The following is a 72,089-nucleotide window of genomic DNA, read 5'->3' as shown; positions in this document are numbered from 1 at the left end:
GAAGGGATGAAGTGTATGGAAAAAAAATCATTTCCCTTCGTTTGGTAGCAGTGAATTAGTTAAGAAACATTCAAATTTGCGGTGGAGTGTACACAAAAATATTTCTTCACAAATATGCCAAGAAGTACACTTTCAAACTCAGATTATTCGTACCTACATAATCGATTAACTGATTATGATGATGATCTTTCTCTTTATTTAATTTTTATTTTTCTTAAAACAAACAACCTATATTTTTATCATATTTCTTATTTGTTTCTCTTCTTTTCTTTTTCACCTAATTACTCTCCCTCTCTATATATTTTTTCTTTACTATGCCAAACATAGTATTAATGCAAAAATATGAGTCTTATTTCCTTAATCTACTCTTACTTAATGAAATAGAATACTTAGTTCATACATTAGTGTAAATGACTTTTATACCATCATTTAATTAAAAATGAATATATATAATAAAAATATTAATTTTTATAATAATTATTTTAAAAGTTATATTCAAATGCATATACCTTCCTTCATCATATACTAAAAAAGGTATATAGGTAGTCAAAGAATTTTGATCAATAAAAACAATTAATTTAAAAAAGTTTTACATGCTCAAACAAAAACGTTCAAGTATACTAAAAGCTAAGAACAAGATATTGTGCAATTTCTTTTAGATCATCTTGAAATTAGTGGGGAGTATTCATTAACTTTATTGCTAATTAATTTCCACCAAAAAACTTAATTGACTCATCTTTAATGTTGTTTTCCCTTAAAATCACATTTTTCTACCCACAAGGCTCAAATTTGAAATTTTGCTTAAGGGAATCAAATCCAAATTCACTCAGACCAACATGTTGTTAGATCTTGTGCAATTTTAATATAACCCCATAAAATTTCAATTTTAGAAAAGACTTAAATATACATTTAATCCCATTATAATTAGCAATTTTTTATTCTAGTCTTATTAAATTTTTCTTTGATTTTCATCTCTCAAAAGGTTGAAATTTTGTTTGACATTCATTCTCTGAAGAGCATAGGTTTGAACCTGAACAAAACCATGCTTTGTTGTGGTATAAGTCCAATGACGTACAAACAATATATCCAAAGCTTATTACAATTGTTTGGAGGAAAGCCAAGTTTGACACTGTGTTTGGACAAGTAGTGACTCTCAACATGGAGATCATAGCCCAAGCTACTAGTTGCTAAAGAGAAGGCAACAAGTACCTCAACAAATGGGAACACATATACGAAGAGCATGTTCTAAGGGCACTTTACAAGGACAACGTAGACAAAGCCCAAGGAAAGAAAGTCATTTATCATGAGTTGTATGATCAAGCCAAGATATGATAGAATGAGTGCAATAAAAGCTTCTTACACAAGTTGGGGTCCAGGGTTTCCATCTTTGACCTGCACAAGTTCATACTCTTCCATCTAATAAAGTGCATTCCTTTTGATTTGCCACACACCATCTATCTCAACATCTTATTCATCACGATGACATTGAGAGGTAATGATGACATCTATTATGCTTCTCTACTCAACAAGATACTATATGAGGAAGGTGTTTATCAAGCCTTTAATGCACTAGACGAGGCTAGCAAGGATGAAATCATCATTAGGGAGTCTGTATTAGCAATATAGCATAACTTTGGGGCCTTAAACATCAAAACCATGAAGCTACAAATGAAGATAACACAATGGGAAGTTCCTCAACTAAACATAGAAGAAATCAACCAAAAGAGGAAGGAATGCATTAGGGCAGTGTTGGCTGTTATTGATGATGCAATGTCTTAGTTTGGCATTGCCAGAAAAATTAACAAGATCATCTCAAAGCAATACAACTAGACACTGACCCAGAAACAGGCCAAAAAAATGAAGTTGAGGAGGAAATTATCATAAAGAAGCAAAGGACAAAGAAAAGACATGAGTTTTCACCAACATCTAGTCCTTCGAGCAAGCGTCCAAAGGCTACTCAAACTAAGAGAAGTTCCTAGAAGTAAGTTGTGGAGGTAAATCGTAGCACAATACTTAGAGACCTCAGTGAAACTTAGGAAGATAAGGTTGCCCCTCTCTAAAGAAAAAAAGGAAGGTTGTTGCTCAACCATAAACTCTTTTTGCTCTTAAAAAGGCCAAGGTGACCAAGGCGCGTCCCACTGGTAAGGAACTTGTCCTTGCGTCCAATGTGCCTGATGCAATCCTCCCTAGGAAGGGACCAGTCACAAGAGCCATGAGCACAAGGCTCCAAGAGGATTGTGCTAGAGTTTTTGAATAAGGCCTTAGGATTCTCATGAACCTCAAGGTAGATTTCTGAGTCCATGGGCCAAAGTTAAGTCCATTTTTCTTTGTAATTATTAGAATCAGTTTTCCTTCTTTGGGGCCTTGTATTTTGGCCATTTTATGTTTGTAGGATATCCTACAAATTAAGGGCACCCTACCCTATAAGTTAAGGATACCCTAGTAGTATAGGATTTTAGTTTTGTATTTCAGGGCATTTTTGTATAGTCTTTGTAGTAGGGAATTTTTTTTTGTATTTTCATTTATTTTTGGCATGGGGGTGAGCTTAGCTATCGGAGGGGTGTGTATAGTTTTCCCCCCTTTGCCATATTCTTGGCATATTCCTTTGTCATATTCTTGGAATATTCCTTTGGCGTATCCTTGTGTCATATTCATTTCCGATGTGCTAGAGTCACACCTTTCATTCCTGTGACATCTAAAGGGAATATGCTAAGCTTTTGACACATTCTTGGAATATGATAAGATGCATTTGGCATATTTTTGGAATATTTCTCTTAGATTCACATGAAATGAAAATGAAATTCCCAAGTGAATTTCATTTTAGTTAGTGACCTAGGTTATAAATAGAAACATGTGTAACACCTGTCACACCTTTGATGAATGTGAAACTTGTGAAATACACCTCAAAGTTCAACTTCTCTCCCTCTTTTTCTCCTTCAATTTCGTCTCCCCCCTTCTCTCTTTGATTCTTTTCCTCCATTGAAGCTTCCTCTCTAAGCTTCTTATCCAAGACACTATCTTGGTGGTGAAGCTCCTCCTTCCATGACTTATTCCCTAGTGAATGACGTCTCCTCTCACCTCTTCTCTATTATCTTCCGCTATGCCTCCATGATTGAAAATCACCATTGAAGCTCAAAGATCCATCCTCCATAGAAGCTTCTCAAGCAAGCTTCCATCAAGTGGTATCAGAGCACAAGAGCTTCAAGTAGGTGCTCCTTAAACCTTCATTAATTTTCAGCTTTACCTTCTCCTCCATTGTTGTTTCTTCATTTTTCTCCATGTATCTCCTCACACGTCCTTTGTTAAATGTTGTTAACATGATTCTTTAGAATTTCCACCGATTAAACTTGATATAGAAGTTAGATTTGATTTTCTATGGTTCAAATTTCTTGTTCTTGTTCTTGAACCATGAATTGTGTTGAGTTAAGGTTCCTTTGAGTTTTGTCTTGCTATTTTTTGTGGCTGAAACCTAAACCATAAAATTCTTACAAAAACATTAAAGTAGAAGAAAACCTCAAAAATCTAGACTGACTTGTTCACTTATTGTAGTTTTGTCATAGAAGTCATGTCTAGTCATAAAACTTGTCACATAAGATTCCTTATGTTGTGCTGAATTTTATTTTTCTTGTTTCTCTGTCTAACTCATTTGTTCATGAGTGTATGAAACTCTTTTAGCCTATTAGTTGATTTAAGTCAAATCTTGCTTGTTAATTAGTCCTTAACATGTTCATGCAAAATTTTAGAGAGTCTTTGATTGTGAACCTTTTCTTGAACTTTTAGGTTTCCTTATGATTATGTCTATTGTGAATTTGAGTTTTGGTGATTGAATTACTGGCTGAAATTTTAATCCTAAGTGAATATTCAACTCATAAAAATGTGTTAAACAAGCCTAGTGAGTTCAACATACATAGGAAGGTTGAAAGTAAGCCTAAGGCAATCAATATACCACGCTTAAAAAATTTGAAGTTTGAAATCGCTGATGCTAGCAGCTTGAACATACGAACTAGTAAAAATTATTGAGAATTGGTCATTGGGAATTTTGAGTTGAAATTTTTACTGAATTTTATAGACATTTGGAAAAAAATTATAAAAAAAGAACCAAGTGATTTGGATAAAATAAAAAAATAAGAAAAATCACACAGGTATGTAAGAAAATCAATGTCTAGGAAAAAAAATAAGTAAAAGGGAAGTGTACTTGTTGTTTTGGCTCAAATTGTTTTCTATAAATTAGTGCCTATTTTAGAAAAATCTTAGTTATGAAATTTCGATTAAAAGGTAGTGTGAAAACAAGTGTCAAAACTAGAGGTTTCTTGAGTCTTTTTTTTAGAGTTTTTACTCTACTCTAAAGACATTCTAGGTTTCCTCTTTGAGTCCTAGCTTGCTTATATGTGCTTTTCATTGCTTTAATTGTTGAATAATCCTTGAAAATTTGTCTTGGTAAAACTATATTGTTTTAGCTTTCATTTCATTTTTTGGTCTTTGGTTATTGCGTGTCTCTTTGTTTCCTTGTTTGGGAGTTGCCATGTAGGGAATCGGAAAGGAGGATTGGTGTCATCCATTGAAGAATTTGAGTCGAGAAGCAAGGGGCCAACCACCTTAAGAGCTATTGGACTAAGAAGCACTCCAAATTGAGTGAAACACCAAAGAAAGAATAGACACCAAAATTGAGGACCTTTTTTTGTAGTTTTGTAATTGGCAATTTACTTGTAATTAGACACTTGTATGTTTACTTTCATTGCTTTCACACTTTGTAACAAAAAGGCCTTTCATTGGAAGTAAGTTGGGAGCCTCCAATAGGTCAACCTACTTCCATTTGTGTGTAATAATTTTAGAAAATTTTTCCTTAGGATAGTGAGTGTTTTGTTGAGAACCTTAAATGAGGTCATCCAAACAGTCTTAAGATTTTCATAGTTTACATTTCTTGCACTTTAATTTCTTACTAACCTTCATATCTTATTTTCTTTACTAGTCACACCTAGTTTATCTTGTTATTGCATAATACTTTCTTCTTGTTTATCACACATATCTTGAGTTCTTTTGAACCCTAGCTTTTACCTTTTGCAAACCCCCAACAAAGAAAGAACCACAACTTAGGAACCAACATAATTCATCATTCATCTGGTGTTAATGGTAAGGGTACTAGTCATAAGGACCCTCTATCTAGAATATTAGATGAGTTGAGTTCCCTCAAGTTATGGAAAGAAAAAGTAGAAAGAAAAGAAAAAGAAAAAAAAGTGGGTTGAAATAAGTCAAGATGAGAGGGAACAAATAAGGGAAGAAGAAAGAAGGAAAATACTAAAAAAGTTGAAAAAAAAGAAAAACATATCTCCTATAGTAGTCATGACTCTTGCAAGAGCCTAAGTAAAGAACTTAGTGACTATTATAGAGGAAGCATAGGTCACATCCTAGACCTCACTCCCATAGGAGAAAAAATGAAAGAAAGCCTCAAAAGGCTAACATTAACCTCTCACACTTTAATGGGAAGGACAATGTAGAAGTTTATTTAGATTGGGAAATGAAGGTTGAGCAACTCTTTACTTGTCATCATACAAGTGAGGAAAGGAAGGTTCCTTTGGCTACCCTTAAATTCCAAGGGTATGCCCTCTATTGGTGGGCTTCTCTTGATAGGGAAAGAAAGATTCATAGGGATCCTCCAGTAGAGTATTAGAATGACTTGAAAAGTGCCCTTAGGAAGAGGCACCTCCCCTCCTACTATGAAAGGGAGCTTATGGACAAGCTCCAAAGGCTTAAACAAGGGAGTATGAGTGTTGAAGAGTATAGGCAACAAATGGAATTACTCCTTTTAAGAGCTAGGCTTAGGGATGAGGAAAGAAAAAGTATTGCTAGGTTCCTTAGTGGACTTAATATGGAAGTAAGGGACAAGGTTGAGCTTCTTCCATATAGAGACCTAGATGACCTAGTCCAACTTTGCATAAGGGTAGAACAACAACTTAAAAGGAAGCCTACATCAAAATCTTATGGCTCTCACTCTTATCCAAGAGAAAGACAAAGGTCAAGGCATCTTAGGGGATTCACCTTCTAATCCAAAAGATAACAAGGGGAAGACAATAGAAAAGCAACCCCCTAAGGCTAGTATGCAAGAGAATACTAGCTTTATAAAATGCTTTAAATGTCTTGGAAGAGGACACATTGCTTCTCAATGCCCCACCAAGAAAACCATGATTACGAGGGGGGCCAAGACATTTATAGTAGTCAAGATGAGGCTACTACTTCACCTTCCTCTAATGAAAGGGAAAAAGCAAAAGGGGAAGAATATAGTGAAGAAATCTACCCCCAAGAAGAAAGGGACCTTTTAATGGTCAGAAGGCTTCTAAGAGGCCAATCTTGTGACTTGACCTAATCTCAAAGAAAGAATAATTTTCACACAAGGCATTCAATTTTTTATAACACATGTACTCTAATTGTAGATAGTGCTTCATGTTGCAATTTTTTCAGCACAAGATTAGTCTCTAAGTTTAGCCTTGCTATCACTCCCCATCCAAAGCCTTACAAACTTCAATGGATCAATAAACAAGGGGAGATGATAGTCAATCAACAAGTGAAAGTGCCCTACTCCATTGGAACATATAAGGATGAAGTGATTTTTGATGTAGTTCCTATGGAGTATGGACACCTTCTCTTAGGTGGGCCATGACAATATGATAGGAAAATAAGCTATAATGGCCTAATTGGTGAGATAACACTCACCTACTTTGGAATAAAGTTTATGTTGCATCCTCAAACACCTCCACAGGTGGCCATATATAAAACAACTATGAAAGATAAGAGGAATGAGGAAGAAAAACTAGAAAAACAAAAGAAAAAGAAGGATAGTAAGGTCTTGTTTTCAAAGGCCAAGGGGAAGGAAAAAGAGGAAAAGGATTCCTCCAAGAAGATTGTTAAGAAGGAAAATCATTTAGCAACAAAAGATGATGTCAAAAGAGCACTCCTTCTTAAAAAATCCTTCTACCTTCTTCTATCAAAGGAAACCTCCCTTACCACTGCCACAATTCCTACATTTGAGACCTTACCCCTAAAGATCCAAGAACTCTTACATGAATTTGGTTATATATTTCCCAAAGAGATACCCCTTGGGCTACCTTCTATCAGGGGAATAGAACACCAAATAGACTTAGTCCCAGGAGCAAGCCTTCCAAATAGGCCAACCTATAGGACTAACCCTCAAGAGACTAAGGAGATAGAGTCTTAGGTTAAGAAATTGTTTGAGAAGGGTTGGGTCCAAGAGAGCCTAAGCCCTTTTGTTGTGCTAGTGTTGTTGGTGCCCAAAAAGGATGGTAAGTGGAGAATGTGTACAAATTGCAGGGCCATCAACAATATTACTGTAAAGTATAGGCACCCTATTCCTAGACTTGATGATTTTCTTGATGAGTTGCATGGTGCCAACATCTTTTAAAAAATTGATCTTAAAAGTGGTTATCACCAAATCAGGATGAAATAGGGTGATGAGTGGAAAACCGCTTTCAAGACCAAGTCTGGTTTGTATGAACAGCTAGTGATGCCTTTTGGGCTCACTAATGAACCAAGCACCTTTATGAGGCTTATGCATCATGTCTTAAGGGATTTCATAGGTAGATTTTTAGTTGTTTATTTTGATGATACTTTAGTGTACAATAGGAGCCTAGATTATCACTTAGTGCATCTAAGGCAAGTTCTTTCAATCCTTAGGAAAAACACTCTCTATGCCAATATAGATAAGTGCACTTTTGTGTAGATAATATAGTTTTCTTAGGGTTTTTTGTTGGTAGAAATGGGGTCCAAGTGAACCCTGAGAAAATCAAGGCCATTCAAGAATGGCCCACCCCAAAAAGTGTGGGAGATATTGGTAGCTTTCATGGGTTAGCAAGCTTCTACAAAAGGTTTTTCCTAATTTCTTTACACTTTCCTCACCTCTCAATGAGCCAGTGAAAAAGAATGTGGCATTCACTTGAGATGAAAGACAAGAGCAAGCCTTTACTTTGCTCAAAGAAAAGCTCACCAAGGCACCTGCTCTAGCTCTTTTTAACTTTTCTAAAACTTTTGAGCTAGAATGTGATGCCTCTAGAGTGGGAGTGGGAGTTGTATTGTTACAAGATGGACACCCTATTTATTATTTTAATGAAAAACTTCATGGTGCCACCCTCAACTACCCCACCTATGATAAAGAGCTTTATGCCTTAATAAAAGCCCTCCAAACTTGTGAACATTGCCTTGTTTCCAAGGAATTTTTCATTCATAGTGATCATGAATCACATAAGTACATTAGAGGGCAAAGCAAGTTAAACAAAAGGCATGCAAAATGGGTAGAGTACCTAGAGAAATTTCCATATGTTATCAAATACAAAAAGGGAAAAACAAATGTGGTAGCTGATGTCCTCTCTAAGAGGCACACATTGTTTTGCTCCCTAAGAGCTCAAATTTAAGGATTTGATAACATTAGAGAAATGTATGCTTCAGATAAACATTTCTCTCCCATTTATGAGAGTTATGGGTAAAAGGCCCAAGATGAATTCTATTTTGCTGAGGGGTATTTGTTCAAAGAGGGAAAGCTTTGCATACCCCAAGGATCCATCAGGAAATTACTTGTGAAAGAAAGCCATGAGGGTGGGCTCATGGGCCACTTTGGGATAGACAAGGCCCTTTTCTCACTCAAAGAAAAGTTCTATTGGCCCCATATGAAGAAAGATGTCCATAAGAATTGCACTAGGTGTCTGGCTTGTTTACAAGCCAAGTCTAGGGTGATGCCTCATAGGCTATACACACCCTTACTCATCCCATCTACACCTTGGGTAGACATTAATATGGACTTTGTCCTTGGGTTTCCTAGAATCCAAAGAGGTGTAGACTCTATCTTTATGGTGGTGGATAGGCCTTTTTCTCACTTCTCAAAACACTTTTTCAGGGAAGTTGTGAGAGTCCATGGTTTGCCTAGGACCATTGTGTCAGATAGAGATGCTAAGTTCCTTAGCCACTTCTGGAAAACCTTATGGGCTAAGCTAAGAACTAAGCTTCTTTTCTTTACCACTTGTTATCCACAAACTGATGGGCAAACAGAGGTAGTGAATAGGTCTCTATCCACCTTTTTAAGGCTCTTCTGAAACCATAGGTATTGGGATGGGTATCTTCATTATGTAGAATTTGCCTACAACAGAGGGGTTCATAGAACCACCAAGCAATCCCTTTTTGAGGTTGTTTATGGGTTCAATCCGCTAATACCCTTACACCTAATTCCCCTCCCACATGACACTTCTTTTATACATAAAGAAGGGGAATCTAGGTTAGAGTTTGTTAAGAAGTTGCATGAGAGGGTTAGGAACCAAATAGAGAACCAAACAAAGGTGTATGCAACTAAAGGAAATTGAGGAAGAAATGAGCTAGTTCTTAACAAAGGGGACTGGGTTTCGCTCCATCTTAGGAAGGATAGATTCCCTTCTAAGAGGAAATCCAAGCTTAGACCTAAAGGTGATGGACCTTTTTAGGTCTTGGAGAGGATCAATAACAATGCCTATAGGTTGGACCTCCTAGAAGAGTATGGAGTTAACACCACTTTTAACATTTCTGATTTAATTCCTTTTGCAGGTAGAGCTAATACTGAGGAGGAGGAATAAACAGATTTGAGGTCAAATCCTTTTCAAGGGGAGGGGATGATGCAATCCTCCCTAGGAAGGGACCAATCACCAGAGCCATGAGCAAGAGACTCCAAGAGGATTGGGCTAGAGCTGATTAAGAAGGCCTTAGGTTTCTCATGAACCTCAGGGTAGATTTAAGAGCCCATGGGCCAAGGTTGGTTCCACTTTTCTCTATAAATATTAGAATTGGTTCTTCTTCTTTTGGGTCTTGTATTTTGGCCATTTTAGGTTTGTAGGGTATCCTACAAATTAAGTGCACCCTACCCTATAAGTTAAGGGTACCATAGTAGTATATGGTTTTAACCTTGTATTTTAGGGCATTTTGAGTGGTCTTTGTAGTAGGGACTTTTTTTGTATTTTTATGTATTTTGGCATGGGGGTGAGCTTAGCTACCAAAGGGGTGTGTGTAGTTTTCCACCCTTTGGCATATCCTTGGAATATTCCTTTAGCATATTCTTGGAATATTCCTTTGGCATATTCTTGTGGCATATTCCTTTCCCTGGTGCTAGAGTCACACCTTTCATTCTTGTAGCATCTAAAGGGAATATGCTAAGATACCTTTGGCATATCCTTGAAATATTCCTCTTAGATTCACATGAAATGAAAATTAGTGACCTAGGCTATAAATAGAAACATGTGTCACTTGTCACAACTTTGATGAATGTGAAACTTGTGAGACACACTTTAAAGTTCAACTTCTCTCCCTCTTTTTCTCCTTTAATTTTGTGTCACCCCTCTCTCTAATTCTTTTGCTCCATTGAAGATTTCTCTCTAAGCTTCTTATCAAGGGCACTCTCTTGGTGGTGAAACTCCTCCTTCCATGGCTAATTCCCTAGTGGATGGCGCCTCCTCTCACTTCTTCTCCATTATCTTTCGCTGCGTCTCCATGGCTGAAAATCACCATTGAATGATCTCATTGAAGCTCAAAGATCCAGTTTCCATAGAAGCTTCTCAAGCAAGCTTCCATCAGTGCCCTAGTTGAAGACAAGGGCAACTCACGCTATCCCAACTATCCTTGAGAAATCATGGACTCCACCTCTCAAGTCACTAGTGCAAGTGATACTTCTACTAGTGATTCCCTCATTTCAATAGAAGAATTATGTCCACCTTCTTCACCTAGGAATCATCAACCTATGTCACTTCTTCATTTAGACAGATTCCCACATTAGGTGAAGCAGAATACTCCTCTATCTGATCAGGAAAGATTTCATGTGGCTTTTCTCACTCAAAATGCTTAATATGAAGAAAACTCACTTCAAGCATCAACAGTCATTGTTCTTATGCATGTTTAGCCTCATGAGTTAGTGTTTGTAGCTAAGTGAAAGAGGTAAAAGTATGAACACTCACCATATGAAGTTTTAAAGGCTCTTCCATCTAATGTTATTGTGACTCTTGATTCTCGTCAATGGATGCGACTAGTGTATCCCAACCTAGTAAAGAGGCGACCATATTGGTTGGTCCCTGGTACACAACAATGTGTGTGTCCATCCTCTAAGGTAGACTTGTAACATTCCTTTTTTCGTAAATAAATTAAATTTTTTTATAAATAAATTGAGTTTTAGAAAAATAATGAGGTTTATATAATTAAATAAATAAGGAGAAATAGATTTATTAATTAAAATAATAGTTTGAAAGAAAAAAATGTATTTTATTTCTTCATTTGATAGAAAATAAAATAAAGTTCTTCTTTAAAAAATAAATAAATAGAGTAAAAAATAGGCTGAGAGTATTATATCTATAAATAGAGACATATTAGGTCAGTTTTGAGATTGACGATATATCTCTATGCTTTCTCTTCCTCTCAAATTCATTTTCCCTTCTCCCCTCCCAAAACCCTCTCCTTTTCCCGCATACACTAAAACCGGTCTCAGTAAAATGACGATCTTGGACTCGTTAACTATTGGATCATCGTGAAATTTAAACACAAGGTGAACTTATTTCCACATAGACCCTTTCCTTTTCCCGCATACACTCAAACCTGTCTCAGTAAAATGACGATCTTGACTCGTTAACCATTGGATCATTGTGAAATTTAAACACAAGGTGAACTTATTTCCACACGGACCCACCATTGGGTGATTGAAGCTAATGTCTGTGGTTGAATAAATGTCTCTTTCACTGAGTTTTGTGACACCCTCTACCCCATACATATATGTACTAATAAAAGGAAAACAAAATCATAATTAATTAAAAGTTTTTAAAACACATTTAAATACAAGCCTTTCGACAGGGTAAAAGGCTCACATTCACTTTCTTTTACATCATATTTAAACTTGTCCAAATAAATAATAAAGTCATCTCGACTCAAACAAGGTTGTCTAAGACTTCGTACAATTAATATAGAAACCTATACCCCAATGTCACATCCTATCAGAGTATTGTGTCCCAACGTCCTTTAGCACCAGGTTTCTTAAAGCAATTCACCTAGTCATCTGCTCCCCCGAACACAAAGTTCAAGATCATCACAGGATCCAAACACAAACAACACACAGGGAGTGAGTTATCACATTCCTAACTAATTGAGAGAAAAAAAGATAACATGTAGGTATAAATATCATATAAACAAAATAAAAATTTCTTAAATATAATTCACGTCATTTCACCATTTTGTCTCCCAACGTCATATCACAACACAACACATCTCATTCATTTTCACAACATTCACGTACTCAAGGGTCAAAACACAATATCACCAAGTCAATCAATATCGATCAATACACAAGCGTTATGCAACATCTATACTAAGACTCAATCCTATATGCAATATGATATCATGTCAGTGAAAAACCTCTTCGGGCGCCTAGGAGTACATGACAAGACAAACCACATACTAGCAAGTCAGGTCACTCTCACTAGGTAAAATCATAGGGAGACCAGTTAGGGTCACGCTGTTTTGCGAGAATACTCCAACCATATGGGATCAACATAGGCTTAAAGGAGCACTCAAACCGGGTATATTTACCCCCAAGGCCTACACTCCGAAGAGTCCGTCAGGGCCTCTCCCTCTTGATTCAGGTCCAACCCAGAAAACATATTTGCACATAAACTCTATCTATGAACTATAAAAAACACACAACTCCTCAATTTTTCTCAAAATAGTTTTAACTCATCACCCTTTAAGGGTCTTAGCATTAACTCGTCGCCCTTAAAGGGTCTTAACATTAACTTGTCGCCCTTAAAGGATCTTAGCATCAACTCGTCGCCCTTAAAGGATCCTAGCATTAACTCATCGCCCTTAAAGGGTCTTAGTATTAACTCGTCGCCCTTAAAGGGTCTTAGTATTAACTCGTCGCCCTTAAAAGGGTCTTACAGTTGTGTGATTATACAATTCATAGTTCACAACTCAATGCACATATATATCTCAATCACATACATACTCAATTTATCACATACACTCGATCTCAATCACAATGGTATAATCTCAATTTAACACGTTATCACACCTCCTGAATCATATACACTTTACCTATGAACTATGCAATACACACAACTACTCAATTGTTTTCAAAATAATTTTAACTCGTCGGGTTTTCACAGTGGATCCCATCACAATACTCGTCGCCCTTAAAGGGTCTTACAATTGTGTGATTGCACAGTTCATAACTCACAACTCAATACACACATCTCAATACACATGTATTTCACCATTCATCACAGGTTCAATTTATCACATACTCACAATTTGAATCACCATTTCATAAATCTCAACATAAAAATTTATACAAAAGGTTTACAATAACATTGGGAGTAAAACCCCTCTAATAATTTCACACAACTATATCAAAATCATAGGTCAACACATAAAAACATCAAGATAACTCAAGTTTATCAATCAATTCTCATCAGAACATCAATTAGTACTGAAACATAACAATATTGTATTTATAATCATAAAGGAAAAATTATAATTCAATAAACATCCCAAAATAAACCCCAATTTAATCTTCTAAGGATCCCTACACATGTTCATTCTAACCCCCAATTGCAATAAACTCATCCCTTACCTCTAAGCGGGCTCACGTGTGTATTATGACAATTATAGCGGCATATCTAACGGTTTCCTGAGATTCCTCAATTTTTTCCTTTGATTGCTCTGATAGGGTTCCCAAACGTCAGATAGAAGAAGATTGAGGCCTCCATTTTGTATTGCTTCGTGTGATTCATTTTTCTCTCTCCATGAAAATTGTCTCGCAAATCCCAACAGTAAAGGTGTGAAGAATTGCATTCCGAACCACATATCAAAATTTCACAACAATCCAACGGTTAACAAGTTAATGCTAAGGATATTTCACTCAGCTCCAACATTTTGTTTTACTGAGACAGTTTTGGGTTTCTGCGAGAAAAGAGAAAGATACGCTGCAAAGGATATTTCTCTCAGCTCCAACATTTTGTTGTAATTCCGAACGGTGAGAATGCTCGGGAATGAGTTAAAAACATGGTGCTCAAGCTTTATAACAATCCAACGGTGAATGAGTCTAAGATCGTCATTTTTCTGGGATAGATTTGGTGGTATGCGGGAAAAGAGAGAGTTTTGGGAGGAAGAGAAGGAAAAACGAAATTGAGAGGAAGAGGAGGATGAGAAGCTATCGTCAGTCTGAAAATTGAGCTAAAATTTCTCTATTTATAGTTAGGCTACTCACAACCCATTATTTACTCTATTTATTTATTTTTGTTATTTTATAAAAACAAACTCTATTTTATTTTCTATCAAATGAATAAATAAAATATCCTTTTTATTTTCTCTCAAACCATTATTTTAATTAATAAAGTTATTTCTCCTTATTTATTTAATTATAATGATCTCATCATTTTTATAAAACTATTTATTTACAAATAACAATATTTTTTAAATTAGTTTACGAAAAATGGGATGTTATATTTTTCCTTTTCCCGCAGACACCCAAAATCTATCCGAGTAAAACTAAGACCTTGAACTCGTTAACCGTTAGATCATTGTGAAATTGGGACACCACTTTCCTAGTACATTTGCACACAGTCTAGCCGTTGGGATTTACGAAAAAATGTTTTTGCAGAGAGAAAAATAGTCTCAAATGTTGACAGTAAAATGAAGGTTACAATTTCTTCTCCTTCTCTCTAACGCTTGGAAACCCTAACAGAGCAAACAGAGTAAAAGCTTGAGGAATCTTAAGGAACTACTAGAGACACTGCTATCACTTCCAGACTACACACTTGAGTGTGCTTAGAGGTAAGGGATGAATTTATTGCAATTGGGGATAAAATGAACATGTGCATGGATCCTTAGAGAATTAAATTGGAGTTTATTTTGGGATGTTTATTGAATTATAATTTTTCCTTTATGATTATAAATACAATATTATTGTGTTTGACATACCAAATGATGTTCTGATGAGAATTGGTTGATAAACTTGAGTGTTCTTAATGTTTTCGTGTTTTGACCTATGATTTTGATTCATTGATTTTAATATGATTGTGTAAAATTGTTTAAGGGGTTTTACTTCCCATGTTGTGAAAAGCATTTTGTATAAAATGTTATAGGGAGATTATGAAATGGAGATTCAAATTGTGAGTAAGTGACAAATTGAACCTGTGATGAATGATATGTGTATTGAGATGTTATATGTATTGAGGTGTGAACTATGAACTGTGCAATCACACAATTGTAAGACCCTTTAAAGGCGACGAGTTTTTGCGCGACAAGTATTGTGATGTGATCCACTATGGGAACCCGACGGGTTGAATCACTTTGAGGCGCGACGAATTAAAATGATTTTGAAAATAATTGAGTAGTTGTGTGTATTGCATAGTTCATAGGTAAAGTGTATATGATTCATGAGGTGTGATAACATGTTAAATTGAGATTATACCATTGTGATTGAGACCGAATGTATGTGATAAATTGGGTATGTATTGACTTCTAATATATATGTGTATTGAGATGTTGTGTGCATTGAGTTGTGAGCTATAAATCATACAATCACATAACTATAAGACCCTTTAAGGGCGACAAGTTAATCCGCGATGAGTATTGTGATGTGAACCACTGTGGGGACCCGATGAGTTTAATCACAAGCGCGTCGAGATAAAATTATTTTGAGAACAATTGAGGAGTCGTGTGTTTTGTACAGTTCATAAATAGAGTCTGTGTGCTAAAATATTTTTTGGGTTGGACCTGAATCAAGAGGGAGATGCCCTGACAAACTCTTCGGAGTGTAGGCCTTGGGGGTAAATATACCCGGTTTGAGAGCTCCTTTAAGCATGTGCCGATCCCACATGATTGGAGCATTCTCGCAAAACAGCGTGACCCTGACTGGTCTCTCTATGATTTTACCTAGTGAGAGTGACTTGACTTACTAGTGTGTGATTTATCTTGTCATGTACTCTTAAGCGTCTGACAATGTTTTTCACTAACATGGTACCACATTGCATATAGGATTGAGTCTTAGAACATCTATTGCACAATGCTTGTGTATTGGTCGATATTGATTGATTTAGTGATATTGTGTTTTGATCCTTGAGTACATGAATGATGTGAAAATGAATGAGACATGTTGTGATGTGATATTACGCGACAAAGTGGTGGAATGACGTGAGCTATATTAAAGTAAGTTATATCTCATTTATATGATATGTATATCTACGTCTTGTCTTGTTTCTCTCTATTAGTTAGGAATGTGATAACTCACTGCCCGTGTGTTGTTTGTATTTGGATCCTGTGATGATCTCAAACTTTATGTTCGTGGGAGCAGATGACTAGGTGAATTTCTTTAAGGAACCTTGTGCTGAAGGACGTCGGGACACAATGCTCTAATAGGATGTGACATTGGGGCATAAGTTTCTATATTAATTGCATGAAGTCTTGAACCGTCTTGTTTTGAGTCGAGATGATTTTATTATTTATTGGACAAGTTATATTATGATGTTAGAAAAGTGAATGCGAACCTTTTACCCTTTTAAAATGATTTTATTTAAATGTTTTTTAAAAACTTTTAATTAATTATGATTTCTTATTCCTTTTATTATTAGTACATTTATGTGTGTGGTAGAGGGTGTCTCAAGACCCATTTGAAGAAAAAGAGAGAAGATGAAGAAAAGATCCTCAAGGGAGACCCTTTCCATCAATAAGGCCCCCCTCGCAACTTTGACAAAAAGTCATATGGATCCTTCCTTAGAAATGAATCCCCCAAAGGTTCAGTAGGAGAAAAAGATTGACATATGGATGCCCCTGTCAAAAATCATTCTAGTGAATCCATCTAATCTTCATCTCACACCTGCTGAATTCTCTATGATAGGTGGTATCCTTGCATAAATGTATACTCTTAATCAGGCTATTTCATACCCACATAGTCTTCATATTAATAGAGCCATTGATATTTTGAAGGAACTCTATCATCTTTTATGATTCTGTCTTTGATCTCTCAAAGATGGATGAAATAGACTTCAAGGATCACATTGAGCAACTACATGAAGTGTAGAAGCCTACAAGATAAGAGTATGAAAAAAACACTTGCTGTTAAGATGAAGGCTACAAGGGAAACAAAGGCATATGCTAAGTTACAAGCAGCAAAGCAAGCAAGGCTAGAGCAATAAGTAGCGAACAACATTGCAAAGATTAATGAGGTTCTCATTGACTTCACAATTAAAGAGAATGAGGTAGTACTTGATGTGTCCTCAACTGCATACAATACTACTAAAGTTGATGAGGGTATCTCAATTCTTCATATTGAACTTGCGTCCAAGCAACAAGAAACCTCAAATGAAGTCATCTTTATGCAACAAAATGTTCCAGATGCAGTGGTAGTATTCTCCAACACTTCTTATATTGTCCCTCAATCATTGAGTTTTGTTGCTCCTAGAACATTGATTGCTAACAATGTCCAAGTTCTGCTTGATATTACATTAGTAAGACAGAAGGAGGAGACCCAGGCTATGGTGTATAAGACTCTAGAAAATTAGAAGGAAGAGACTAGACGAGTTTTGCAAGCCTACGCCGAACAACAAAGGTTGGAAAATGAGTAGTATGAGTAGTTTATCTAGTCTGCCATTGCTACTCAATTTAGAAACCTTTTGACTATGCTATTGTAGAATCTCCAATAAGCTCAACATAACATGTTGGGTATTTTCATCTAACCATCATCGATTGTCCATCATCAATTTATTCACAATGTCATTCCCATCATTGTTGTTCATGCTAAAGTTACTCCACCCTCACCAACTTCAATACCACTAGTTCAACCACCACCACCTTCCAATCAAGTGTGACAATGATGTTCAAATTATCATTTCTTTCTTTAAACACTTAGTTTTTTTTTGTAGATGACAAAAGGGAAAGAAGGATAGGAATTTTTATGTACTTAAACATTCTTCTTAATTATAAAAGTGTGGTTTTGATGCTATTTTGTGTTTTCTTTTACTTTTTTCCGATGTTATACATACATACATACATACATATACATATGCTCATTATACACTAACATGAATTCTTTCTAGAAGCGAGTACAACAAGATATATAGATTAAAGACAACTAAAGAGATTTGGAACTCTCTAAGCATTAATTATGAAGGAATAAAAGATGTCCAATTCAGAAAATATGCCACTATGTTGCGTCACTATGAAAGCTTCTACATGAAGGAAAAAGAATCTATGGATGATATGTTTGGGAGACTGCAAGTTCTTCTAAATGGACTTGAAGCTCTATGGCACACCTTTACCAAAGCTCAAATTAACCTAAAGATTCTAGATAACTTTCCTAAGGTGTGGGAACCAAAAACAACAGCCATCCAAGAAGCTAGAAACTTAAAAACCCTAGCATAGGATGGATTGTTAGGTATAGTAAGGGTTAATGAAGTCCACCTTCATAATGAGGATCATCTGCCTAAAATAAATTTCACTACCCTCAACCAGTTCTAAACGAGAAGAAAGAAAAAACTCATCTAAGGCTTTGAAGGTGCAGATGACTAAGTCTGACAGCTCAGATAACAATTTTCAAGGATCCACAACTGATGAAGTGACCCTTATGTTTAGAAAATTCCAACAAATGAAGAAGAAGAAAGGAAAGTTTCAATGCTCTTCTAGACATAAAGATCATACAATATTTAAAAAGAAACACAAGAAGGAAAACAATGAGATCATTTGCTTTAAGTGTAAGAAACTTTGACATATGAAGGCAGAATGTCCTTAGTTAAAGAGAAAGAGACACTTCGGAGACTAGAAAAAGAAAAGTCTGATGTTCACCTAGGATGACTCAAACAATGAGAAGAGCAACAATTCAAACGATGAACAAGCTAGCATTCGTTTGGTGACAGATACAAACAAAAAAGTTGAGATATCCTTGGTAGGAAAAGGCCAGGGTTTAAGCTGGTACCAGGATAGTGACTGCTTACAACACATGACGAGGAAAGGTCTATGTTCCTTTACATAAAACCAATTGAAGGAGAAAGAGTTTCCTTTGGAGGAATGGGTAAGGGAAAAATTATTTGTATAGGTAAAATTGGTATCCCTGCTTTAGCCTCCATAGACAACGTCTGATATGTTGAAGATTTGAAATATAACTTATTGAGCATAAGTCAATTTTGCGATAATGGTTATAGTGTATCCTTCAACAAAGACCAATCTATAGTCAAGACAGAAGATGACAAGTCCCTGTTCCTATTAGAAGACACAACAATTTGTATGAAATTGTTCTGATCAGCCTAAGTAAATAAAATGTAACATGTCTACTTTCTAGAGAAGATGAAAGATGGGTTTGGCACAAAAACTTGGGCATGCAATCTAAAACACATTTCCAAACTACCAAAAAGGATTTAGTAAAAGGACTACCAAAGATTTTTTGGAAAACTCATCTTCTCTATGAAGCATGTTAGCAAGGGAAATAGATCAAAACTTCTTTTAAATCTAAAGATGTTGTTTGCACTTCTAGATCGTTACAACTATTACACATGGATTTGTTTGGACCAACGAGAATGTTGAGTCTATGAGGGAAAAATATGGTTTTTTATAGTTGATTACTATTCTAGATATACATGAGTATAGTTTCTTCCACATAAACATAAGTCTTTTAAGGTTTTTGAAATATTTTGTAAAAGGGTTTAAAAAGAAAAAAAAAAAGGTTTTTTAATCTCTTCTATCATAAATGACCATGGCACTAAATTTGAGAATGTTGAGTTTAGATCATTTTGTAAAAATAGTGGTATTTTCCATAATTTATCTTCGCCGAGAAGTCCTCAACAAAATGGGGTAGTTGAAAGAAAAAATAAAACTCGACAAGAATGGTTAGGACCATGGTTTGTGAGAACTCATTCCCTAAGCACTTCTGGGCAAAAGCAGTAAATACAACGTTATGTTCAAAACATAATATTGATCAAACCTTTCAAAAAGACTCCTTATGAACTATGGAGAGGAAGAAGACCCAACTTCTAATACTTCCATCCATTTGGATATGTGTGTTTTATCCTAAACATTAAAGATCAAGTGGCTAAGTTTGATTTAAAGGTGGATAAAGGAGTCTTCTTAGGATATTCGAATACATCTAAAGCCTACAAAGTTTTCAACTTAAGGACTTTAGTGGTAGACGAATCTATTCATGTTAAATTCAATGATGAACTAACATCTAATAGGAAGTTATTAGATCTTGAGGATGATTTTGTAGATATGCAGATTGGTTCGTCCGATGCCTCTATAGAAAATAAAGTCAAATATTCTAATGAAATCTTTCCTCAAACTAAAAGATCCTCAAATCAACCACCTCAGACGAAGGACTTGTTAAGTTAAAAGACATTTATGTCTTAAGATGAATCGAGACCCTTAATTATTTTGATTAAATGTAAATAAATACAAAGGTTAAAAGTTGTGCCTTATACAAAATGGGTGTCTGATGTTTTATCAAAGCATGCCTTAAGAAATTTGTGTATGATGTTTTAGAAATAGGCAAATGGAGTCATGATCTAATACGACATTTAAGATGACATTTAACACATCATTTAATATTTTACGTCTAAGATTCTTTTATAGAAACATTCTCCTAGGATCTTTCAAATCTTATAAAGAATAAATTAATTCAAGTTCTAAAATTCCTCAATCGCCATCAAAAGAAGAGCTCTACTACACAAAACTTGCTCTGACACAAAGGAAGTGACTACCTGTTGCAGTTCTCAACATGTAAGCTTTGAAGAATGGACGTTCTGTATGAGGAAAAGACGTGCATTAAATGCTCCCAACGACCATATTCATCAAATGAAGATCAAGTGAAGAAATCTACCCGTTGTGAGATAACAAACACTTGAAGATGAGGCTTATATAACCAGAAGCTTTGTAGACTTAGAAGAATAATCTTGTGTGAAAAACATTCATAATTCTTTCTGCAAAAATCTTTATGTACATTCTTGTAAAGTTAAAGAAAGTTCTCAAAACACCTTGAACATATTAAGAGAAAAAGACAAAGTGTTGATTGTATATCCATCTGTGAGATGATTCTAGATTTAGTCTCTGATCAATCTTCAACCACAAATCTATTATGATTTGTTTAGAGCCAACAGTGGCATGGTAGGACAAAGAATACTGGGTATGATCAAGCTTGAGGTAGAGCTTGCTTTGTAGAGTCAGAAGTGTCTATAACACAATACGTGTAACTTGAGAGAAGTTAGTGGAACTTAGTGTTTTGCCAAGGACTGGACATAGTATTAGTGGTAGAGACGAACCAGTGCAACTTTTCGTGTTTAATTTTTTTGTGTGCTTTCCTACTGCTTTTAACTGACCTAGGGTCTGAATTTGTTTTTAGGCTTTTGAAAACATCTTGAGTTTTACGTGTTTATTTTTCATCATCTAAACGGGTTTTTCTTAAGATCTATTATCTGTTTTACAAAGCTTCTTCTTCGAATGAAAAATTTTGTTTGCTTGTGGAAAGGTTTTAAAAATTACTAAAATCACAATTCAACCCCCTTCATGTGATATTTGCCTTTACAATGCATTATCCTTCTATCTTAACATGATTATGTTTGTATCTTAATCAAAATTTATATGGTTTGTCATCATAAAAAAGGAGATTGTTAGGATTGGACGATCCAATGATACAACTAGACGATCCATCCTTGCCCATAATTTTGATCATCACAAAGGTATAAATTGTTGATATACTGATGAACTATTTCTAAGTGGACATTTGATATTAATTCCTTATCTTCAACTCTTTTAAGTATGCCTCCAATCATTAAGTGGAAATTTTTTTATTAACAAATAAAATTCAGCATCCAACGCATTGTTATAAAACTATCATCCACTCTTTGTGAAAACCAACGTCTACACACTGAGTTGCCTTTACTCATGTCCAATTGACTTTAATCACTTACACTATCTTTTTATATGTATAATAGATAAGTGACGTCCATGTATTGTACTAATTTCAAGTTAACAACAAAAGGGGAGTGCACAAACCTAACCATTTTAATATTTTGTTTTTGTCTCTCTTATGTTTGAGTTGCCAATATTTGAATTTCATGCAAAAGTTCCTAGATTCATTGAGATATAGAACATAAGGTAAGGACAAAAACAAAGGAACAAACCGAGGTGTATTCCACAAAAGTCACTTTCGACAAGGGAGAAGACAACAACAGTTGTTTGTACTTTGTCAATAGTTGTTGGTACTCTGCTTTTTGTCTCTCCAGCCAAAGCGCTCCACGTGGCCTTGCGACAAAATATGAGACAATGGTCATATCAAGAAGGAAGACACAAATCCTACACTAGATACTTCAATGAAGTCTATAAATAGCAACTTAAGTCATGAAGTGAAGAAAAGAAGCGAAATACGAAAAGAAGTAACAAAGTGAAAGCGATAATCTGTAGTAATCATTGGACAATACATTATGCACTTGAAATAGTTATATCCTTAGCTTAGCAAAGTTATATTGTGTATTCGAGCTTATTGTTTATCCACTCTTTGAGTGTGCAAATCTTTGGATTCCATCAAACAACCTATTTGTGAAAGCCAAGAGTGGCTTAGTGACAAAACAATACTTGGTGTTTTTAAATTCAATGGGAGTCTAAGAAGTGTGTCAGTAGTGGCCTTGAGAATACTTGTGTAGCCTAAAGTAACAGGTTAGAATACTTGTTTTATAATTAGTCTTGATTAGTTGAATCCTTTATAGTTTGTGAAGTAGAAATAGACGTAGATCGATTTGAGTGAAACAATATAAATCAAATGTTTGTACTTCTCTCTTAAGTTTTAACTTGTATTTCATCAAGTCTTTTTTGATGCACTTTATCACACAAGTAGCTTTTAAAAGAAAAACTTTGTTTTATCACTCGCTTGACGACAATCCTTTGTTTTAACAAAAAAATGTTTTACCACTCATTTGAGGACAAACCTTTGTTTTAACAAAAATTGTGTTCTATCATTGGACAACACAATTCATATCTATTATATCACTTGTTATCTTGTGAAATACCTCTATTTGCAAAAAAAAAAATTATACATTTAGTTAGTATACTATTCAACCTCTCCTTCTAGTGTGATCTTTGATATTTCATAAACTTACATAATGAATATTTAAAAAATTCATTGACAACATATAAGCATGGCATTTCCTTGAAATAACAATAATTCAACATTAATTTTACCTCCATAACAAAGCAAAGCAGAAAATCACAATAATACAGTATTACTACATTCACATTAAGTAAGATCAAACTACGTGAATGATCAAATAATATATAAATATGTAAAATAAAAGATCCCGAAGTAAAACCATTTAAAAAAAATTAATGTCTTTAAATCGTGAATCTTAGCAACATAGTCATTGTGGAGTCAATGGAAAACAAGAATTACATTTGATTTCAAACACACTTAAGAGTCAATGGGAGTTTACTTGAATTAATTTATCCTATTTAGAATTTGACAATCAGTTGAGTTGCTTTTTTTTTTTTTTTTCTAGAACTACAAACTCGTAATAAGAGAACAAGAACCTTTCATTTTCGTTTAATCTAAAGGATAAAGATGAGTTATTTTTTAAGCCATTAGATTAAAAGAAAATGAAAGATAAAGATGAAACAAATGATCAAAATAGTTACTCTTGCATAAACTTGATCCCTCCTCGGGTTGTGAAAAATGAGAGTAAAATGCAACAAAAAAGAAGGAATGACAAAGTGATTGTTTGAGTAAATATGGTGATGGAAAAGGTAGAAGGAGACAAGAAGAAAAGGACAGTGTAAAGATGTATGTAGAACGTGGCAACGACAAATCCTTTTACCTCCTTTTTAGCCCCTTTCAGCCACATCTCTGCACGACTTTTCGGAGGAAATACGACAACTGGTTTATACAACTGACTGACAGATATTCGTTGATAATACCTTAAACTATCAAAGAGAATATGTAGCTTGGGTTTCCCGATGTCTTGTTGCCTGCTCTTAGAAAGCTTAAGGTAATATGTACATCTTAAGCAAAGTAGCTCATTGGGAAGATTCTTAAATTGTTGATCAACCACATCTGAGCATTCAAGACTGCTGAGTTGCCCAATGGATGAGTTCAATATTATTTCCACTCCAGCATCTTGTGCTATGTTTTGCAGCATGCTCATCTCAGTTGATGTTAGTTCATCGAGTAGTGAAGGATCTGAGCAGTCATCAATAAGAAGGTAGTGAAGACATTTTATGTGAATCTCACTTGCAACCCTCATGAGTTGTTTGCACCCTGCAGATAAAAGTAGCTCATCTTGTTTCTCCGGAGACCAAATAGGTCCATCATGGCTTTGCAGTAGGGAAAGCTCGGCATGCAATGGGAGATAAAATTTGAGAAATCTCAGACGAGGCATCTTTTTAAAAGTGCCCAATTTCAGAGGTAAATTTTTAATTCCAGACACATCTATTTGCATGGCCTCCACCTCATCGGTTCCCTGAAAATCTTAGAATAATGTTAAGTACATACTTGAGTAAATTACATGGACTCCTCTAAGACTTGCTCTTATTACATCCTATACCTCTCTTTTTTTTAATATTAGTTTGAACCTTCCTAACCGAGTGGGTGTGAAAGCCAAAAAATTAAGGACTTTCCTGTAGGATTCAAAAATGGAAGAGTATCGAGTGGTGTATGTAATAAATGCGAACATCAGGGGATCTATGTAAAGTAATCAAATTACTTTTATACTGATTCAAATTTCCATACAAAAACAATTGTAAAGGAATTAATATATATGGTATATCTTTCTCTTACCAGGTTTTGTCTCAATACATTGGATACTTCCTCATTATCCCTCAATCGGCTGCGTCTTCTTGGACATATAATAGATTCTTGACGAACTATTTCACAACCCATTTCTCGTATCAAGTCATGCATCTGTATTCTATTATCTGATATTGTGATCAGAGCCTTTTGCTGGAGAACCTCCACCCCACTAGCTCCATGAAAACCCCAAGCATCCAGTTTCCTTGTAACATAGTCTTTGTCATCTTCTTCGAAAAAGAATGCAATATCTAGAAATGCCTTCTTCTCCACTTCATGCAGTCCATCATAACTAAATCTTAAAACACTTTGAATTTCCTCATTTGGATACTTCTTGATTTTGCTTAAGGCACACTCCCATGTGTCCATACTTCTGGAATGGAAATCTGCACCCAAAACTTTTAAAGCTAATGGATTGCCCTGGGCAATTTTAACTACCTCTTCAGATAGCTTTTCATAACCCATTTTGGGATGGCTTTCATTGAAGGCATTTAAGCAGAAAAGTTTGAGGGAATCTCTAGGGTCCATTTCCTTGACCTTGTGAATTTGATAAACTCCTCCGCTAGTAAGCACACGCTTATCTCTACTTGTTATCAGCACTCTACTCCCTGGACCAAAGCAAATTGGTTTGCCAACCAGATATTTCAATTGTTCCGAAGTATTCACATCATCAAGCACAACGAGAACTTTTTTCCGACCCATCTTTCTCCCAGCAGAATCGAAGAATCTTGCTTTGCTTGTGCCACTTGTATGGAGACCTTCTCCCTCCAATAGTTCAGATATAAGTTTCTCTTGCAAATGACTCAGTCCACGCTGTTCCACTTCTTCTCTTACATTCAAGAAGCAGCAACCCTCATATTGAGGAGAATATTTATCATACATAGCATGGGCAATGGTTGTCTTACCTATGCCACCCATGCCCCAAATTCCAACAAAAATTACTTCATTTGATTCCTTTAGCAATAAGGATTGAATCTGCACAATGTTTTGATCATTTCCAACCAGACCATTCGACTCACTTGGGCTAGACTTGCTCAACTTTTCCGAAATATCTTCTACGATTTTATCGACAAGATCAGATTCATCACTAGAATGTAGAAAGACATAAATTATATAAAAAAGAGAATGGATAAAGCAAGACAAAAGAACAAACACATAATATAACAGGAATTGTATATATTTCCATTTCCTTAGACCATCACCGTATCTAATGACACAGGTTATCACTATCTCTAATTCTAAGATTCTACTCTGAAACTGTTAGTGTTTGAAGGAACATATTACAGAAAACAAAGGTTGAAATATTTGTTAAAATTCAAGAATTAATGTCGAAATACATATTATAAAACAAAGAGTTATATATGTTATTGATATAATAATATATTCTTACAATACTATTTTATTGTATTTTCTCTCATAATCATTTAAACTGGTCTACAATTTTATTGTGTTTTCTCATATTTAATTAAATTAGTAATTGGTCAAAATGCACGATACATTAAAAGTGAACTGGGAAAAGACAAGAGAAAACAAGTTAAACGTACTCAAAATTTCCTGGATAATGAAACCCTGATAAATTAGCAGCCTTTTTCAAAGCAGATCTCCAACTTTGTACCTTGAACATGTTTTCCTTGAGTTTTTCTTCATGTTTAGCTAAAGCATCACCATATTCTCCGTGTTGCTGCCGCACATCTGATGGATCTACGTTAAAAAAAACAGGTACAAGAATCTGTTTGTTTCTTTCCAAGCATTCAATCATTTTGGCAAGCTCCTCCAAGCACCACTGCGATGAAGCATAGTCTTTTGAGAATATGACCAATAAAATTTGTGATTCTTCAATTGCCCTGAGAAGTGAGGATGATATTTCATCTCCTCTGTCAAGTATCTCATCCACACAGGCTTCAATCTGCCTGCGACACAATTCTTTTTTCAAATGGCTAAGTAGACCTTTCCTAACATCTGGGCCTCTAAAGCTGATGAAGACATCTTTTTTTATACTAGTAGATGAGGATGTCATTTGACAGAATAAAGAGAAAATTAAAACTGCTTAACGGATCTTGCCTTCCCTTAGTACGCAAGCAAGCTTTTTTCTGTCCAAACTGCAATATATCTGTAAATTAAGGAGCATAAAACAACCTAGGTCACAGTGAAAAACAGTTCTAGATATCCTGTACAAGAAAAGATATTGATTTGGATAGGGATACAATCTACCCAATTGACTTTCCAAAAAAGACTAATAACTTCGTACAGGCTAGAGAGTTAATGATTAATACAAACCTGTCAAACCACCAAACTATTCAAACAAAATCTCTGTAATCAATGTAGCATCCATACTTCTTGAAAAATGTGAAAAGCTTTATTTCCCATGCTTCAATCAGGAAGTTAGATGAAGTTATGGTTGTGATAATGTTATTTCAAAACGCGTGCAGCAACGTTTAATAGTATATTTAATTAAGATTCCCTCTAGATTATCGTTTCTAGTATTTTATAGCTAAGCAAATCAAGTCGTAATTTTGCTCGTAATTCCAGGAAATTGTTGTAGTTTTTTTATTGAGAATTTGTGTTTGTACAAAATATTATATATTTGTTTTGTACGAAAAAAATCATTAATAAATAGAAAGAACTTGACGTGAGACACAAGATATGCTCAATTTCACGGCATTGAGAGAGCAGCATCTATCAAACGCAGCACTAACGTCATATATAGTTATATACAGATAAAAACATATCAAACTTTTTATATTATTCTTTTTTACTTAACAAACATTTTAATACTATTAATCTATAAAATAGATTAAGAAAAGTATTACTATTTTTTGTTCAAAATTCATATCCCTTTTGTAAGCTTCTGGGGACCTCTTTCGCATTGGAAATCAGTATTCAAGAGAATATTGGTAGTCATGCTAACAGAATTATTTTTCATTATATTAATATAACTAAATTAAAAGAAATACTCTTTTAGAATTTTATTATTTTTAATTATATATTATATAATTTTTAATGAACATTAATAATGTAAGAATAAAACACTACTAGAAAAAGTACATTTAACATCGTCACTTTAACATTGGTTTTGAGAAAAATCGATGTTAAGGTTAAGCGGTGGCATAATTATAATTAATATGTAGTTGTTAACATCAATTTTCTAAAAAATCAATGTTAATTATCTTACATTAACATCGGTTTTTCAAAAATCGATGTTAACATTAAATTGGTAACATCGGTTGTTCAAAAACTGATGTTAACATGAAACTGGTAACATCGATTTTTGAATAATCAATGTTAACGTTAGTAAGTTAACATTGGTTTTCTAAAAAACCGATATTAACATAAGATAGGTTAACATCGGTTTCTTGTAGAAAATCGATGTTAATGTTAACATCATTTAGTTAACATCGGGTTTGTATTGATAACCGATGTTGTACTTACATTTTAAAATATTAGATTGCGAGCCCTATTTTGCTTGCGTTGTATTCTTCTCCGTCGAAGCTTCTTCTTCTTCATAGATGTTCGTCTCCATCGAAGGTACATCACACCTGTTCTTTTTCGCAACTATTCTTCTTCTTCTTCGCAATTGTTCTTCTTCTTCGCAACTGCTCGTGTTGTACCTAATCACGTTGTATTTTAAAATGTTTGTCTCTGCAACCTAATGACGACTGTTGTTCTCCATCAAAGGTTGTTCTTCGCGCTCTGTTGTTCTCCATCGAAGGTTCTTGTTGGCGCTTTGTTTTTCTCCATCAAAGGTACATTTCGCGACTCTTTGTTGTCTTTACCATGTTGTATTCAGTAGCATATGTGATTTTGGAGAATTGGTGCTCACTACAATTATTTTTCAATATTTCTGGTGCAAGGGTTTGGTTTGTGAAAGTAGTGGTGACTGCAAGGTCCGTTTGGGGTGTTGAGTTTCCAGTCCGTTTAGACAGCTCACAGGGTTTCACAACAAAGTAATTTCTTTTTCCATTGATGATCATTTCAATAGTGACTTAATGTTGTTTTGGACTCACGTAATTCTTGGATTTAATTTCCAAGTTTATCGGGTCTCGTAAATTATATTCTCATCTGAAGCTTCCAAATGCTATTCTTGAACTTGGAGAAGCTCTAATCTTGTGTAAGATTGCTTGTGAAGATTATTGTTGATTCTGGTAAAATGATTAGATTCAATTAAGAGTTATTGTAATTTATTTTGATTTAGGAACTATTGTAGCATTTCTGGGATTCTAATTCTTTCCTTATTTAGCTAGTGTGTTGTTTATTTTCTTTAGTGCATTATAGACAGATTCTATCCACATTTTTAGGTACCAGAGTTGGGTCCTAAAATCATTTCTTAAGATACCCAAACTTGTCTATGTTGTAGACTAGATCCCTAGTACCTAATGTAAATTTGCAATGGAAATAAGTGAATTACATCCCTTGTCTACCCTTTGTCTATTCTTATGTCCATCAAGAACTACAAGCTGAAATTCTGACTAGCCTATGCTTTTATTTTGAAATAGTTGCCCCAACAGTCTCATGTTTGGTTTGATAGTCTTCAGATTCATATAAGCATGATGCGCCTCCTAAAGAAGCAAAAGATGTTAGGTTTAAATGATAAGTTTTGGGAATTTACATCAATTCTTGCACCAAAACAAAACAAATATAGCTCAAGGCTCTTTATGCAACATAATTATTTAGATTGTACGGTTTGAAATAGAAAATTTAAGAATGATTCTTACTAGAGCATTGTGCATATTGCCTGGAGAAGCAGAAATGAAGATGTCACTCTACATGCTCACATAATAATCAACAGTAGCTAACAGTGATGCCTTTCCTTTAACCTTGGCAAGTTCCTCTATGGAGACTAGGCTCTTCTTATCTTCCATAAGAGGACATAACTTGCTTAAAGTTGCTAACCTAGCTTCTCCACCATAAACCTGAAAGCATGAAACCAATCCAGATAAGTCCCAAGTCAAAGCACAAACTGCCCTATGCCCCTATCAATAAAGGTGTCAAAAGGTAGTAGATTGTTAATCATTGGGCATCATTATGAATATCAGAATGAAATATATGTTGTTACATAATCACAAGCTATCCTTCATATGTTGTTAATGAACCTTGTGGGAAGCAAGATAAAGCCGTGTTCTATTGTTGAAACTCAAAGCTGCCAGGAGTAATCCAATCTCTTCAGGAGTCAGTGGGCAATGCCCCTAATTTCTCAACTCTTCATCAGTGAATTGAGAGTTCAATACCCTTCCCTGCCAAAGCACCTGTCGGTACTTCGCTAGAGCAAGTTTCTCAGCTTTACCCCCACCAAAATCACAGGCTGAATGAGCTGCCATATCCTGCATAGTACATTTGGAATCAAAGTGTTAAGGGATGAGATATGTAATAATAATAATAATAATAATAATAATAATAATAATAATAATAATAATAATAATAATAATAATAATAATAATAATAGATACTAGAGATTAGCTCTAAAGAACTCAAGGATAGTATTCTTGATTTGTAGAAACAAAGATGGAAAAGAAAATAAAAACAAAATAACAGGGTTCCAAACACCCCTGAAACATCCACAAACCAAACCCCCTAAGTTTCTCTCAACTCCCGCCTAACCACCCAAGCCCACTCCTGATTCTCAATCATTATTTCTGAATCTCACATTCACAGCATGCCTGTTATCCCTGTGTATAGCCAAATCCTCTCTTGACCTTCTCACCAAATTCCAAGGAGGCGCTGGATGTATGATGGCAAGTAGTTGAATGTCAAGTGATGAGAGAATGGTGCAATAGCAGCAATTCCATAATTGTATCAATGATCGAGGTCGTACCCGAATCAAATAAACATTAAAAATGCAGTATCTAGGAAGTGATCCTAGGTCGTCTCCCAACGAGCAATGGTGAACCAAACGTTCATAACAGATAGTAGGAAAATAATAATGAATTGGGGGGGGGGGGTTGCTTTTGTAAATTAAACAGCGAGTAAAATTGAATTAGAAAATATCAAAATTAAAACATGTTGCTTCCCCTTGATTCACAAGCAAGTCTCTTATCCTAGGTTACGAGAGTTTATCCTTTATCAGTTCAACAACTTAATCCAACCCTAAATTAAATTACTAAGCGAAATTTAACATAAGGCATTCATTATGTGATTAAGCAACACATACACCAATTAATCATAAACGATCATTAAGCATGAACATAAATTAAGCGCAGAGACAATTAATCAAGCACTAAGCATGCATGAATTAATAGCAACAAATTCAAAGTAATTAGTGAAGAGGAAAAACTGAACAGAATTTAACAGTAATAATAGAACCTCAAAGAGAATTGTGCTTGATCCTCAAGAGAAAACAACGCCGGAGACTTAGCCTTCCATTAATTAGTAGAGAACGAAATTATGGATTGAAGAACGAAATTTTATTGCTGAAAAGTAAAAACTGGAATTGCAAAATGAAAAAGTGTCTAAAAGAAGAGAAGCCTAAAACTAAAAACAAAAACAGGAGAGAGAGAGAAGAGAAGAGAGAGCCTAAACTAGAACCTTGATGCTGTTATATAGTTTTTCCTACCCCAAAGCTTACAAATCTGTTTTAAATCTAAGCCCATAAATAAAATAAAATCATATCTAGATAAGATAAGATAAGATCTAGATGAAATAATATCTAGATGAGATCAAATCTAAATAATATCTAGATAAGATAAAGTCTAGATAAGATAAAATTTTGTAGAATAAAATAGTCTGCCCTCTTCAAGTCCAAGCCCAATTCTGGATTCAAGCCCAATGCTTCATTAATTCCTGAAATTATATTAAAAACATCAAATTAGCTGAATGGGCCCAAATAATAAAATTTCCTAATTAATTTGACAATTAAGATTAATCAGTACTTAAAATGGTGCAAAAAGGGTTAAGAAATAGGAGAAAATAATGGCACATCAAAATCCCCCATTCTTAGCCTTTTGCACTCTTGGGAAAAATGAAATAAAGAACAAAATCCAAGGATATCAAAGAGAGACAAACAAAAACATTTACATATTTCTCAATGAACATCAAGGAATGAAAGGAATGAGTAACATCTAACATGAAGAGATCCAAAGAGTCAAGACATTCGTGAAAATCATCCAAGCAACCCAATCATGGCAAAATAGTTAATCAGCTCAAGAATGAAAAGTGATAAAGCCTCACAAGATATACACTCTATCTCTCAAGTGTCTAGGCTGTTGTTTACTCTCGAAGCACCCATGAAAACAAACACCACATAGACTTGGCAAAATTCTAAAATTGACAAACAACTTGACAAACACATGCACATGAGGATCAAAAGGTCTTTAAAGGTTGTAATGGGGCCAAGGACAAGGTAGGGGAAAAAATATGGAATAAGTAACTAAATCCCAAAGGAATAGAGGATCAATAGGGAATAAGTGGAAATTAAGCACAAGTAGTAAACCCAAACCCTCTAATATCAACAAAATCAACCAAGGCTCCCAAATCAAGTCCTCATAACAAGACCTCATTTATTCAACTTCACTTCTTTTCTTCTATTTTTTTTTAGAACAGTACGAATTTGTAGAATTTGCACCAATTGAAATTTTTTTTTCATTTTTTTTAAACAGTACAAATTTGAAGATTAAAGCAAGAACTAGGCAATATATATATACATCAAGCATGGCCAAAATAAAACATTAAGCATGGCCAAAAATCATATCTTCCAATGAAACATACCCCCCCCCCCCCCCCCCCACACTTATTCCCAAAACAATTCCAAAGCTCCAAAATTCCTTAAGGGTAAGGTGATATCATGGTTTTTCACTTAAGGCTTGTAATGCGCTTCAAAACAAAGAAAGGGGAACATAGGCTCAAAGGGGCTATCAAAGGAATTAATTCAAGGTAAGTCCATTTGGCTAGAAGCTTATAAGAACAAAATTGCCTAAATCATTTCCAAATATGCATGTGAATTAGGAAGCATCAACAAGAATCAAGCCAAGGCTATTGTGCAAGCAATCAATGGGGCAAAACACACCAAAAGATTATGATGATGGATGGCTCAAATTCTCACAAAGGTAAACTTATCACTTTCAAATTGAGCTTTCAAAACTATCATGACATGTAGAGGAAAAACAAGGATTTCAAATCACAAAATGTCAAGAGACTTTTATTTTTAGAACAATTACCCATTTCTTAAACACATCCTATAATTCAAAGAAAAATATGCAAAGTTGTACATGCAAACAGAATTGACCTAAAATATTAAACTAGAAACCCAACAAAACTAACAAAACTAGCAAAACCAAAACCAAAGAACACTCCCCCCATACTTAAACAACACATTGTCCTCAATGTAGCACAATTAAAAGATTAAAAGCAATTAAACCATCAAATAGAATCGGACAAATGTAATAAAAGTAAAGAAGGAGATAGGAAAAGAAAACTCCCTAAGTCATGGCGGAAAAGAAGTAAGCTGAAGTAAGGAAATCTTTTGAGCAAGGACAACCCCCAATGTGTAATTGGATGCATCGCACATTAGCTCAAATGGGGCTGTCCAATCAGGTGCTTGAAGGATAGGGGTGGTAGTCACCGCACGCTTGAGGCAATCGAAAACCTCTTTGCATTTATCATTAAAGTCAAACTCCACCTCCTTTTGCAACAAGTTGGATAGTGGAAGGGCTACTTTGGTAAAATCTCTTATAAAGCGCCTGTAGAATCCTGCATGACCAAGAAAAGATCGCACCTCTCGCACGCAAGAGGGGTAAGGCAATTGTGAAATAACAGAAATTTTTGCAGGATATACTTCAATGCCCTTTTTGGAAATAATGTGGCCTAAAACGATACCTTGCTCAACCATAAAATGACATTTTTCAAAATTTAGAACAAGGTTAGTTTCAGTGCATCTATTCAAAACTTTTAACAGACTATCCAAACAAACATCAAAAGATGATCCATATACAGTGAAATCATCCATAAACACCTCTATGCAATTTTCTAAAAAATCACTAAAAATACTAATCATGCACCGCTGGAAGGTACCAGGGGCATTGCACAGGCCGAAAGGCATCCTCTTATAGGCAAAAGTGTCAAAGGGGCAGGTGAATATGGTCTTTTCCTGATCCTCAGGAGCAATAGTGATTTGCATATAACCAGAAAAGCCACCAAGGAAACAGTAGTGAGATTTACCTGTCAGGCGCTAAGCATCTGGTCAATGAATGGCAGTGGAAAATGGTCCTTTTTGGTAACCTGGTTCAGCCTCCTATAGTCAATGCAGACTCTCCAACTGTTCTGCACCCGAGTAGGAATCAACTCCTTCTCCTCATTTTTTATCATGGTGAGGCCGGTTTTCTTCGGAACTACCTGGACGGGACTCACCCATTGGCTTTCGGAGATAGGATAAATGATTCCAACTTGCAAAAACTTGGTTACCTCCTTCTTCAATGTGGATGGGCTAATACTAGGAATGTCCGCCAGGGTCCAGCCTATAGCCTTCTTATGCTTCTTGAGAATTGATAACAACTTCTCCTCTTGCTCATCAACAAGGGAGGCAGATATAATTACTGGAAAACTTTTGCTATCATCCAAGTAAGCATATTTTAAATTTGATGGCAGAGGCTTCAATTCTGGTGTGGGCGGTTGGATAATGGTAGAAAGAGATGGTTTCTCAGCTTGTACCTCATAAAGAAAGTCAGAGGTATGTGTACTTCCTGAAACATGGTTAGTTCTATCTGACTCTAGAAAATCAATCTCAAGAGATAAAACATCACCAGACATGTAATCAATATAAATTTTAGATTCACTCTCAGCATAAAATTAAGACATATGATCAAGTACAAATTCAGATTCAATGCATGAAGGGTGACAGGCATGCAGATTAGAATGAAGATCAGTCATGTATTCATCAACAATATGGTCAATTATTTCAACACGAAATACAGAAAGATCTTCATATGGGTGTTTCATAGCATCAAGAATATTAAAATGAACAGTTATATCACCAAACTCCATAGATAGTGTGCCTGCATATACATTTATCTTAGTTCTAGCAGTTTTCATAAAAGGTTGCCTAGAATGATAGGAACTGATCCTTTAGAAAATCCGTCCTCCATATTCAAAATATAAAAATCAACAGGTAAAATCAGTTCACCAACTCTAACTAAGACATCCTCTATGAAACCAGCAGGATAGGCAACACTTTTATTAGCTAAATGAATTACCACATCAGTTGATTTCAAAGGACCAAGAGATAGAGAATTAAAGACAAAGGCATAACACTAACAGAAGCTCCTAAATCTAGCATGGAATTGTCAAACTTATTGTTCCCTATAATACAAGGTATGCTGAATGTACCTGGATCTTTACATTTTTTAGGGATTTGGGGAACAGATTTACCAATCAATGCGGAAACATTTCTGCCCATGCTAATTCTTTCACTTCCTTTAAGCATCCGCTTATGAGTGCACAGCTCCTTCAAGAATTTAGCATATCTTGGAATTTGCTTTATTGCATCCAGCAGAGGCATGTTTACCTCTACTTTTCTAAATGTTTCCTATATCTCCTTATCTGTCTCTTCCATTTTTTTGTTGGAAATTGCTCTTGGAGGGAATGGAAGAGGGATATGCTGCTTCTCTTTAGATTCACCTGCATAGAAATTATTAGGTAACTTACTCTTTAAATTTTTGTCATCATCTTTTTCTGGAGTAGAGTGAAGTTGGGCAGGTTCATTTGCGGATGAGGAAGATGTTGCTGGTTGAGGTCCTTGACACTGGTTTCCCGACCTCAATGCAATGGCACTCACATTTTTGGGATTCTGGACAGATTGAGAAGGTAATCTGTCAAAATTTTGGGATTGTTGTTGATTTAACTGTGTAGCCAATTGTCCTATCTGATTAGTTAAGCTCTGAATGGAGGCTCTGGTTTCTTATTGAAACTGCATGTTTTGCATAGTCATTTGCCTCACAAGTTCTTCAAGGGAAGGTTGCGGAGGAGCCTCAACTATTTGTTGTTTCTAGGGCTGTTGCTGTTGGATTGGTGGAGGAACGTATGGTCTACTTGGGCCAACAACATTTAGAAAATAAGGTTGTTGTTGTTGTTGCTGCTGTTGTGAAGGATTCGACCATCTAAGGTTGGGATGATTCCTCCACCCGGGATTGTACTTGTTGCTGTAGAGGTCATAATTGTTCTGTTGTGGCTGATTTTGGTGCTGAGGTTAAGGAGGTCTGTTGTAGATGTTTGCAGCATAAGCTTCAAGCTGTTCAATTGCTTCAGATTGTTGCACAGAAGGACAAAGGTTTGTGTGGTGGTCGGCAGAGGAGCATAAACCACAGAGTCTGGCGACAGGTGCAGATTTTTTATTCATGGCCAGTTGGGTTACCAGGTTAACCAAGGCATCTAGTTTACCTTCAAGCTTCTTAGTCTCGGCTGATAAAGATGAATTCGTGGCTACTTCATGCACTCCTCTAATGACAATAGCATCACTTCTGGCACTAAATTACTGGGAGTTTGAAGCCATCTTCTCAATTAAACTTCTGGCTTCAGCAAGGGTCATGTCTCCAAGGGCTCCACCACTAGCAGCATCTATCATACTTCTCTCCATGTTACTGAGTCCTTCATAAAAATATTGGAGGAGAAGCTGCTCAAAAATCTAGTGGTGAGGGCAACTGGCACATAGTTTCTTAAATCTCCCCCAGTATTCATATAAGCTCTTTCTACTGAGTTGCCTAATGCCTGAAATATCCTTTCTGATGGTCGTGGTCCTGGAAGCAGGGAAAAGTTTTTCTAAGAATACTCTCTTGAGGTCATCCCAACTCGTGATGGACCGTGGAGCAAGGTAATAAAGCCAGTCCTTTGTCACTCCTTCTAAAGAATGAGGAAAGGCCTTCAGAAATGTGATCCTCCTGGACACCTGGGGGTTTCATGGTGGAGCAGACAATATGGAATTCTTTCAGATGTTTGTGCGGGTCTTCACCTGCAAGGCCATGAAACTTTGGAAGCAAATGGATCAGTCCAGTTTTAAGAACATATGGGACATCCTCATCAGGGTATTGGATGCACAAGCTTTCGTAGGTGAAATCAGGTGCAGCCATTTCCCTTAGAGTCCTCTCACGGGATGGAGGTTATGCCATGTTCTCAGAATGTTCAAAATCAGAATGTTCAAAACTATAATGCTCAAAATCACCAATAACAGAATGCTCAGGATGCTCAAAAGATACTAAATAATGTCTAACTAATTTATGAAATGTCCTATCTATCTCAGGATCAAAGGGTTGTAAGTCAGATGGATTGCCTCTAGTCATACACTATATTCAGCATGCACAACTAGTTGCCTTCTTATGCAAGTAACAGTGTAGGTTTGAACTACATCTACCATTAAATGATATCCAAATGACTTGAAATTTTGTGAGCAACCTTATAAAATGATGAGAAGATAGCAAAAAAAATTTCAAACAAAAATTCAAAGTCTAACTATAGAAGCTAAAAATGATAAGTTAAGAAAAATAAGAGAATAATACTTGGAAAATAAAAAACTTTTGACAGAATCACAATTTTTGGAAGCAAGCTGCCATGGCATGGGAAATTTTTTTCTACCCCAAATACATATATAATAATAGCGATTCTAATAACCGGAGCAAAAGTTATGGCCGTTTGAAGTTTTTACAAAAATCAAATTTGCTACTTTTTTGGAACTTTCAAATTTGACCAAACTAAGGGCTTCAACTATTTTTCCCACAAAATATGGATCAAAAGAAGTGACCACAAAAAAATTCAGCCAAAAATAACAACTATAGCTACCAAAACCAAAAATCCCAATTAATTTAGCAAAGGTGGTCTCTAAAATCTGTCGCTAAGGGATTTCCACTACTACCCTGTTTTCCAGTTCAACAAAAGTGATCACTAAATCCGTCGCAAATCACTATTCACAGCAAAACACAAAACTGAAATAGGGGAAGCGCTGAACAGAAAAACTAAAACAGAACATCACACTAAACAAAATAACAAGACTCTAAACACACTTAACGCAACACGAACACAACACTAACACACACTAACACAACACACGAAAACATAAAACAACTAAACATAAAACACGAATCACTAGCTATTATGAACCTTTGGACACTGCTCCCCGGCAACGGCACCAAATTTGATCGAGGCCATACCCGAATCAAATAAACATTAAAAATGCAGTATCTAGGAAGTGATCCTAGGTCGTCTCCCAATGAGCAATAGTCAACCAAACGTTCATAATAGATAGTAGGAAAATAATAACGAATTGGGGGGGGGGGGGGTTGCTTTTGTAAATTAAACAACGAGTAAAATTGAATTAGAAAACATCAAAATTAAAACACGTTGCTTCCCCTTGATTCACAAGCAAGTCTCTTATCCTAGGTTACAAGAGTTTATCCTTTATCAGTTCAACCACTTAATCCAACCCTAAATTAAATTACTAAGTGAAATTTAACATAAGGCATTCATTATGTGATTAAGCAACACATACACCAATTAATCATAAACGATCATTAAGATTGAACGTAAATTAAGCGCAGAAACAATTAATCAAGCACTAAGCATGCATGAATTAATAGCAACAAATTCAGAGTAATTAGTGAAGATGAAAAACTGAATAGAATTTAACAGTAATAATAGAACCTCAAAGAGAATTGTGCTTGATCCTCAAGAGAAAACAACGCTGGAGACTTAGTCTTCCATTAATCAATAGAGAACAAAATTATGGATTGAAGAATGAAATTTTATTGCTGAAAAGTAAAAACAAGAATTGCAAAACGAAAAAGTGTCTAAAAGAAGAGAAGCCTGAAACTAAAAACGAAAATAGGAGAGAGAGAAAAGAAGAGATAGCCTAAACTAGAACCTTGGTGCTGTTATATAGTTTTTCCATCCCCAAAGCTTACAAATCTGTTTTAAATCCAAGCCCATAAATAAAATAAAATCAAATCTAGATAAGATAAGATAAGATCTAGATGAAATAAGATCTAGATGAGATCAAATCTAAATAATATCTAGATAAGATAAAGTCTAGATAAGATAAAATTCTGTAAAATATAATAGTCTACCCTCTTCAAGTCCAAGCCAAATTCTGGATTCAAACCCAATGCTTCATTAATTCCTGAAATTATATTTAAAACATCAAATTAGCTGAATGGGCCCAAATAATAAAACTGCCTAATTAATTTGACAATTAAGATTAATCAGTACTTAAAATGGTGCAAAAAGGGTTCATAAATAGGAAAAAATAATGGCACATCAATCAACAAGAAAATTTACAACATTTGAAAATAGATATTTATGTAAATAATGTATATATAAAGGAATACATAGATTGGTTCATGGCCCTGCAAATGCCGCAGATTGATACCAACTATATAGTTTTTCTGCTAATAAAAAATATTGATATTTAGAAAAGAAAAAATTGTCTTTCTATTTATCTTTTAGACAAAAGTCAAAAGATAAACCAAAAGATAGTTATTTTATCTTCTATTCCCATGATCAAATGCTATTTTCATGTTTGGCAGACAATAAGTTATAATAAGGCATATTATTTTCCTTCCTAGTTCCTAGAGGAGAATTTGAAGGTAGTCAAAAATGCATCCTGAGACACCTTAAGGGTACTATGCCTCATAGATTACTCCTCCAGTCTGCTACTCCCCTGAAACCCTTCTCCTCACATGCCTTTTATGATACTTCTTGGGCTAGTGGTCTAGATAACAGAAGATTTGCATCAACTTCTTGCATCTACCTAGGACCTAACCTCAGTTCTTGGCAGTCCAAGAAATAGTGCCCTACCATCCAGATTCCAGATGCAGCACTGAAACTTAATACAAAAGTTTAGTCAATACTAAAGTTGAGATCTTATGGATCCAAAATCCAATAGTTAAAAGCCGCGGGGCTCACCCTTATTATTTTTTTTGGCAAAGACTCACTGCTTCCCTCTTTCAAGAGTCCCGATTCTCCTGAACTAAGCACATGGAGTTGGAATTGTTTTTTTTTTTGTCAAAGAGAAGGCCATAAAGAGCTAACTAAGTCCCTCTTAGCATACAGGTTTTTTTGAGTTGCAGAACAAACTCAGGGTCATGGACCAATCTTTTTCTCCATCCCCCTGGAATCTGAATGGGGAATATTAGCATAACTACTCATATGGTAGTCACTGAAGTCTGTTATACTAGACTCTCAGGCTAGAAACAAATAAAAATTAACTAGACAGAAAAGAAAAATAGTCACATTACTCATTCAATGTAGAAATTGTAGATCATAAAATCTCAGCTAACAAAAATGCGGATTCCTAGTAATTAAAGTAATTTACAATACTGCTTGAAGATGATGCATAAGTGAATCATAAGATGTCTAAACAAAATAAATGTGGTTGACAATGCATGAAAGCAACACTCTAATTTAAAAATATTGGACCTCAATCTAAGGAAACCCATTCTATTTGGATTTCTTTACCCATTTTAGCACCTTCTACCTAGCTTCTTTTTTTGGCTTTCTTGGTTCCTTTCAGTTCTCCATTCTCGAAAATTCAAGCAAAAAGGTCTGCTTCCTTTTCACCATTAATTTGAGTTGTACAATAGTAAAACTATAAAAAGTTGAAGGGAGCAATAAATAATAAAAGTTTTGAAACAAATTAGTCTTAAAGTTTGTTTATGTTATAAACTTGAATTGGTCAGATTTCAGTTTTACATAATTTCATTACTACAGCACCCCAATAAATTGAAAGCATTATAAATGTTTCCTAAGAAGGTTGATCGTGATTATCAAGCTTGGGCCTCTGGAGATACCTCAAGGCTGCCTCTAGGGACAGGTGAAATCTAAAATAATGCTTGATGGCAATTGGCACTGCTACTGCCCTTAAATAAAGAATGAATAAATTACACTAGTTAATTCTAAGATTTTGTGAAATTACTTTTTGTTTTAACTTTTTTAACGTTAACATTAACCTTGTTTGTAGACTGCTTTTGAGTAGGGAAAAAGGAACCATACCCACCAAAGTTTGCACCGGACAACAAACACTGCTCTTTGATTTCTTAATACAAGGTTTGAGTTTTATTATTCCAATCATGTTTAATTGTGTTATAAAATATGCAATTATTAGACAAAAGTAGGTACCTAGTTTTTAGCTCCCACAAAACCATGATTTATCAATAAAATCATTAGATTATGATAATAAATTTCAAATTTGACTATCCCTTTTGCTAGCAACCATGATTTTTGTTTATGATCGTTTGGCATCACATTCACTGCTTATCCTGATTTTTACCATTATTTTGAGGGTAAATATAAAATGTACCATGGACTATCCTATTAAAGTTCATACAAATGAGTATTGGTTTTCCCCCTTGAACATTTTTACTATAAAGTCCTTGCAAGGCACACCCTTCTTATACACTTGAGGTAGATGTGAATCACTTCCAATTCTCCCTCCAAGGAACATATCCACACCTTCAGTGGCCTTACCATTGTCATCCCTAGCCGTGCGCCCCATGAAAGCAATATGAGCAACTTGAACCTGTCCACAAGTGTTAGGGCAGGCAGTCCAATGCATTCTCACAGGCCTAGCACAACCACTTGCCTCTCCACTTCCTCAGATCTTAGATACCTCAAAATCTTAACAAGGAGTCAAAAGCCTAAACTATAGTGATTGCAATAAAAAAATCCACAAAATCCAGATTTCTAATCCAAAAATATTTTATAAAGAATATTGATACATAAACACTTATATATACCAAACTCCTTATTAATACATAAATTTATATTTATTTATCTTTTTCTAGTATATATTATATCTTTATTGATAGAAATGCATAGTATATAGGAGGAAAATAAAACTAGAGGCCATGTTAAAACTCAACTCTTTTGGAGCTAATCTCATAGATTATTCATGATGTTCACTTGGAATCAACCGAGGGAGGAGTTCCTCTTATTGATGTAGTAGTCTTATTCAACTTTAATTAGCAGGAAAGCTCTTTCTTTCTTTCTTTCTTTCTTTTAGCCAAACCATAGATATATATTATAAGAAAGGAGTTTGGACAATTTCTTGCTGGTGGTGTTGCTGTGAGGGAGTTTCCTTTTTGTTTTGGAGAAAATGGGGAATTTTTGGACAATTTCTAGACAATTTCTTGCTGGTGGTGTTGCTATGAAGGAGTTTGGACAATTTCACTAGACCAATCTGGAATCAGATAAATTCATCTCTAGACACCTTCTCCAATCTTTGCACGTATAGAAAACATTATATTGTTGGATTCTAATATAACAATTCCACACCTGCTTACAATCATTACAGTCCCGAAAAAGATGCAAGAGAGCCTCAGCTTCACCTTGACATGCAAAACACTCATCATTCACACTTATGCCAATTCTCATTCTCTTTGCATTTGTCAAAATACTTTCATGACTAATCTTCCATAAGAACATTCTAATTCTTTTCGGACCTAGCCATCTATGCACCAACTTAAATAAGTTAATATCATAAGTCACTTGCAGATCACAAACAACACCATAAGCTGACTTCCAATTAAACGAACCATCAGCAGTTCCATTCCAAGCTATTGTATCCAAACCAGCTTCTATTCTTGGAGGGCTCATACCTAATATGTTATAAACAAAGGACACAGGTAAATAATTGTGAAAATTATTGTATCATAATAACACTCAACTGAGGCATTCGACACATCTTCTGGGACATCCCTGGATATAATACTCAATAACGAATCACAATTCCTTATGCAGTATGTTGTCTCTCTAGAATTTCACTTTGGATCCATCACCCAACACACAAACCGTATTTCTACATAACACCTTCCAAGTGGCACACATGCCTCTCTAGAAATTGCTCCCAGGCTTATTTGTCTTAATTTTAGGTATCAAATCAGTACCTCAAACCATACTTCTCCTGCATAATAGCTGACAAAGGAGGGGGATCTGTATTACAGAATCTCCAATTAGCACGAAACATAAAAGCCATATTGACAACCCATGCCTTCCTTAGACATAGACTTCCTTTATCCTTAGGGGAGAAAACAGTATCTCATGCAACTAGGTGAATCTTATTGCCATTATCTGCATCTCCCAAAATAAATTTGCGACAAGCCTTGTCAATATCATCGCACCTTTTGGCTGCTAGTTTTTGTGTTGTGTTGATGAGGTAATTCATGGAGAACACAGGATGAAGATTAGCCATTGTTGTTAAAACTTTGCTCAGTTTTATCTAATATTAGAATTAGAAGGCCACTCCAACACCCAGTTAATAATTGTCACAGCTACTAGGTCTTTTCTTATTCATTCAAGTTGCCAACAAATTATACATAAGACAACAAAGAATAGTAAGTTAGTAACCAATAACTTTACTACTTGTTCAACAACCGCATAATCCTCTACAAAAATTTAAAATACCAATACATAGCATTTACTTCATGAAAAGCATTGGAGAACTGTCTGCCTTGTTTACTGCATTGGATTTGAATACTGAATTCTGTCAACATTTTGGTTGAGAATTGATAGGTTGCTGGCTTCCTTTAAAATGGTGCCACTAGTTGAGTAAAGCAATTGTGGACATAGCTGATAAAAGGCTTTAAATACATGGTGGCTAATTGGACTATGGTTTTTTTCTTCAGGTTATCATTTACTACTTGTAATTCGCGTTGCTAGCTTCCAGGTACGTACGTACGGACTAGTATGTATATTATTATTGTCACAGACTAGTCTTTTGACTTTTGTCTCAGTATTTATATACACATATAATGGTGTTTGATTTAAAATCTTATATGGTATAATGGTCAAATCTGCAATTACAACACAACAAATCGCGAAGAACCTTAACCAAAAAAGAAAGCAATGGTTTCCGAGTTAGGGCAACAGACGGTGGAGCTATCCACCCTCGTCACACGCGTTGCTAACGATAAGTCCGCTGATATGTTAGCGGTGCTAACAAATCGAAGGACTTATCATTAGTGGCACGTGTGACGAGGGTGGATAGCTCCACCGTCTGTGGCCCTAACTCCACATCCATTGCTTTCTTGTTTGGTTAGGGTTCTTCCCGATCAGTTGTGTTGTGTTATATCTCACTATATTTAATTTGTATGTCATTAATGTGCTTTTCATTAGATTCAACTTTTGTTCATAATGAGTGAACCTTAGATTCCCATTTGAGATTGAATACAATGATTCTTGCAGAAAGTTTGCATTAATCATTGCATTGAATCTTGAATTATCCATTTGGACAGTTTGGGGAGACTCACATTTTTATGGTACATTCATGTGTTAAGGTTAACATTATTTTGTTTTATTTGATGAAATTACGGTACAATGCATTTCTAGTTGTTCTCTGAGTGCATACTTGATTATCGGCGAATTAATGTCACCAATTTCATGTCGTGCACTTGGAGACCAATGCGAAATGCTGTTGAAATTTCATCAAATTTAACAAAATAAGATTAGCCTTGATGCATGAATCTACCATAAAAATGTGTCTTCCTGAATGAGATAGGGTCATACCATAAATGAAAAAGTGAGATATCATGCATTGAATGAGTTTCGGAGTATGAATGAGTTATTTTTTAGATGGGTCAAAGTTGGATGAATGAAAGCCGTTTGAGCCCTGCGTATGAGGAAGGCATGGAATAGTTCCTACAATTTGCTTCAGAAAAAAGTCGACCGGATGAAAACGGGAAGTTTTTTTGTCCATGCATAAATTTTTTGAACAGGAGACAGCAAAAAGTCGATGACATACGGGACCATCTGATGTGTAATGGAATTAAGAGGAATTATACGACGTGGATATGGCATGGTGAAATGACAGACATGCAAAGTGGGCCCTAATCTAAAGCGTTTGATGTAGAAATGGGAGATCGCTTGGAGGATATGATTCGTGACCTTGGACAAGAGTCTTTTCAGCAAGTACATGCCCATATGTATATGATACATTACAAAGTGATTCAAAGAAGCCTTTGTATCCGGGGTGCGACAATTCGTTGACGCTGTTGTCGGCAGTGTTATGTCTGGTTAATGTGAAGGCCAGATATGGGTGGAGTGACAAAAGCTTTAGTTCACTGCTTCAAGTAGTGCATGATATGCTTCCAGAGAAAAACACATTTCCTAAAAGTTACTATCAGGCCAAGAAGATACTGTGTCCAATGGGTATGGAGTATTAGAAGATTCATGCTTGCCCCCAATGATTGCATATTGTACAGACATGAATTTGAAGAAATGTCCAAATGCCCTAGGTGTGGGGTATCACGGCATAAAATCAAGGATGATGAGGAGTGTAGTAGTGATGAAAACTCAAAAAAGGACCCCTCAGTGAAGGTGTTGTGGTATCTGTCGATCATTCCAAGGTTTAAGCGACTTTTTGCTAATGGAGACAAAACCTTACATGGCACGCAAATGGCAGAAACTGTGATGGAATAGTCCGTCATCCGGTTGATTGCTCCCAGTGGAAGAAGATAGATCGTTTGTTTCCAGATTTCGGCAAAGAGACATGAAATCTTAGGCTTGGACTAGCCAATGATGGAATGAATCCATATGGCAATTTAAGCACTCAACGCAGTTCATGGCCAGTTCTACTAGTAATTTACAATTTTCATCCTTGGTTGTGCATAAAGCGAAAATACATGACGTTGTCCATGATGATATCGGGCCCAAGACAGCTAGGAAATGACATTGATGTTTATCTAAGTCCATTGATTGAAGACCTCAAAACGTTTTGGGACGAGGGGGTTTTAGTGTTTGATGGGTTTCAGAATGAGACTTTTCAAATGCGTGCAATGCTTTTTTGTACCATTAATGATTTTCCAGTATATGGGAATTTGAGCGGTTACAATGTTAAGGGTCATCATGCATGCCCCATCAGTAAAGAAGACACAAGCTACATACAACTGAAACATGGTAGAAAAACAGTTTACACTAGGCATCGGGGTTTTCCAATCACCCTTACAGGCGATTGAAAAAAAGCATTTAATGGAAGTCAAGAGCACAAAATAGCGTCAATACCATTGACTGGTGAGCAGGTCTTACAGTGGGTTGAACACTTGAATACTATATTTGGAATACTTTGGATCGGCTCCACGAACCTCCTGCAGTTCTTCCTCCATGGCTCCTGAAGAACTCGAGCAGCTGACTCAACAAATAGGGACCATGTGGAGGAGTCGATCACAGAAAAAGTGACTTGGAAGCTAATATTATCCTTCAGCCAGATGCAGTCCCAGTTGCAAGCACAGATCCATGCACTGCCTCTGGAGCCTGAGGTTGGTCCCTCAGCTGCTCGTGCCAGCACAAAGGGGAGTTGTGTTGATCCCTTAGTCACCGATCCAGACACGGGTGACTCAGACAAATGCGGGTTATACATCAAAGAAAATCCTTCCCGCCTAGTTACCCTAGGAAGAGTTTATGAGGGATCCACAGTGGCTCACAACATCCTTTATTGCATGGCCAAGTGAAGGTTAGTGTTGAGGAAGTTAAAGATGCAGATGCTCTCATTCTTGTACCCACTGACGAGGTTATTTTAGTGGGGCAGACACTTAACACCTTCTTTTCTTGGCCGACACATCTTGTGAAGCATTTATCAGAACAGTTATTTTATTCTCATTATATGCTTCTTTTTTTTCAATTGAATTGTTCGTTGTAATTAAATTATGTTAATTAACTATGTTGGATAAACAGGCAGCTGTGTCTCCAGCAAAACCTATAGATAGGTCGGATCATGAGGTCGATGATCCCCTATATTTGATGACATTGAACATCCCACAACTTTTTTGAATCCTCTCTCGGTTATGTGGGATGCTACCATGTTCAGGGTGTTTAATCAAGAATTCCCATTGTACATAAAGCATGAAGATCTGTCTGAAATTGCACACAATGATCAATGTCTCAGCATATCTGTTATACAGTTGTGGATTCTGTAAGTCAATTTAGATTATTGTTAATTACCTAAGTTATTGTTTTAAATTCATTCATAATTAACTGTGTTAACAACAATAGGCATCTGATTGAGACAAGTATGTGAGCGGGGAATTCCAATGTGTATGGATTCCTCGAGCCATAGTTCATTCAGAGATCTGGGCAATCACAATTTGAATCAAAAAGTTACATGAAGAGTTGGATGCAGAATTCAAAACACGATGTCTACCTTGGAGCCTACCTGAATGGGTAAGTAAAACTGAACAACTAAATTTAAAATAATATATAATACTACAATAACCCATATTGGTCTCCACTACAGTGCGCACTGGCAAATGGTCTTCATTTTGCCTAAGGAAAATCTTGTTGTCTGGTTATGTTCCTTGCATAACAGGCCAGACAACTATCTTAAAGGAATAATTAACAGGTCAATGTTGTTTTTCAATACATTTGCATTATCATTACTCAACAACATCAATATTTTAATGTTCCTTGTATTCAATAGTGCTTTGAAAGAACTTGATGATACTCCACAACCTAAATCCAAGGCTGGTGCTAGGTGGATTATTGTTAAAGTAAGTGATTTAAAGAAAACTTCTACTTATACATATTTTATGTGTTTGTACACTAATTGTAGTTAACGTTTAATATCTAAATTTCATTATGTATTTAGTGTAATAGACAAAAAGGATGCACTGAGTGTGGCTATTACGTGATGCACTAGATGTCCATTATAATCTTAGGAAGTTTCAAGAATAATTGGGAAACGATAATTGTTTATTCATGAATCACAAACGGTAAGGCAATTGCTTTTTCGACAGCCAAGTCATTCTGAGTATTCAAAAAAAGTTATCAAATTTGAAATTATTGAGTTAAAAACTGATGATAACGTGTTAAAGGTCTTAGTACAGTCTAATTATTGGAAACAATTTGGCTCAATAGGAATTTTAGCTATTTTTAGTAAACCGGTAATCAAAATGGAAGACGACATGTCTCAGTCGCAACATGATTAAATGAAAAATTAGTATTAGTTAATTGTAGTTTTTGATGCATTTTCTATTTGTTTCAACTATGTTGTAAGTTAATATAATGTTTAAATTTGTGTCCATTAGCTAATGAAACCGTATGTTTATTATTTTTAAAGTACTTACTTATGGATTAACTTTTTAAAATAATTAGTGGAAATAAATTACTATTTATAGAAATGTCAACAAAATTACGAATGTCAACAAAATAATTATTTACAGAAACGTTAGTGGAAATAACATATTTTATGTTCATTCTTCACCTAAATCAATAAATTCAGTTTTCAGCTTAGACAAATTTGTGTAACGTTGCATTCTACCTATGTATGGGGTGGGCCACTGCCTTGCGTGATAATAACAATGTGTGTATTTCACAACAACGCAATGGTGGTAAAGGACAATGGTCTTGTAAAAAAACATGTTACATAACGACAAACAGATTCAATGTAAGATAACCAACTGCATTGTCAGCATTTACACTAACATCATAATTATGCAATTGCCTGTACAAAATGACTCCAATACACATGACCAATGCATATTACGCGATGCACAGAAGAATCTAGTGGTGATTGACTTCTAAGAGGAAAAAATGTAATGCTTTGTTGTTGTGAAAGAGAAACAATGATCACGTTGTATCATGAATCAATGACATATCCCATATCCCATATCCGTAATATTCATCCACTTGTCTATGGTAACCTACATGTAACAAACAACAAATAATGGTTACTTAAATGTTATTTTAAGAAAAAGTGATATAACAATAAACTTACGCACCATAGATAATCCATCAACAAGTAGGGAACACTTTAATTCCTCAAATCTCTCTATGCCACCAAGCAGGTTGATATACTCTTCCGACCAGCTTGTGAGTTCTTTATGCAGATGATAGCGCACCAATGACCATAATTCTTCATCCATACCCAATAAGGCAGCTATTGCACGATAACCACAGTTACCATCTGCTTTGACATCAATAATGTTTTCAATAGAATCCTGGATGCACAGATGAAATTGATCCAACATTGGAATATTCTATCTCTATATTGGTTGTTCAGATGATGATGCACTACGTTTCACTAAAGAATTATTATTTTGCACATAGTGTAACGCATCAACATACTCCCAATAAGACAGATCAAGTTTTGTTGACTTTTGTTGTTTGGTCAGCGGTTTTTTTGGAGCATCCTTGGTCTTCACCTTTTCAAGAGGAGGACACATAGAGTTTAGATTAGGATAAGCAATTTCTCACAGCTTTGTCTTCAAATGTACTTTTCCACAAACATCGAGCTGCTTAAATTGTTTCGATATGGTTTCCATCTCCTCAATTATGGTCATCTCTGCCTCACATAACCCTTGATCTAAAAACTAAGTCTTTGCCAAAAAATGTGGATTGTCTCTAGTGGTATGGAGCCAACAACATATTTAGATAACTCACATGCACATGGAAGACTGTGGATAGTCCTCATGACTCATCCACAACATGAAGAGTTTTTGCCTGCATAAGATACACACACATACTCAGCTGCAATTTCATTTAAAGAGTACCTTGATACCATCCCAAGTAGTTTTTTGTACAAGGTAATTTTAAACACATGCCCAACCATGTGCGTGCTTGTCTCAAAAGATGCTTTAATTTGGGTGTGTTGAAGTGTCCTCATGTTGTTCATTGCTTCCCAAACACTGCATATGTCACCAAGGGTGTTTTGTATGAGCCTCTTTAATGACCAATGAGCACTCTCAACCCGACAAATGAAATATACAACAACGTATAAATAACCGCAACATTTTCATTTAAGTCAACAGTTAAACAAATCAACACAAACAAAAAACAATATTCATACTTGTTAGTGGTTGTCTTTCCTAAATGCACCACTTTGTTGGTCCATGCTTTCACAAATTTTTCTTTGTGCGGAATCACCCATGTTTGACACACATAGTCCATAAACATAGGCCACAGAGAGCAAGTCATTTCAAAGTTTTTAAGGTACTCGTCAAAAGAACTCTCACATGGACAGTCAACCAAACTCCCCCAAGTCTCCATCACATAATCCCATGCATTCTTTTGAGCAATCAGGGTTTTGCACTTTGCCTTCACATTCTTGTCAATGTGAAACTGACACATCAAGTTCATAGCATCTGGGAATATAGTTTTTACTACATTCATCAAAGAAAAATCTTTGTCGATAACAATAAACCCAAGGAGTGCATCAACTTTCATGAAAAGACCCCAAAACCACTGTAGAGCCCGAACAACATTATTAAGATGTTCTCCTTCCAAGTAAGCAAAAGCAACAGAGAATGTCATTCCTGTTGGTGTAATACCAACAATATCAAGCAACAATAGTTTGTACCTATTTGTTTTGTAGGTACTGTCAATCAAAAAAACCAAATTACAAGAATTAGTTAATTTGACTACATCAGGATGACTCCAGAACAAGTCATGTACAACATTATCATCATTCATCCTATGCCAGTGAATATATTAATCGCGATCAAGCAGGATCATGAGCTGTTGCATTTCGGTGTTACTTCCTCTCATGGAAGAACGGTAAACATGTCTAGCATTGTAAATTTGTTTGATTATTGTATAACTGTTGACATTGTGCCCCTTCAATGTCAAAAGAATATTTATTGGCTTCACCGTGGACTTTGTCATATCAACAACAACAATCTTCTCGTCTTTAGTCAGTCGACCCACATATGGATGTCCAACTAATGACTTAGCCATTTCATGATTGTGAACCCCACAAATTAACTTCACTATCCATCCTTCTCCTCCCAAAATTGGCTTCGCACGCAACTTAAACAGGCATCCACATTTTCTACTGCCAGTACATGTTCTTACCAAATCATTCTTCTTAGGCCTATACTCACCACTCCTTTCGCAAGCTATTAATAGAAATGAAGGCCTTCCTCTAACACGAGTATTAGTGTCTGACCTCATTATCACGGCAACAAATCCTTTGTCATAAGCCACCGATCGAGCCTAATGTAAAACTTCATCATGGCTAGCAAACAACTATAACACAATTCAAAAAAGGTTTGAGATCAATAAACATTTATGTAATATAATTACTGTACCAACAACAAATTTGACAAATACTTGAGAAATATCAAAGACATCAGAGCAATTAACGTGTTCTACTTTCACGCCAACATCTTCCTCATTTTCAACATTCATATCAACTTCTTCAGACATGATACTATCATATATCCACTGTTCTTCATTCATCTTAATAAAACATTTAATAATGTTAAAAAAATACAACTTAAAAAAATTATACAATCACCTCATTTGTTATCAACACAAATATAGCTCTAACAAAAATAAAATAAAAATGTATTGTACATCATATAACCACAGACTACATTTTTACTACATAGCTTCATTAAAATATGATAAAAATTCTAATAAATACATCATTCAATAAATATCATATAAATTCTAATAAATACATCATTCAATAAAATATCAACTTTGTTTAATTATTAATCATTGTAATAAACATCAAAATACATAATTTAGTTAAACATGTAAATACATAATTTAGTTAAATGTATACACAAAATTGTTTTAGCAATCTAATGTTACTTTTACCAATGTAATTATTAAATTATTTTCAATTATTTACTAAATTAATTTTTAAGCAATCTAATGTTAGTTTTAGCAATTTTTTAAAGTTTATATATATTATCATTTTTTACCAATCTAATTACTAAATACATTTTTTTATTGCTTCATACCACTATAAAATAATATCACCAAATCAATATTTCTAAAATTGCTAAAACTATTACAAAAAAGTTACACTCCAAACAAATTAAATAGATAAATCAAATTAAATAAACAAAAAAAATATTTACAATTTAAAAAAAAACCTACAGATTAACAATCCATATGAGCCATATTCGTATGAACTATATGGATTGCCAATCCGTATGAACCATATGGATTGTCATACGGATTGTTGATCCGTATGAATCGTATGAATTTTTAATCCGTATGTTGTTTAAAAAATTATATGTACCTCTTCTGCTCCAACGACGAATAATCACGCAACTTCACCGTACCCTTGTCAACAATGCACGTACACTACCAAAGACAAAAAATGCTCGGAAAAGGAGGCTAACGGAAGCAACTTACACTAAGGAAGTGAGATTTTGCGGGGGAAAAAAAAAGACGCTACAGAAATGAAAATGAAACCTCTTATTTATAACTGAAAATACCCATAAGGGTATTTTTTACATTTTCAAAAATTGTTGGGTGCCCCAAGCAGTTGCCCTTTTGCAATGGTAACAAATCTCTCTTATGGGCCAAGTAACTCTACTTCTATACAAGAATCAACCCAACAAGGTTTGCCAATTAATTCTAACAGTATAGTTTTTTGAAGAAAAAAAACAAATTGTTATTCTACATCACACAAATTGGTAATTTACATATACTCAAAGGAGTTTTGGTAACTTAACGAAATTCTACTTTTGTATTGCAGCAAAATACAATATCACAAACAAATACCATTGTATTGGGGATGTCCAAAAGTAAAAGTCCATTAATTGTTAATAATGAACAACTCAATCAAAATGGAAATTATATGCTGGAAGTTAATCACAATGAACATTCTGATTAGTCTTTAGGTAAGACCTTATTTTTTTATGATAAAGTTATTGTTTTCATATTTATTATTATATTAGTTATTAATAATATCATTGTATCATAGATGAAGAACAACTTGACTTTGACTTAGATGTAACTGATGATTATACTCTTAATGAAGAATTATTATCACAAAATAATAATACCCAGTCTATTTGTTTTGATAGGTTTCTTTCTATTAAAAAAATAGAAACAAACAGCAAAATAGTAATTTTATTTACATATTATTAACAATATCTAAATATTGTTGTATTTTAAGTGTAGATGTCAATGTTGAATATTTGAACATTGGTGAACCCTCATGTATTTGTCAATTTTGTGGTGCGCTAAGTGGTTTGAAGAAAAAGTATACAAAAGCATTTCAAAGCTAAAAATCCAAAATTTTCTATGTGATGCATGTAAGATCGGATCACAATGCCTCAGTATCTATCTACTTCACAACCATTATATGATTATATCACAAACATGATAAGAGGAATAAATTCTTCTTAGAAAGCATTAGATCCTTCAACAGTATGTTATCTTTCACATGGAAAAGTCATTAAATCTATCAATGATGGAAATGCTCCACCAATGTTTCTCATGAATGGAGAAAATTTCTATCACATTGGAAGCTTGGTGCCTAATCCAGGAATGCCACCAAAGTTTGCTCAAATGTATATATATGACATAGAAAATGAAATTAGAAATAGAATATTTGTTGTAAGGTATGTCATTTTAAATTATTTAAATATTTTGTCTTTTATAAATTATAAATATGTTAACTAAAAAAAATTCTTACAATTAACTATTTTTTGTTTTGTTTACAAAATGGAACCAGATACTAACTCTTTAAAAACATCCATTATTGAGTATATAAGGAAAATAGTTTATATTTATAGTCCATATGCTCTAATTTACATGGTTATACGATGTTTGCAAGGTATAAGGAATTTCCATGAAACAAGGTTAAGAATTTTGGGCAAAAGAAGTCGTGATGGAAGAGAACATAATCTCCCAGTTTCATCAGAAGTTGTAGGTTTAATTGTCGGTGATTTCAATGCAGCAGGTTTCGAAAGGGATGTCATAGTTAAGACTCACTTTGGACTCTTCAAGTGACACTACTAAAAATACTATTTTTTACACACGGAATTTAAGTCGGTCATATAAAATTGTCTTTGTTTATATCACAGTGGAAAATTTGTAAATATTGTTAACATTTTAAAAACGGTTTTGGAAAACCGCCTTGGAATGCTTCAAAACAAAGACGGTCTTCAAAAAACCCATCTTAAATGGTTACTATTTTTAATTAATATAATTTGTTGCTTTCTCTTTCTCTCTTTATCGGGCAGTGTACTAGGCCACTCTCTCTCTCATTCTCGCATTCCTTGTTGTCGCCTCAGCTTCTTCGATTCATGGCAGTGCTGCGGGAGATGAGGAAGCCCAAAAGCCCACCATCTCTTCAAGCAACTCTACCACAACCGCCACTGCTGGGAGAATGTCCTCGGCTTTTGGTGCCAAAGCGGAACCAGACTCGGTTCAGGTTCAGACTCGCGGTCGGGGTCGACAGTGAGATTCTCCCGGAGACACTGCAAAGAATGCTCTCGACTTGCAACCACGTGTTCATCGACATCCAGGCTTTGATTTGTAGGTTCGACAACACCAACGCTCGTGTGAGCCACGTGGCGCTGAGAGACAGCAGGTTCTTCTACAGATAAGTCGAAGAAGAATCATCATCAAAGAAGGTTCTAGAACAAGAACACATAACAACACCAACAACGCCGATGCCGATGGAACTGGAGTTGGAGCTAGGTTCAACAACAATTCAACGTTCCTTCGACGCGCGCTACACGCGCCACACACGTGACTTGCTTGACGAATTGCCTGACAGCTTCACCGTCACCGACCCCTCCATCCTGGGACACCCCATCGTGTTTGCCAGCCCAGGCTTCCTCAAGCTCACGGGCTATTCCCTTCGCGAAGTCCTGGGTCGGCCCACAGCCATCTTCCAGGGCCCACTAACATTCCCAAAATCCGTAATTGAAATTCGCAAGGTTGTTAGAGAGGAGCGAAACGCGCAGGTCATTTTACCCAAAATCTGTCGTGCACTTTGTTGCCGTATAGGTACCACTTCAGAAAAAGGAAGGGTCCGGGGTGAGGGATTTCGGGTTTGAGTGTTGTCGAAGGAAGTGTGTGTGGATTCGTTGGCGGAGATGATTGCGTTTGTTCATTAGAACAAGTGCCCGAACCTGATGTCAGAGGTTTATTTCTTTGTTTTGTTTTTTTTTCCCTTCCTTTTCTTTACTTTTTCATGCATGTCAAGTGAGTGCTTCGTACTGAAGCATTGCTTTAGCAACCCTAATAATTAAATTAGTCGCATAATTAAAAATAATTTTAGGACAACGTAGATACATGTGCTTTTTGATCATGTTAGGTTGTGCTAAATAAAAAAAAAGTTAAAATGTATTTTAAACTTGATATTTGATGCAGAATTGTAATAGTTCATTTTGGTCTCCCAATAATTGTCCTAGTGTTTGGGTTCTACTGATTTTTTAGCTTTGTGGGATGCAGAAGTGGAGAGAGAAGAGTTGTGTGAGGCGAGTGATGATGAGAAGTGAAGTGTTGTTACTGCCATGGACAGTATATTTTATGTGCTAACCCATTACAGTGAGGCCACGGGGAGATTGGTGTGTAGAAAGAGGTCCAACATTCCTGATGTAGGTCTTTTAAGCACATCCTTGATTATTTCTCTTGGTAGAATCAAACAAAGCTTTGTATTGTGAGTTATTCGAAATGTCTAGTTTTGTTATTACTTTACCGCAAGCTTTATGCTTTTTTGCAGACCCTTAATTTGTTGTTTGTATGATTTTGAGTTTCCATGCAGAACTAATCTGCATTTACCAGACATGCCTATTGTTTATGCCAGTGACACCTTCTTGGAATTGACAAGTTCTAAAGTTGTTACCTTGTATAAATTAGATCAACTTCAAATGAACATCTACAAATGTAAAATGAATTAAATTTTCATCTCAAGTTAATATCAACCTATTCATTTCAACTTTCATCTCAAGTTTTCGTCTAATAACTAAGACGCATAAGTTGATTTTAACTTGTGGAAGAAGTTTGGTTCATTGTCTCTTTTTTCAAGTGTTTATTGAATATTTAAACTTAGCCTTAACTTGTGGCGAGGTCGTGAAAATGAAATTCGTCCATTTGGAAATCCAAAGGGATCAGACTCAGCAAATCTTGACAGTGCTACAGAAGTATGTCATTAACTTAGTATAAAATTATTAATTTCTTAAGCTTGAGGATCTTGATGATAATGGTGATTCATTTGGAACTTATTGTTAAAATTTAAAAATATTTGATCCTTCTATTCTTATGTTTCCTATACCTGTTATGTTAACTTTTCTTTCAGATTCTGTTTCATAATCCATTTGTTTAAAATTTCAATATATCTAAGTTATTTGCTAGGCAATGCCCCTATTAAGGAACATACTTTTGTTTGGACTAAGGTGCTTAATAGGGTTGATACAAATGATGTTTTATAGATTCATAGGCCTTATGTAACTAGTTTGAATTTCTCTTGTTGTCTGTATTATGTTTATTGGTACTCATACAAAGTCAACCTTTATTTTTTGGAGCTGCTTTGAACCTCTGGAAATGCCTTTCTGGCATTTTTGTAAAGCAATTGGAATTTGGAAGTGTTTTTATTGAATCCTTGTTGTCTAATTATTTTAGATGCTTTGGCTAGAAAAAGTGGAGTTAACTTTAAGGATCATTGTGTGTGTGTAAAAATAGTTGTTACTCTTGTTCCGGTGTTTATGGATTAAGTGAAAGTTTTTGTCACAAGTTTCTTCATTCCAATCTTGTAGAGTTGTTTTGTTGACTTTCATGTGAGTGGTTACACATAAGGTTTTTTTTTGGAGGGGGGGTTGTCTTTTGAGGATTTTCACAGGAATAAGTGAGCAAGCTCCTTAAAGTTACTCTTCTATTGTTCCCATGTTTTGTTTTTCTTTCTTTGTTTCCTCTATAAGTGAATCAGGGTATACTCAATGTGATGCATAGACATGGACACTGTACTATTGGGTATAATATCATTCTTAAAATATCATTTATTGTACATGTTGATGTGCTGTAAAGTGTTTCAACCATTACTTATTACATACATGCCATGAACCTTAGAAATTGTACAATGGTTCTATGAGTACTATGTAATTAAATGATTTTATAATTATTTAAATTGTGTGTTTACTATGTAATTAAATTATTTTATAATTGTTGAAATTGTGTGTTGTAATTAAAAGCAAGAGCTTTTAAAGCATAAAAGAACACAAAAAAAAAAGAAATTAGCAAAAAAAAATATCTAAGACGATTATTAAATAACCGTCCTAGAATGGTATAGAAACTAAGGCGGTTATAAGAAAAACCGTTATAAAAAGTCAAGCTCAAAAAAGTTATTCTAAGACGGTTATTGGAATAACCGTCTTAGTTTCTCAAACATATTACGACGGTTCGTGTCTAACCGATTTAGAATGTTGCATTTTCTAAGACGGTTATTAAATAATCGTCTTAAATTTTGCATGTTGCGGACGACATTTTAAGACGGGTGAGTTGAAAATCACCTTTGAAAAGGAAACATTCTAAGACGGTTATTGAATAATCGTCTTACAAAATGCAACTATCTATGAAGGTTCAATAACCGTCGTTGTAAGCACAGTTCCATATTGTGATGCCGCTTTCTAAGACGGTTCAAAATCGTATTAGAATGTCGTATATGACCGACTTAAAAGGCGCTATTTGTAGTAGTGCGAATATCAGTTTTTGAGCCAACTTATTTACCATTGCAATACTCTATCCTTTTTCCATGAGGAAAAGATGGATATAGAGAAGATATATAGTTTAATGAAGATTCAACTAAATCTCACATAAAGAGACAAAGAGTAACACGGAAAGAATGGTTTGCTTATAGGATCCAACATAGAACACTACAAAACTCAACATTACTATTTGCTAGGCGTCTCTTTCAGCAGTTTCTGGTAGATGCATATAGCACTATAAAGTCATCCAGCTTGAAATGGGTAAGAAATCACCAAAAAGAATTGAGATCTAAATTTACAAGTTACTTAATGAAGTAGTTCTAAGAGGTGAAATGAATCTTGCAACATTAGGAAAAATAATTGTTTTACCTTTATCTTTTGTAGGAGGAGTAAGATACATTATTCAGAATTATCAAGATGCTACAACAATTTTCCTATGCTGGTTATCCAACTTTATTTATCATATTCGTATGCAATCACAAATGGTTGGAACTGTCTACATTTGGGACAAAGCACAAACTTAAACCAAAAGACAAGCTTGATTTGCTTTGTCGGATATTCAAGATCAAACTAGACAGATCATCTCATTAGAGAGATGAAAAAGAGGAATTTTTTTTGGAAAAGTCAAAGCAGATAACAAACAATTTATTCTCATTTAAAATATATAACTTTAATATTATTCCATTTTTTGAAATTCATTTGTTTGTTATTTCCTTATTTTAACAATTATATACATAGTTGAATTCCAAAAGAAAGGCATTCCTTAGGTGCACATTTTTCTATTTATGCTTGCTGATTCAAGACATGTTCATCCAGATGACATTGATAAAATTATATCTATAGATATACCTAAGGCAACCAATGATCCTGAATTATTTAAAGTAGTTGCTTGTTTTATGATTCACGGCCCCTGTGGAACTCAAAATTACAAATCACCTCACATGCAAAAGTGAAGGTGCACAAAGTATTTTCCAAAAAAGTTTAATTAGTGCACTACCATAGAACGAGATGGGTATCCTATCTACAAGAGGAGAGACACTAGAATAAAAACTAAAAAGGGAGAATTCTATATAGATAATAGATGTGTTGTTTCACACAATAGACAACTATTTTTTATGTTTAATGCCAACATTAATGTTGAGTAGTGTAACCAGACTCATGCTATAAAGTATTTGTTTAAGTTTATCAACATAGGACATGACAGATTCACTGCAACATTTTATTGTACCTCAAATGGAGGAAACAAACTGTTATCTATGTTATCTATGTTGATGATGATCCTATTCACAAAGTGCTCCATAAACCTACTGCTCAAACTACCAAATTTTTGGCACGGATATGGAAGCAAACAAAAATATCTTGAAGCACACAATTTGACTTACAGTCAATTTCCTTTTTGAAGTTTGTTTAGAAGGATAAGGAACAACAATGGGTTCCCCAAAAGAAAGGCTTCTTTGTTGGTAGGCTACACTTTGTCCCACCTGGTACAAGAGAGATATTTTACATGAGAATTTTGTTGAATTATATTAAAGGACCCCATTCATATACACATATAAGGACAATCAATATTGTTGAGTATCTCACTTTCAGTCGTTGCCTAGTGCCTTCAATGCAAGTTTGATTCCAGAAGAAACAGATGAGCACTTTATCACGCAGATTTCCTGAGGTAAAATATCAAACTTTTTTGTTTACGTGAACTTGTGGTTTAAAATTTGTGCATCTATAACTTTGGATTACACCCATCTTGGGAACTATGCCAATATTAAAAAATATATATATATAATTTTTTGTTAATCAAAACATATGCTTGTCTCTTTAAAAAAAATATATGCTTGCCAACTGTCTGTAGCCAGATGTACAATGAAAACCACAAAAGGGGTGTAAAAATTCAATGTTTTGGGATTTGTTGGGAGGGAAGTCAGAATATCCCAGTCAAACAATCACTAGGGATGCTAAAAATGATCCTCACCTACTTTCTTGCAACTTCTTAGAAAGCAAAATTTTTTTTTTTATAGAACATTAACAATGGCAGTTGCTTAACAAATAAATGTTATTTTGATGTGCTACATATGATTTTGAGTTACTTAAAATTAAAGAAATTAGTTTATATAAACAACTATTATTCATATGTTGTTTAAATTTATATTAAATATAGGAGAGACAAATATAATATTAGTGAGTTAAACAAATTATTAATAAAAATATCCATTGCAACAAGAAAATTAATTAAATTTTTTAAGATAAAGGTGACAAAAATTCAATTATTTATATCAATATCATTAAAAATGTTCTTGATTGGACAGATTTACTTGATCTCCATCCCCGATCCCTTCTTTTATTAAAGGCAAATGGCTGACTTATTTTTTATGGCTTCTCCCTGATCGACCAACGCGGGAAATTTAAAGGTGTTTACACCCACTAATATGTTGATATGCATGATTTTGAAATATTATGAGTTATGATAACCCCATGGTGTGATTGTGAAGGTTTGTCAAAATTTCATTTAAAAAATTTTAGGTTTAAATACATTTTTTATTCTTAGAATTTAACATTTTGTTTATTTTTGTTTTTGTATTTTTTTATTTAAGTCCTTGCAAAATATTTTTTTCGTCCTTAAAACGCTTTAGATAATATTTTTTCATTGTTCAAGGTATTTTTTACTATTCAAAACAATTTTTTTACAAAATAAACATATTTTGTAAGGACTAAAATGAAAAAGAATAAATTTGCAGGGACAAAAACAAAAAATACGCTAAATGGTAGGGACAAAAAATATATTTAAGCCAAAATTTTAACTATTAAGTTGTTCCTTGTGTAAAAAAATGCAATGACACAATCCATTTGCTACACGGTGATTCAATAGGATTGAAAAACAAGCTTGGAATTTAGATGTCTTTTTTTGTGCTAAGCATGTACTTGTATTGTGATAGTGTGTGTTCCTATACACGTGTGTATATTATTGTTGTTGTTGTTGTTGTGGTCGTCTTTATTATATTATATGTTATTTGGTGTTAGAAGAGTATTATATTAACTTCTCATAGTTAAAATGCTTGAAAAGTTGTCTAATTTAGTGTTAGTTTTATGATGACAACCTAGATAGACCATGTCATATCTTGAGTTATAGTTGTCCGTTTGAGATGTTTTTTGCGTCATTGGAAAACCTGCTGAAAACGCTACAATTCATGCATACACCTTAATTAAAAACCAAAGTCATCTTCTATCTTAGAGAAAATCAGCTCCAAAGTCCCTCATTGGGCAAAATAACCTCACGAACTTATTTTTTCCTCTATATATAGAAGAGACCAACAAGTTTTATATGCACCGAAGAATTAATTAAGTGGGCTTAAGTTTGGTGCGGAGCACCTCAGTCAATATTTTTATATTTTCATTTGAGTTTTCAAACTCGAGAAATTTAGACGGCTTGAGATTGTGTTTTAAATTACAACAAAGTTTTTGTCATAGTAAGAGTCGTCATGGAGATCGTGGTGGACGAAGCCATTGGGTCAATGCATTCTTGGAAGTGGTTACAAGATTGTCTTCCTTTTCTTTGTTGAGGAATTGCTTCATTTGAGATTAGGGGGAGTGAGTTCTCTCTTTTTCTTTTGTTGTATGATATGTAATGAGCCACAAGTAGATTGTATGATCTTAGGTTTATGATTATAACAAGTTTATTTTCATGGAAGGGTTGTGAATAACCTAAAGCACTTTGTTTTGCTATGATTTGGGTGAATGTGAATGTCAAATTTTTTGATGTTTTGCATTTTGATATTCTTAAAATTGAATTTGATAATTGATGTTGCACACACGTGCCGATTTTCTGATAGAAAATGTTAACTTAGAACACCAAAACGTGTACTTAAATTATAGGATTAGACTTTGTGTTCTTCACAAGAGTTGTATCCCTGGATGTTATCTAGTTAAGGGATTTGATTTCTCTCAAAAAAGATTCATATAACTCCAAATGTTACAATTTTAGTGAGTAAATTAGGTTAAGTTGTCAGAATTATGCAGTCAGTTTGTATATTTCGTAATTTTAGGTTCCTAAACGATTGAAAGGGATTTTGAGGTCAACATAGAAGTTTTAGATAACTATCTTATCTTTCTAACGAGATAAGTACCAACTTAATAGGATTAGTACAACTCTAGACAAGATAATTATACTCTAGGAAAATCATAGTAACATAGGAGGAAAATGAGTATGTAATATTGATATCATAATGAGGGGTAGTACGATGCATGATGTTTATACTTAAGATTTAACAAATGAAGTAATGTGATGATATTGTTGTGTAAATGAGTGAATGTGTCCATGATTGATATTGTGACTAAATGCATGATGTCCACGAGTATATGTGAAAGTAATATGCCATGATATGCGTATATATTGGGAAAAATGTTAGGAGAACCTAATCCCTGCGGGATAAGAATCTCCAAGGGAATTCAAAAATAAACCATGTGCGTACTGTTTATGAACCATGCAGCATGTTGTACATGTGTTTTAAAGTGAAATACATTTATGAACCTAACCAAGGAGGTCATGAATGAGTTGACGTATGACTCTGACCTTAGGTATGCGATGGTTTAGAATCTCCTTTAAGCTCATGCTAATCACGTGTATTGAGTATCCTTGCAAGGCCAAAACACCCTAACACGTCACCGACGGTGTCATCTCGATGAGAATGATAATGTTGGGTTGCCCATTGTGTGGTAATTTGTGGATTACATGGACTCATGGGCTACATTCATAGTGTTTTCCAAAATGGTACCACATGCATACGGGTCCACAGGTCTAATGAGCATCGCATTTTGTGTGTGACTTTGTGTATGGAATGTTTGATTTAGATGAAGCATGCTTGTGCTACATAATTGTTTATAAATGTATCTTATATCTTTATGATTTCCTTAATGTTTTAAATTTATTGTGAGATGTATCTCACTCTTTGTCTGTTTGTCTTGTTTGTATTTAGGTTGAATGTCACCCTTACAGGTGAGTCTCTGTAAGATTTTGAGGATAATGTTACATGAGAGGCTTAGGTCTCCATTTTATATTACTATTAATTTTAGGGTTATGGATGCTTTGAAAAAATGTAACATTGAGAGGTTTATCCAATGATTAAATTAATGAGTAGTTTTTTGGCATATTTTCTTTAATATGATTTGTAGGGACTTTGGAGCGCCAAGATTTGTTTAACATGAAGTTACATTTTTTATTGATCTGTTTTCTTTAAGCTTACAAATATTTGGCATGTAATACTCTTACCACGAAATAATTTTTTTAAAAAAAAAAATCAATACATCCTTTTAATTAAATTCTGCTGCGAATGCATTTAGAAAATATTACAAATGTATGTGTCTTGGGGTAGAAGGGTGTTATAAACAGATCCTAGTTAATCTAGAATTTGGCCATGAGGTAAGTAAAACCTAACCTTCAAGAATTCCACTAAGGATCAAACTCAGGTAATACCAGAATGATTCATGCTTAACTTCGACATATTAACCATTTGAGCTCAATCACTTGGTTGAAATTTGATGTGTATGTTATGTTAACTTAATTAGATGCCCTCTGATATATTTATACACTTGAATGATAAAATTGCTAACAAGGACAACAAAACAGTCAGAGTTGTATATAATACTAAGGCTAAAGTAGGTTTTCGATCCCTAGTAAATACTCTAATTTTGTGTTTACTCCCTGATAATTTTTTTTGCATTGAGTTCCTAATAAAACAATAATTTTATTTTTGGTCCTTAATATTTTTTTTAGTTCATGAAAAATTCCCTGATAATTTTTTTACATTTGTCCCTGATAAATTTTGTTTTTTTATTAGTCTTTTGAAAAATACCAATAACATGAAAAAACATCTATCAAAGAAGTAGACACAAAATTTGTTATTTTATCAGGAACTAAAAGACTAATAACAAATAAAAATATTTATCAGAGAGCAAATATAAAAAAATTTAATTCTCAAGAACTAAAAAAATGTCAAGGACCAAAAATAAAATTATTGTTTTATCAGGGATAAAAAACGAAGAAAAAACCTATTAGAAAAAAAATACAAAATTTAGATACTTATAGTAAACAATTAACATAATGATTTTGGCAAAAAAAAAAGAATGAAATACATTTAATCTAATCCATATAAAATTAATAATTTTTAATAATATTATAAATATTGGTAACAGACTCCAACCCTTTATAAGTGTCAAATTAACGAACACAATTTTAAGAAAATTTGGAAGGACAATGAGGGCATAACTTCAGAATTAGCAATCTTTAAGGATCTGGGTATATCCGTGACATAATCGGATTTAATTACATCCCATTGAATCTTTAAAATGTTTGGATAAAATTCAACTCAATCTAATTTAGATCCAATTATAAATTGGTTGGATAATGGGTTTTATTTTTTGAATTCGACCCAACCCGACTCATATTATATAATTAAATTTATTATTATATATAAATTAATTATTAAATATAAAACACATTAATTTTTAGCTCAAGTACCTTGTTAAATTAAATCAGATACTCATGATTTTTTTTCTTCTTTAAGTTTTTATTTTTATTTTTGTCTTGATTTATTTTATATTTTCTCATACTAATACAATATTTAATTTCTATCTAAAATAAAAATGTCATATTAACATTGAAATTATTATTTCTATTAGTCAAATATTGTCACAATTTGATCTTTTTAAGTGTATTTAATCATTATATACTTACAAAACTTTAAGTAAAAATAAATTATTATAAAATTTTAAAAAAATATTTTACAAATATTTAGACCCAATTAACTCAACTTGACTAAAACGGTTTATGATTGAGTTGCTTTGGATTAGTTCTCACAAGAAAATTACACAAACCCAACCCATAAATTTTTATTCAGAATGAATAACATGTTTAACTAAACTTGTTGCAATCCAACCGGTAAACAATCATAATCAGAAAAAGATAGATTAAGAAAGTAAATAAGAGAAATATAAAAGTTAAAAAGGAAAAGAATAAAATATGTTTTGATCTCTCAATAAATTTAAAACTATTATTTTTATTTGGTGAATAGAAGGGAAAAACCCCTTAAGCAAAAATCTCTAAGAGTGTGTTTGGATGAGGAAATTTAAAATTCTGAGAAATTTTAAATTCTAAGAATTTTAAATACTTCAATTGAAATTCTTTTATTTTCAAAATTTTGTGTTTGGATAATAAAAATTAAATTGTGAGGGTGAAAGAAAATGAAGGCAAAGAAAAGAGAAAATATGGTTGGTGTGCTTCCAAAGAGAAGAACACTAATGCGGCATAGGAAGTTGCAGGGGAATCAGGACACGACGGTGTACCCCATCACACCCGACCACAACATTCAATCAACGACGCAAGACATGACTCAGGCTCTCCGCATCGGCGAGCACCTCAGCCACACAATGGATAGTGATGGCTGCTCCCCTGACTAGCAAGTGTAGTTCTATGTGTCCCCCTACACCCACACTCAATCAATGCTCCACGAGCTCAGACGGTATTTCTTGAAGAAGAGAATCATCAGCGTGAGGGAAGAGTCACGAGTTCGAGAATGGGATTTCAGAAACTTTTCGGGTGGAAGAGAGGATGAAGGTTATAAAGGAAATATGAGAATGTTTTAGAAGATTCTTCTATCAAGAAGAGAATTTCAACTTCTCACCTTTTATAAGGAAATTGAAATTTCATATTTTTAGTTGTTTAAAATTCTGTTTTAAAATTCCAAAAATTTAAATTCTTCGTAAAAAATCATCCAAACAATGAATTTTAGATTACAGAAATTTAAATTCTTTGATAAATTACTTTCCTCAGTTAAAATTCTTCATCCAAATGCACTCTAAGGAAAATTACATTAGTAGAATCTGCCAAAAGATTAAACGATAAAAAGTCGAGAGGAAATTCAAACATGAATCCTCCACCAGACCAATTCAAATTTAGCCAAAGAGGCTGCAACCTCGTTCCTTTCTCTAAAAGTATGCGAGATGAGAATAAAACTATGACTCCATTCCCTATGTATCTCAATATGTCTTGAACAAGACAAAAGCAAGCACGAATTGCCACAAACCAATTATTAATCAACGCAATGGCTACCTTCGAGTCTATATCAACATATATGTGATCAAAGCCATAATCCCTAGCCACAACAATTGTTTTTACTTGGTTGAGTTTGCTTTTTACTTGGTTTTCAAATCGTTTTTCTCTAAGTTTGAAAACAATAAAAGAAGTTTTATGATACTGTTTTGTAGTTTTACAGAGTTCATTCACTTAATTTATGTCTGACGTTCGCTCTTTGGTAGCACGTACGCTTCTGCCACAGCTATTGCCTTCGCACATGGTGAATTTCACAAATTGAACAAGACGGTGCCTTGGATTCAGTTCACGATGTTAATGGTTATGACCTCTTTCAAGTCTCTCATCCACGTAGGCATCAATCTGTTTGCGACATAATTCTTTTTTGGGTTAATAGTCACTTTTGTCCCTCAATGTGTAATTCGCTGATAAATGTGCCCCTAAAAGATGAAAATACAAAATTTAGTCCCTGAAAGTGTAAAAAGTATGAAAAATACGTCCTGCCGTTAACTTTCGTCTGTCACCGTTAATAAAGTCGCCTACATGGCTCAGAAGGACAAATTTGTCACTGAAATGATGCCCAACGTAGATTGCCAGCATAAGGGCATATTTGTCATAGTAGTTTTTTACTTTTCATCTTTTCACTCCGCTGACAAATGCATCCCTAGAAGATGACAATACAAAATTTAGTCCCCAAAAGTATAAAAGTGCAACAAATATATCTGAATATTAATAATAGATTGTGACTAATGATTATTATTATTATTATTATTATTATTATTATTATTATTATTATTATTATTATTATTATTATTATTATTATTATTATTATTATTATTATTATGTGTTTATAATTTAATGCTCATGTTTGTTTAGTACTTATGTAATATATTTTTTTAATTGCCTTTTAATATATATATTTTTATTATTTTGATTTTCTTGTCAAACCTTAATTTTTACCGTTAAAAAAAACTTTATCTTATATCTTATAATTTTATCAAATTTCTACTAAATTTCTCATTTTTAATCTTTAAAATTATTTCATATCTCAATTTCAATTATATTTAGATTGAAAATAATATATCGAGAGGTTTGAGTAGAAAAAACACAATCGGCTGTGAGACCAAATTTATTTATTTTAGAAAAAAAAATTAATCAACTATTTTTTTTTAAAAAAAAAGTCTCACAAAATTTAATCAATTGAGTTATCATTTAAAAAAATGAAAGTCTTTTATTTCTTGAATTTTTTGTTTCTTCAATTAAGTATTAATCTTTATTATGTGTTCTTCCATAATATGTCAAATGAAATGTAAGGTCGTTGCAGCCTCTAAATCAGCGAGAGATACAACTCTACGTTCCGCAAGTAATAAATCTTTGTACTAGTTTTTTTTAAGTTATCATCTGTGTTAGTTTGAGCATTATTATATTTTTTATTTAAATTTATTTGGGTTCTTTATTTGTTAGTAACTGTTTTTCATTTCATTCATATTATGTATAATAAGTGTTGTCTTGAGTGGAAGTACGTAAGGTTTATCCACAGGATTCTTTCATATTTGAGATATATATATATATATATATATATATATATATATATATATATATATATATATATATATATATATACATTTTATTGATTAAGGAAAAAGACATATAATTTTACTTTAGTTCTATCTAGTTTAAATTTTTAGAGACTTTCTTTTAAAAATAAATTTGGTCATGCGGCTCGTTGTATTTTTTTACTCGAAACACTTGACATATTAATTTCAATCTAAATATTAGAGTACTTAAGTTGGAATTGGGATATAGAATAATTTTAAAGATTAAAAGAGAGATATTTAGTAGAAATTCGATAAAATTCTATAATATAAGATAAAGTTTTTTTAACGGTAAAGATTAAGATTTGACGAGGAAATCAAAATAATAATAATGTATATATTAAAAGACAATTCAAAAATATATTGCATAAGTACTAATAATAATAAGTTACAATCTATTATTAACATCCAGATATATTTGTCATACTTTTTATACTTTCATTCAGGGACTAAATTTTGTATTTTCATTTTTTAGGGACGCATTTGTCAGCGGAGTCGAAAGACGAAAAATTAAAAAAATATTATGACAAATATGCTTCTATGCTGGCAATCCACATTGGCAATCATTTCAGTGAAAAATTTATCTTTCTGTGCCATGTAGGCGACCTTATTAACAGTGATGGTTTGGAAGTTAACGGCAAGGTATATTTGTCGCACTTTTACACTTTCAGGAATTAAATTTTGTATTTTCATTTTTCAGGGGCATATTTATCAGGAATTACACATTGAGGGACAATAATGACTATCTTCGAGTCCATTTCAATAAGACAAAAGTAAGCACGAGTTGCCACAAACCCATTATTAATCAACGCAATGGCTACCTTGGAGTCCGTTTCAACAGATATGTGATCATAGCCATAATCCCACAACAATTGTTTTTACTTGGTTGAGTTTGCTTTTTACTTGGTTTTCAAATCGTTTTTCTCTAAGTTTGAAAATAATAAAAGAAGTTTTATGATATTTTTTTGTAGTTTTACAGAGTTCATTGACTTAATTTATGTCTGACGTTCGCTCTTTGATAGCTCGTACGCTTCCGCCACAACTATTGCCTTCGCACATGGTGAATTTCACAAATTGAACAAGACAGTGCCTTGGATTCAGTTCACGATGTTAATGGTTATGACCTCTTTCAAGTCTCTCATCCACGTAGGCATCAATCTGTTTGCTACATAATTCATTTTTCAAATGGCTAAGCAGACCTCTGCGGACATCTGGGCCTCTAAAGCTAGGTTCCATTATCCAACAGAATATTATAAGTTTTCTTTTCTATTCTATTTGAATACACCTTTGATGTGTCTTTTTACCAATTACTTATAGATGAGAAATTATTTTTGTAGAGCAACTGTACAAATTTAAGTGTTCATACATTTATAAAAGAGATAAGAAGAGAAAGGAGTGTAACATAAGCTGACTGCTTTAATTTAACATAAATGTTAGCTTTTGTCTTTGTATTATTTTATTCCAAACTCGGCAACAGTTTTAGACTAGCATCTTAGAGCTACAGATATTATTCCGGAGGTTTGGAGTTAATTCATTAAGTGATGGTCTATATAAAATATTTCTTGTTTTTACTATGTCTTTTATTCTTTTGTCTTGTTTTATCAATTCTCTTTTTTAGGTAATTTTTTCCTTCTTCTATATGCTAGAGATGAATCTGATCTTGTCGATAAAATCACGGAAAAGATTAATTTCAAAAAAGTTGAGCAAGATTTGCCCAAGTGAATCAACTAGTTTTGTTGGAATTGATGAAAATGTTGAGCAGATTCAATCCTAATTAAAAATGGAATCAAGTGAAGTTCTTTTTAGAATTTGGGGCATGGGCGGCATAGGTAAGACTACAATTGTGCGTGCTATATTTAACAAATATTGTGCTTAATATGATAGTTGCTACTTCTTGAACATAAGAAAATAATTGGAACAACGTGGACCGAGTCTGTTAAGAGAAAAACTTATATCTGAACTATTGGAGGAAGACAATCCCAATACAAGCCGCACAAACAGTATGTTGGCATAAGGATAGGTGGGAAAAAAGTTTTGGTTGTTCTTGATGATGTGAATACTTCGGAACAATTAAAATCTCTGGTTGGAGAACCAATTTGGTTTGGTGCAGGGAGTAGAGTCATCATAACAAGTAGAGATAAGCATGTACTTACAAGCGGAGGAGTTCCTCAAACTCAAATCCATAAGGTCAAGGAAATGGACACTCAATATTCCCTCAAACTCTACTGCTTAAACGCGTTCAATGAAAGCCAGCCCAAAATGGGATAATGGGATATGAAAAGGTATCTGAAGAGAGGTAGTTGAAATTGCCCAGGGCAGTCCATTAGCTTTAAAGGTTTTAGGTTCATATTTCCATTCCAAAAGTGTTGACACATGAAAGTGTGCATTACCCAAAATCAAGAAGTATCCCAATAAGGAAATTCAAAGTGTGTTAAGATTCAGTTATGATGGACTGGATGAAGTAGAGGAGGCAGCATTTCTAGATGCTTCAGGTTTTTATGGAGCTAGTGGAATACATGTTCTGCAACAAAAAGCTCTGATAACAATATCATCAGATAATATAATACAAATGCATGACTTGATACGAGAAATGGGTTGCAAAATAGTCCTCAAGAATCTATTGAATGTCCAGGAAGACGCAGTCGATTGAGGGATAGTGAAGAAGTTAATGATGCATTGAGTTATAACCTGGTAAGAGAACAATAAACTATATTTCCTCACAAGTGTTTTTAGTTGAAAACTTTAATGGAATCATGATACATAAACAATTCTTTTTACATATCAAACACTACATGATTACTTATTATTTTATTCTATCCCACTCTTGTATCATGTATCATATTTATCTTTTTTTCATGTATAAAATACTTCCTCTAATCCTTTTTATAAGAAATAAGATTATAAAAAGGATCGGAAGTAGTAGCATTAATTAGTATCCATGGATTATTTTTAAATTTCAATTTTGTAATGTTTTTTAGAATTTTTCAGGGAACTGATAAGGTGGAGGCCATGCAAATAGACGTGTCTCAAATTACAAATTTACCTTTGGAAGTGGACACTTTAAAAAGGATGTCTCCTCTACCATTTCTCAAATTTAATCTCCCAACACCTGCTGAGGCTGAGCTTTCCATGTCACCAAACCCTGCACCTTTTCGGTCACCAGAAAATCAAGATGCGTTGCTTTCATCTGCTGGGTGCAAAGAACTCATGAGCATTGCAAATGAGATTCACATAAAATGTCATGACTACCTTCTCATTGAGGGCTGCTCAGATCCTTCACTACCTTCTTCAATAGAAATAAGCAGGTTGCAAAAGATAACACACCCTGTAATGGAAATAATATTGAACTCACCCATTGGGCACCTCAACGATCTTAAAGATTTGGATTATCAACAATTTAATTAAGAATCTGCCCAACGACCTACTTTGCTTCAGATGTACACATTACCTTAAGCTTTATAGGAGCAACCTAACTACAAGACACCGGGAAACCCAAGCAACATAATGGCTTAAGGTATTTGTATAAGCTTTCTAAGAGCACGAGATAAGAAACCCGGAAACTCAAGCTACATATTCTATTTGATGGCTTAAGGTATTATCGACGAATACCTGTTAACAAGATTCTTGATAACTCAGGTTATGTAGTTCCTCGGAATGTTGGTGGTTAATTTCTCTTGGGTTCAAAAATTTATAATTGAAAGAACCATAGACGGGTGGCACAAGATGGTTTAATTTATTTCAAATCCGTAAGCATGAAGAACACTTGCATAGTTTCGTTCTTAATTACCAGGTAAGTCGCTGCATTGCAAACTTGTCAAAGAGAAATGCAGACTGCATTGCAAAAATTTAAACGGTGACTGGATCACCAGTCACAATTTTCTTTTTCTTTTTCTGGTTATAACAACCTAAGGAAATTAATTTTGTGTTAAAAAGGGTACTCTTGTGTGTTATTTTTGTAACAACCCTCGTTTTTAGTGCTTGGCTCGTATTAATATACAAATTAGCACTATGAGTGGAATATTGGTTTATGCTATTTGAGTGAGATTGGTTTATGCTATTTCTTAAAAAAATCATTTTTAAATTTAAAGAATCGAAAATAAATTTACCTCAAATTTGAAAGATAAAAAATATTTAAGTTTTATTTTTGTTATTTAGTTGTTATTATTATTAGTTACTAATAATAGGTGATTTTATATGTGAAAAAAATTAATTATTTTATGTATGTCTTAAAATAATTCAAATAAATAATTAGTGCCACTAAATCAGGACAGCCATTATTGATCTTGAGTGGTCAATGCCTCTTTATTTTTTCACATTACCTTGGTCCTTTAGGGTGCATTTGATCCTCTAAACTTTAGAGGATTAGACAACACAAAATCATTTGGCCAGTGTGCTTATTTTAAATAATAGTCAGTGGGCAGCACAAAATAAGGGAAAATAGACGGGACAAAATTCTTAAAAATACACAGAGAAGAGATAACGAAGTGATCGACATTCTGCCATGGTGTGTTGGTCGTGGTCACTAATATTTAGGGGTGGGAATAGGTCAGATCGGCCTACAGGGGCCTACGACCTGACTTACATAAAGTCTGGTTTGGACTGACCTATTTAATTAAAGTGTTAGGCTCAAACTCTTTTAAAAGCCTATTAAATTAAATAGACTAGGCTTATGCTTATTAAAAAGTCTTATAAACCTGATAGGTCGACATATATATATGCATATATACTTGTATTATTTTTTGGGTACCAATATATACTTATATTATTTTTTGGGTACAATTATTTTTTTTAAACTAACAGACTTTGATTACCACTACTAGAAAAACTATTTTTTAAGTCGGTTAAATTACATATTTTACAACGGTTTTGAACTGTCGTAAAATAAGGCATCATAAATGGTAAAAAAAAGTTACAAAAATAGGTTTTAAAACCATTGTTGTATAATTTACTTTCTAAAACGGTTGACATATAACCGTCGTAGTATGTCAAATCAATCTACAACGGTTTCTTGCTTAACCGTTTTAATATGTTTGTACTGTGACACTACTTTTTATGACGGTTGTCGTATAACTGTCTTAGAATATTTCACCTACTACGACGGGTTATGAAGAACCGCCTTTGTATGTGTCTGTAGACAATGACTTTCTATGACGGTCATTACACAACCATCATAGTATGTCCAATATACTAAGACGGTCATCTAATAACCATCGTAGTATTCATTTGCTTTTTTTTTTTGAAATGGCCTTCTA

At 34.2% G+C, this 72,089-nt stretch overlaps 2 protein-coding genes and 1 pseudogene across 4 annotated transcripts; 1 reads left to right on the top strand and 2 right to left on the bottom strand.

The window, feature by feature from the left end:
• Positions 1–23,651: 23,651 nt before the first annotated feature.
• LOC100305455 (TIR-NBS-LRR type disease resistance protein) lies at positions 23,652–27,245 on the bottom strand. 3 transcript variants are annotated; one of them, XM_006598626.4, is made up of 4 exons: positions 27,092–27,245; positions 26,359–26,924; positions 24,806–25,901; positions 23,652–24,488 (listed from the first exon to the last, which is right to left on the bottom strand). In XM_006598626.4, the coding sequence occupies exons 2-4, from the start codon at positions 26,829–26,831 to the stop codon at positions 23,664–23,666; spliced, it is 2,394 nt and encodes a 797-aa protein (XP_006598689.1). In that variant the 5' UTR covers positions 26,832–26,924; positions 27,092–27,245; the 3' UTR covers positions 23,652–23,663. The 3 variants fall into 3 exon arrangements, with proteins under 3 accessions (XP_006598689.1, XP_014623894.1, NP_001235633.1); XM_014768408.3 differs by lacking the exon at positions 27,092–27,245 and having other exon boundaries at positions 26,430–26,612; NM_001248704.1 differs by lacking the exon at positions 27,092–27,245 and having other exon boundaries at positions 23,664–24,488; positions 26,359–26,573.
• A 1,939-nt stretch (positions 27,246–29,184) lies between these two features.
• LOC100778052 (O-fucosyltransferase 31-like) lies at positions 29,185–42,968 on the bottom strand (annotated as a pseudogene).
• A 10,942-nt stretch (positions 42,969–53,910) lies between these two features.
• On the top strand, positions 53,911–55,218 carry LOC100776985 (protein TWIN LOV 1-like). The gene has a single exon (XM_041010230.1). It carries the CDS (start codon positions 54,130–54,132, stop codon positions 54,517–54,519), a length of 390 nt encoding a protein of 129 aa, XP_040866164.1. The 5' UTR covers positions 53,911–54,129; the 3' UTR covers positions 54,520–55,218.
• The last annotated feature ends 16,871 nt before the right edge of the window (positions 55,219–72,089 follow it).

Source organism: Glycine max, chromosome 16 (genome assembly GCF_000004515.6).
Source record: "Glycine max cultivar Williams 82 chromosome 16, Glycine_max_v4.0, whole genome shotgun sequence".
Classification (NCBI taxonomy): domain Eukaryota; kingdom Viridiplantae; phylum Streptophyta; class Magnoliopsida; order Fabales; family Fabaceae; genus Glycine; species Glycine max.
The sequence above is the reverse complement of the archived record's forward strand: the minus strand, read 5'-3'. Positions and strand labels throughout refer to the sequence as shown.

Coding starts and splice junctions, on each gene's coding strand:
- LOC100305455 (XM_006598626.4), bottom strand. CDS start 26,831: ATGACATCCTCATCTACTAGTATAAAAAAAGATGTCTTCATCAGCTTT. Junction 25,902..26,358: donor CATTATCCAGGAAATTTTGA/GTACGTTTAACT, acceptor TCTACATTCTAG/TGATGAATCTGATCTTGTCG. Junction 24,489..24,805: donor ATGTATTGAGACAAAACCTG/GTAAGAGAAAGA, acceptor TAAGATTTTCAG/GGAACCGATGAGGTGGAGGC.
- LOC100776985 (XM_041010230.1), top strand. CDS start 54,130: ATGCCGATGGAACTGGAGTTGGAGCTAGGTTCAACAACAATTCAACGT.